We start from the raw sequence: 71,026 nt of genomic DNA, 5'->3' as shown, positions 1-71,026 counted from the left end.
GGGGTTAAAGGTGGGGAGCGTCCCCGCCTGTCCGTGGGTGGGGGGCAGCGCTCCCCACTGCGCCCTCTTGGCTGGCACCCGCGCCTGAGAGCCTAGACCAGGGGGAGGTGCAGTGAGTAGGGGGTGTGCAGTGGATTGGAGAGGGTGGGTGCGCAGTGTGTTGAGGGGAGTGTGCAGTGGATTGGAGGAGGGATGGGCAGGCAGTATCTTGGAGGTTGGCTCTGTGTGTGTAGAAATGTCTGTATCACGCTCCTGACCTGGGCAGACATATTTATAATGTTCCTTCAGAAGAAGATTCAGCAGTGCCCCTGTCTATGAAAAGTGCCTCTATTGGAGGTCTCCCTCTCCCCCACCCTTTTCCGGTATCACTTGTCTTCTCGGGCTGTGAGCTATTTGGTGTAGGTGCCCCTGTGCTGCCCCTAGTGCAGTGGGGCCCTGTCCTGACTGGTGACTCTGGGCACTACTGCAATACAAATCAATAACAATAGCTGCTATTGTATTTTGAGGATGTTCTCTTAGTCCCCACTGCTTTTTGTTAACTCCCCCGCCTGAGTCAGCAAAGGTGTCTGGGTGGCTCCGAAGGAGGTTTGGGCAGGAACTGGGTTGCGTGTTTGGTTGTTGACAGAGCAATGTTGATTTAAAGTCAGACATGAAGAGATTGGTCCCTAGGTTGGTGGCTCTCCTCCGAGGGAATATGCCCTTGCGGTGGGCACATTGGCTCTTCTGAACATTGCTTTCAAAGGAACAAGGCACGTTCTCAATGTTGACACAAACACAAGACACATAAAACCTGTCCCAAGGGAGAGCAAGTCACAATGATACTGTCCGAGGATTCCCAAACCGAGTCTCCTGTCTCCCTAGTGTCAGCTCCAGGCCTATTGTGCCCTGGGCCCAAGAGCCTGCCTGCCCTCCTTGTTCTTCAGTTGCTCACTCCAAGGACAGTCAGTACGTTGCTGGTGTTCTAGATCAGGGTTCCTCAACCTGTGGTCCATGGACCCCTGGGGGTCTGCAGACTGTGTCTAAGATTTCCAAAGGGGTCTGCACCTCCATCCAAAATATTTTAGGGGTCTGCAAATGAAAGAAGGTTGAAAACCACTGTTCTGGATGATCACCGGCTCTGGATGTCCCTTCTGCTGCCTGGTGGGGGGTGTATCACACAGGTACAACATGTGGGAGACCCCAATGTGAGCACAGGCTCCCCCCAGATCTTGGGAGATGGTGGAGAGAAATGCCTTCTGAGCACTACGAAATCTCTTGGAAGGCAGGGTATGCATGTGTGTGTGGGGTTGGGGGGATGAGGTATGTGAGGCTATTGGGGATTTTGTGCACATGTGGGGAGGGGGTTATTCCTCATGATTTTTTTAATAGTATTGCTCTCCTGTTACTGCCCCATAGCTTTTCTTCCTAGTGTATTAGCAAGGAGGAACAAATGCCTCCATTGGACAGTGATCCTGAGGGTTAGACAAATGTTTTGGTTGCTCATCCCTACACATTGTGGATTCACATAATTCTCAGTGGGGAAACGTGAAGAGAAGCAGTGAATTGTGCAGTTCTGGTCAGTTTCGCTCTGCAGCCAGCTGTGTGTGTAAAGCACTGCTGCACTGGAACGCCACTGCAACCACCCGTCTGTCTGCTGCCCAAGGTGGGAGGCTGGTGGCAGCCAGCCAGCCAGGAAACAGGGCACATGGCTAATCATCCTGGTTCTTTGTCAGACATAAGTGCTGCTATGAGCGAAACAAAGGGCCAGAGATAATGGCAGAATCCACAAAAGAGCTTTGGTGCTAACTGAAATCCTCCACCCCCCTGCTCAAGTTACTGCCTAACTCTGTAGGTGCTGTTTCTCTGGCAAAGTGGCCGAGGTGTCTGCCAGTCGGTATGCACAAACCACCTACATCCTCATACTGAACAGCTAGTCCCCCTCACCCAGGCCTGAGCCCCGGCCCAGCTTCAGCAGAATTCCCTAGCGTGGCGGGTGGTCAGGTGACTCACCTGGGATGTAAGAAACCCAAATTCAAGTCCCGGCTGTAAATCAGGCAGAGTAGGGATTTGAAAAAAGCTTTCCCACATCCCAAGCGAGTGCCCTGATCATGCCCCCTGGACTACTTCTGTAATGGGGTCTCCCACTCTCTGTTCTTTATTGAGAAAGAGAGGCTGACCTGATTTGGGTGCCTAATTCCAGGAGAAGATTCATGGCTGTGAATCCCAAGCAGAGCTAGGCGCCTTCCTAGGGCCCGGAGTTCAGTATCTAACTACCTCGAAAGGGCAGGGCTTAGACTGAATATTGCAACACCTACATCCCTTTGTGGTTTTAGCCCAGAGACACAAAGTATGTTATGGAGGGAATGGGCCTGGTGTGGAGGAAAACTCTGGCACTCCAGTTAGTCCCACTGCTTCCTGAAGTGGCATCGCCGCTGGTCTCACGCTCACTCCATGCGTGCTAGCATCTTGGGGCTTGGAAAGGTGGGCATTGAGGAGTTTGGGGAAAGAATGGCCCCCATGATGAAATGCTCTTGGCTTCTTGTGATCCCAGCAGTGCCTGAACCCAAATTTGGAACAGTTCCCTTTCCCTATAGTCTGAAGTCAGCCACTGGTCACAGGGAGCTGGCTAATCTTTATACAGTTCTGGGTCATTTCCAGGGTGTGGAAGTGGCAGCCTTGCATCACTAAACCCAAGAGCTGCAAACAACATCATGACTAGAATTTCAGAGTTTTCCACTGGTGCTGCCAATAGAGAGGGGAGAAAGAGGAGGGCTGTCCACAGGCCGTGTCTGAAATCAGCTGTACTGGAACTGTTCCATTACATTCAATGAGGGCACGTGACGGGGTCCAGAAAGATGTTTGCAGACGAAGCGCTGACATGCTAAAGCAGTCATTGTAAAAATTACAATTGCTCATCTCACTAATCCCACACACCTAAGAGAAGCATTTCTGATAGTCCCGTATTTCAGGGTTCTGGACTGGCATCCATCACTACAGTATCTGAGCACCTCCTTGGTTAATAATTGACTTGGTAAGGTCCCCAACTGACTTCATGGAGGCTTTGGCCTTTCCTCCCTCCCCTGGGTTTTTGGGGAGGCCTGGGGAGAGGGGCAATTGTGACTATCAAGAATGTGTCACTTGTTTTCTGATCCCAGTGTGTGGACTAGTCTGTGTGATCCGTTTCTCTTTTTGTGGGGGGTGATTGGTCGGAAGGCCTCTGCTGCTTTCTGTATCGAGTCAGTGATATGGCTTTGGTGGGCCCCAGTCACACCACCATGAGTCTCAGACTGTGGCCTACAGGTTATACAAGTCAGACCTCACAAAGCGGAGAAAAGTCACTTCTGAACTCCCTGCTGCTGCCCAATAGTTGCATATGACTGAAGTCAGTAGGACGTAGGGGAAACCTATTAATAAAATCTAACGTGTATTCTAACCAACGTTAACCTACTAGGCACAAAGGCTACTTCCAGACTACCAGACCCTGCATCCACCTACAGAACAATTTAAATACTGTAATACAGTACGTCTGGAAATAAAAACAGAGTGAGGGAATTTTTGTAACAAACATGCAGGTAAAAGGAGGGTTCTTGTCCAGTGGAGATAAACTAGACTCAGACATATGTTAACAAATGCCTGGCCAGCTAAGTCTTCACAGCTGCCACGACAGTCCATGCTTGGAACTTCACACCAACCATTGGGACAGAACCCAGATCCTCCTGTTTCAAACCACAGGCTCCTACCACTGAGTTAAGAAGACTCTCTGCTAGCTAGTAGCAGTACAGAGGCTTGCTCTTTGAGTCAGACTCTCTCTTACTATATGTTTCTATGGAGCCAAGTCCGGATTGGGGCTTCTGAATGATACTGTGATTATAACTGTAATTTAATAATAGAAAACTGGAGCGGTTTTGATTCTAGCCAGTAGAGGGCAGACACTAGCTGGCTCATTGCAATGTGTTGCTAATTTACCCCCCTGCAGAAGGGTAGCCCTGAGTGGATAAACACCAGCTGTGATGTGCACACGCAGACATTCAGAATTTCAGAGCATAGTAAAACAGAACAAAGAGCTGGCTGACGGGAAGCCACAGACATACTGCCAGGAGTGAGATGTGGTAAAATACCTTCTACAAAAAGTGTCAACTAACCAATGCACTTTTAGGAATGAAAACGACTGTATGTGAGGATTTGTGTGCAAACCACACTATCAGAGCAGTGAGGCATGTCTGCAAACCGTAAGCTTAGGGAAAGCCAAGCTGACTGGAAAGGCTGCTGGATATGGTTTGCAGCAGTAAATTACCAAACCGCACATCTGAGTGCCAGGTAATATAGGCTGCTGACCGATACAGAACTGATTTAAGCTGGGCTCCATTGCTGGGCCAGCGTGTGGGGACAGAACCTTGCAAAGAAAGGCCATTGTGTTGTTTCTGATAAGACGTTGGCCTTGCCTCTGAGTGAGCAAGGCACAGCTCCAGAGGAGGAGGAGCTCATGGTCATTTTATGCCACTTTTACAGCCGCCCAAATTCTTGGCCTAGCCCTCAGCCCTTGGACAGGGCCTGGTGCAAAGGGGCCTGGATCAGGGCCTCTAGTGTTCTCACAGTAGAAATGATAAATAACAATAATAATAGTAAAGTGGATGCACACAGTATAAAATCTATGCACTGTAAGGAAAAAATATAACCTCAGTAGGGCAACAGTTATAGTTCCCACAATAATTCAGCCCCCTTTTCCTCCCATCTTCATAACAAGGGTTCTGCTCCTCACAAATCCTGTGTGTGCCACTTTCTTTTCTATGGAAGTGTGGGAAATGTGCGTGAAGCCACCACCCAGGTCATGGTCTCATCAGATGTCACAAGCTGAGTAGCGTTAGGCATAGTCATTATTTGGATGGGAATCTGCCAAGGAAGACCCAGGTGATGTGGAAAGTGTCTTGAGTGAGTCAGTACATGGCATGCTTCACACAGTATGGGCCTTCACTTCAGAAGTTCCTTGTAGATTTGCAGGGAGTGCTTCTGGCCCTGGCCTGGCTCTTGTACACTGCTATAGTAACACACAGGGGCTGTACAATGAGCCACAAGCGACCCAGGAGAATTCTCCCAGGGCAGGAGCATTGTAGGACTGATATCAATGGCTCTACGCTGTCCCCTCCGTGGAACTTGGCATAGGGGACATTTTGGGAGTGGGGCTTGGAGCAGACTGAGGCCCTGCCACAGAGGGTATTAGAGGCTGGGCTTGGAAAGGATTGGGGGTGGGGTTATGCTAGAGTTGCCAACTTTCTAGTTCCAGAAAACGGAACACCCTTGCCCCACCCACTGCCCCGTCCCTTCCCAGAGGCTCCGCCTCTTCCTGAGCACTCCCCCTCCCCTCACTCTATCCCCCCCCTCTCTCTGTCGCTTGCTCTCCCGCACGCTCTCTCATGTGCTCATTTTCACTGCAAGGCCCAAACAGGGAGGAATGTATTAACAGATGTATTATGCTACGTTCAGGTTTTATTTGTTACAGGACGCTAGAGCTGGCAGCAAAATAGTCAAAAAGGGTAATTAAAAAAAAAAAGACATTTCACAAAGGTTTTCATGATTCTTTCCCTCCCCTCTTCCCAATTTTCATAACCAGCTCCATGTTTTTTGTTCACTAAAGTTACTGTAATTTTATGTGTGGAATTAGGACCACACATTATCACAGCTGCAATGGGTCCATTAAATGCCCACTCCTGAAGCCCAAATACAAATCCATAGAGCACAACCTCTGAAATGCACCTGTCCAGATACCTATATAAATAAATCTGTAGAAACTGACTCCCACCCCTACCTGCAGATACACACGGGTATTCATGTGTACACATCTAGCATGCACTAACACAGACTTCCTCATTATTTAATGTTGCAATTGTTGTTTAGTGCCGAGAGACCCCAGCTAAGATCAGGGCTGCAGGGTGGTGGGTGCTGGACATGCACATAAACAGAGAGAGTCTGCAACACAGAGTTTATAACGTAGCTAGACAAAGGTGGGGAGAAACATCTGATCCGTCGGCTCGTCTGCAATGACTAGTCAACAACGTTCACTGATTAAGAAATAACACATTGCTTTTAGAGTTCCCTTCTCTTTTAAAAACTGGTTATGAAATGAACACACAACATATTTTATGCCATCAGTTGTTTTGCGCGCAAGCCAGCAAAAGGAACAGAAGTCAAAGAGTTAGCCTGCAGATTTTATTCACACAGGTACACACACGTGGCAATACACACACCTCCCTACACAGACACACAGTCTCTTACACACACACAGTGCATGGAGGCACACAATTACCTACACAGAGACACTTTTTCATACACTTTTTCAGGGGCTGCCTAAATCACCCAGCCAGGAAGAGAGGAGAGTGGGCTGGAGGGGGAAAGATGGGGATGGGGGTGGAGGAGAGAGGATGGGGAGGGAAAGAGGCCAAGGACGAGAGCAGGGTGGGGGGTGAGAGGGGGCAGTGAAGGAGAGAGAAGGGGGTGTGGGGGTATGTGGGGTGGATGGGGATGCAGGGGGAGGCAGAAGGCTACAGATGCATGAGAATGTGGGGGGCACAGGGGTGTATAGGGACATAATGGGAGTGCAGCAGTGTATGGAGGTTAATGGGGTGCAGGGCTGTGGGGTATGAGGGACATGGGATGGCGGCTCTGGGAGGTGGAGAGGATGGATGGGAGAGCGCTGTAAAGGAGTACAGGGCTGGGATGGGTAGGTGTGGGGGGCAGGATGGGATGAGACAGGGGAGGGATGTAATGATGGCGGTATGAGGGTGTGGGGGGATTGGGATGTGGAGGGATGCAGTGATGGGGGATGGTGGTGCGGGGGTGTGGGACGGGATGCAGTGAGGGGGGATGGGGGTGCGGGGTTGGGATGTGGAGGGATGCAGTGATGGGGGATGGGGGTGCGGGGGTGTGGGACGGGATGCAGTGAGGGGGATGGGGGTGTGGGGGGTTGGGACGGGAAGGGATGCAGTGAGGGGAATGGGGGTGCGGGGTTGGGATGGGAAGGGATACAGTGAGGGGGATGGGGGTGCAGCCCCATTCCCAGCACTCAGAGTTGGGGATACACACATCTCACACTCTGGGGCGACAGACAGACCGCGGTTCATCGCAGGGCACATGCTGCAGCTCGAGCCCAGTCACGAGGAGCAGGGGGTTGGGCAGCAGTGGGAGAGACGCGCGCCACGCAACTCCTCAACAGTCACTGGCTGAGTGCTTGTGAGTGGCGCTCATTCTTCCCCTGCCCTGCCGCAGCCAATGGGAGCTGTGCCTGTGGGCAGGGGCGGGGCAGCACGCCCACCTCCCTGGCCGCCCCTAAGCCTAGGAGCCGGACATGCCGGCTGCTTCCTGACCCGGGAGCCGTGCAGCGCAGTGGCTAGCAGGGAGCCTGCCAGCCCCACTGCACGGCGCCACCGCCAACCAGACAGTCAGTGGCCCGGTCAGCGGGACTGACAAGATCCCTTTCTGACCGGGTGTTCTGGTCCAAAACCGGACACCTGGTCACCCTAGGTTATGCTCGTAGCTGCTCTAAATTATATTGAGGGATGTTTAGGCCCCTTTAGCAGCCCAGAATCTGGAAGGCACATAGGTGGCTGAAAGTCACCGTGTCCTCCCTCCCTCGACGGCACTTTCTGTGCACTGTCTCTCGTGAGTTGCATCACAGGATCTGCTCCATAGTTTTCATCTTTACATTTGCCGTATCCCCTGGGCTCTTGTCATCCCTTACTTTGTATAAACCACATTCTCTTTCAAATATGTGTAGTTATTACAGCTCTGAACTGTCCTTAACCCCCTCCAGCTCAGTAAACACACTGAGGGGATCCCTTGGGGGGCCCTGTTGGGTTTCCCCTTTGGACCTCTCTTCTACTCTCCCCTAAAAAGAGAAGAGAAATAGTTGGCCTCCCTCTCATTCGTGGTGATCTTTACCCAGTTCCCTCTTTACAAATCAATATAGGAAGCCCAGCCCTTGAGCTGCGGCCAATACCTGAACACGGAGGAAAGCCAGACATTGGAGCCATGGGACTGGCACACACTGAAGGGTCATTGGTGCCAAAGAAAACACAGGAAATCTGCAGGAAATGTGGGCCTGGAGAAATAAGCGTGCATGGCATGCACACATGTGGGTGAACTCACAATTAGTGCCTGAGGTTGAAGGTAAGTGTCTGACTGAGACCAGCAGTAACGAGCGCTGCCCCAGGCACTATGTGAGGGCGGTCTCATGGTAGAGTGGCAGCAGGGTGCCCCAAAGGCAAGTTTCCCTTTGCTTTGAGAAGTTATTAATTATTATTAATGCAAATGCAACCAAGGTCAGTCAGGCTGAGAGGCCAACCACCAACTAGATGATGGGATACGGTATGCAGGGACATGACCAGGCTGGGCTTAATGGAGGAACGAGCCGTGGGCAGGAATGAATGGTGGTGCTGTACTGTTTTCCATGTCAGTAAAGATGCTTTGGGATGAGAACAAAATGATTATTATTTTAACATTTATAATGAGGTAGCACTGAGAGGCTAGCCAGGCCAGGACCCCATTGTATTGGGGGCTGTTAAAAGCTGACACAACCATGTGACTATGGGGTGGGTCTGCAGGCATAATCCTTACTCTTTAAGTGAACTTCATGCTGGTGAAATGTGCTGGATTGGCAGTCCTGGAGGCTAATGTGCAGTTTTATTCACAGAACAGAGACTGCCCAGGTGGCAGTGGCTGACAGGTGGGAGCAGTTGTGGCATGTTGTGATGGGGACGGGCAGTGATGATAGTGGTAGCAGGTGGTGAGCATGATATGGCATCTGGAGAGGGTGGCAGTTGGTGGCAGCAGGCATAGGGGCAGGCAGCAGACTTTCCAGCTCTTGTGATATTATCACACGTCTTGTGATTTTCTGAGTTTTTTTAAAAGCGTGATCTCAGGAGCAACTGTGAATGTCTCAGGACTTTTTGCCTTTAGTATTACAAGGAAGAGGGAGAAAAATTGTTCTCCTTAACCACTGAAGACAGGACAAGACGCAATGGGCTTAAATTGCATCAAGGGCGGTTTAGGTTGGACATTAGGAAAAACTTCCTGTCAGGGTGGTCACACATTGGAATAAATTGCCTAGGGAGGTTTTGGAATCTCCCTGATTGGAGAGGTTTAAGAGCAGGTTAGACAAACACCTGTCAGGGATGGTTGAGATAATACTTAGTCCTGCCATGCGTGCAGGGGACTGGACTAGATGACCTCTCAAGGTCCCTTCCAGTCCTACGATTCTATAATTCTATGAAATGTAGAACTGGAAGGGACCTCAATAGGTCATCTAATCCAGTCCACTACCCACTGAGGCAGGACTAAGTTGTTATCTAGATTCTAGACCATCCCTGACTGGTGTTAGTCTAATCTGCTCTTAAAAACCTCCAATGATGGAAATTCCACAACCTCTCTAGGTAATTTGTTCCAGTGCTTAACTACCCTTAGCGTAAGGAAGTTTTTTCTAATGTAATCTAAACCTCCCTTGCTGCAATTTAAGTCCATTGCTTTTTGTCTTGTCTTCATTAGAACAGTTTATCACCCTCCTTTTTGTAACAACCTTTTCTGTACTTGAAGACTGTTATCATGTCCCACCTCAGTCTTCTCTTCCCCAGACTAAACACATCCAATTTTTTCAATCTTCCCTCAAGGTCCTGTTTTCTAGATGTTTAATCATTTTTTGTTGCTCTCCTCTGAACTTTCTCCAATTTATCTACATTTTCCCCAAAGTGTGGTGCCTAGAACTGGACACAATACTCCAGTTGAGGCTTATCAGTGCTGAGTAGAGTAGAAGAATTACGTCTCATGTTTTTCCTATAACACTCCTGCTAATACATCCCAGAATGATGTTTGCTTTTTTTGCAATGGTATTATACTGTTAACTCACATTTAGTTGGTGATCCACTATAACCCCCAGATACAGTTGGTGACAGAACAGGCAGTTGGTGACTGAGGAGGGACAGGCGGGGCAGTTGGTGACAGAACAGGCAGTTGGTGACAGAGGAGGGACAGGCGGGGCAGTTGGTGACAGAACAGGCAGTTGGTGACTGAGGAGGGACAGGCGGGGCAGTTGGTGACAGAACAGGCAGTTGGTGACAGAGGAGGGACAGGCGGGGCAGTTGGTGACAGAACAGGCAGTTGGTGACAGAGGAGGGACAGGCGGGGCAGTTGGTGACAGAACAGGCAGTTGGTGACAGAACAGGGACAGGCGGGGCAGTTGGTGACAGAACAGGCAGATGGTCACAACCCGGCCGCTGGTGCCACCCAACCCCATTCCCCGGCCTGGCTCTGTCCCGGGACCCGGGGCGCGGGCTGCCCGGTGGGCAGGCGCTGAGGGAGGCGCTAGGCAGGGTGCTGCGCACAGCGCGGGCCCCGGAAAGATTTCCCGCCAGGGCCGGGGCTGTACTCGGGCCGAGGTGGTCCCCAGGCCGCCCCTCGGGGGAGCGGGGGCGCAGTAGTAAAGATGGCGCCCGGCCTGCCCGTCCTCAAGATGGCGGCGGCGGCGGCCTCGCGGCGGGCACGTGACCCGCTGGGGCTCCGCCCCCCGGCGCTCCATGGAGTCCCGGTGAGCCCCCAGCGGGGAGGGAGCCGGGCTGCAGCCGCTACGGGAGGCCGCGGGCGGGCGGACGGACGGACCGACGGGCATGCAGCGGCCGGCGGGCTGAGCGGCCGATCGCAGCCCCCGCCGGGGATGTGCCCTGGGCCCCGGCGCCATGTCCAGGGTGAGCGGCCCCGGGCCGGCCGGCGGCCCCAAGGAGAAGCGCTCCTTCAGCAAGCGGCTGTTCCGGGGCCGGGCCGGCGCGGGCTCGGGCTCGGGCTCGGCCCGCTCGCTCAGCAGCTTCATGAGCCGGGTGCTCAAGACCCTCTCCACCCTGTCGCACTACAGCTCCGAGCCCGAGGCGGGCCGGGGCCCGGCGCCCCCGCCGCCCAGCGGCCTGGCCAGCTGCTTCCCCCCGGCCCGCCCGCCGCAGAGCCCCGAGCCCGAGCCGCCGCCCGAGGCGCCGGAGCCGGGCCCGGAGCCGGTGCCCGGCGTGGCCGGGCTGAAGAACCACGGGAACACGTGCTTCATGAACGCCGTGCTGCAGTGCCTCAGCAACACCGAGCTCTTCGCCGAGTACCTGGCGCTGGAGCAGTACCGCGGCGGGGGCGGGGGCGAGCCGGCCCGCCCCGGGGACGGGACCCCCCCCGACAACGGCGCCCCGCCGCCGCCCAAGGGCGAGGTCACCGAGCAGCTGGCGCACCTGGTGCGGGCGCTCTGGACGCTGGAGTACACCCCGCAGCACAGCCGCGAGTTCAAGGTGAGGCTCGCCGGGCTCGCCTCGGGGCCCGCCCGACGCCTGGCTGGCCAGGGCTGTCCTCCGCGAGATCAGCGCTCGCTGCGCCCCGGCGCTGGCCGCCAAGCGGGGGCTGGGCTGGGACAGACAGGCAGGGGTCTGCTCAGGGCAGGGGTCTGCTAGGCTCCGCGCTTGGTTTGAAGTGGGGCTGATGTATCGCACAAGGGTGCTGTGGTCCGCACACCGGCATCCCTTGTTCACACCGCTAGCTTGGCCCGGGCTAGGGGGAATCTGTCCGCCTTTGGAAGGACTCACAGGAGGACTTGTAACTGAAAAACACAAGAGGAAAGGCGGGTTACACAAGGTCATAGCTTAGTAATACTGTACATAGGCCGGGCAGGGAGACTTTTTGCCCTGAGGGCCACGTCGGGTTTCCGAAATCCTATGGAGGGCCCGTTAGGGGAGGCTGTGCCTCCCCAAATAGCCAGGCATGGTCCGGCCCCTGCCCCCATCTGACCCCCCCCCCCCCGGTCCTTGCCCCCTCCCACCCCCCGCCCCGTTCCCTGGCTGCCCCCATCCAACCACCCCTTCTCCCTGACCACCCCCAGATTCCCTGCTCCCGACTGCCCCCCCTCAGGGTCCCCTGCCCCTATTCAACCCCCCTGTTCCCTGCCCTCTGACCATCCCAACCCCTATCCACACCCCTGCCCCCTGACCACCCCCCCAAACTCCCCTGCCCTCTATCCACACTCCCCTCCCCACCCCCCCCGCTCCCTGCCCCCTTACCACGCTGCCTGGAGCACCTGTGGGTGGCGGTGCTACAGCTGTACTGCCCCGAGCACCAGGACAGGTAGCTGGGCAGAAGGGTCCCGCGGGCTGGATGTGGCCTGCAGGCTGCAGTTTGCCCACCTCTGACATAGGCTGACCTAATGTTTAACTATTTTATTTACAAGTGTGAGGGCTTTGGTATACACTAGGGCAGGGGCTTTCAAACTGCGGGTCGCAGCCCAGTACTGGGTTGTGGAATGTAAGGCACTGGGTCACGGTGGCTCCGGTCAGCACGGCCGACTGGGCCGTTAAAAGACCCATTGGTGGTGCTGCGTGGCTAAGGCGGGCTCGTGCCTGCCTGTTCTGACACCGCGCTGTGCCCTGGAAGTGGCCAGCAGCACGTCTGGCTCCTAGGCAGGATGGTGGTGGTGGTGCCTGCTGGCAAGAGCTAGGTGGAGCCGCTTGTGTACCTCTGCTTAGGAGCCGGACCTGCTGCTGGCTGCTTCCGGGCGCAGCACAGTCCACGGTGCCAGGACAGGCAGGAAGCCTGCCTTAGCACCCCTGCTGTGCTGCTGACCGGGACCTGCCCCAACCACAGGCTCCAACTTTCTTGGCGTTGGTGGGTGCTTGCATGGCCCCGCCCCTTGCCAAATCCCTGCCCCGGTCCCGCCTCTTCCCCGAGCATGCCTTGTTCCTCCTCCCCCTCCCTTCCACTGCTTGCTGTGCGAAACAGCTGTTTTGCAGCGTAAGCGCTGGGCGGGAGGGGGAAAAGCAGGACTCAGTGGTGTGCTCAGGGGAGGCGGAGGTAAGCTGGGTCGGGGAGCTGCCGGTGGGTGCGGAGCACCCACCAATTTTTCCCCATGGGTGCTCCAGCCCCAGAGCACCCACAAAGTCGGTGCCTATGGCCCCAACCCTGCACCACAATCCCCTGCCCTAGCCCTGAGCCTCCCCAAACCTGGAACCCCTTTCTGTACCCCAAGCCCCCCATCCCTGGTCCCCCCCCCCAGGCCCCCCCCCCCCCCCCCCAGCCCAGAGCCCCGTCCCCACTTCCACATCTTTCTATGTCCCCAGGCATTCCATTCCTGGCCCCATCCTCCCAGGCCTCACCCCTGCACCCCAACCCTCTGCCCCAGCCCTGACCCCCTCCCACACCCCAAACTCCTCATCCCTAGCTCCATTGGGTTGCAGGCATCAACAATTTTCTTCAATTGAGTCTCCAGAAAAAAAAGTTTGAATAACAGTGCACTAGGGAGATTTCTTTATTGTTTCAATTAAGTGTTTTCAGGAGAAAGGAACTCTTTTTAGTGGATATTTATCTTTTTATTCTTGGCCACAAATCTTTATCTTCTATTAAGAAGCTGGGACCAGATGTGGCCCACTAGCTCAAGTATAAGCAGATTCATAAGGCATGTTATGTTATACATTGGCAGTCACTAACCAATACCTATGTAGCTTTTTGAGTGACTCCTAGATTTCACTGAGTGTTGTTTCTCACGGTTCTGAGTAAGCACAGATGCTAGCTGGCTGTAAACAGACAAACAGCAGATCGGCGTTTTCAAAGTTTGAAACTTCTGTAATGCAAAGCAAAAAACTAAATGGTGAAATTGAGTGTGAAGGTAAACTTGGCAGCGTTTGCAAACAGCTTGTTTCTTGTCTGTAGAGCAGCAGTTGCTGGTTAACCTGGCTATGCTAGCAATACCCTGCTTACTGTCTTAAACTAGTTCACTTTTAAGTTAGGCCTGGTCCCCACTAAGCCCCCACTTCGGACTAAGGTACGCAAATTCAGCTACGTTAATAACGTAGCTGAATTCGAAGTACCTTAGTCCGAACTTACCGCGGGTCCAGATGCGGCAGGAAGGCTCCCCCGTCGATGCCGCGTACTCCTCTTGGCGAGCTGGAGTACCGGCGTCGACGGCGAGCACTTCCGGGATCGATCCCAGAACATCGATTGCCTGCCGCCGGACCCTCCGGTAAGTGAAGACGTACCCTTAGCCCCCCTCTCTTTACTCAGCTTCAGTCTCAAGTGCCAGTGGCTAACTTTGCCCTTGGGACTAGTTTGCCTGAGAACTCTTCTCTGAATAAGTTTATAACTTATTAACATCAATACCAAACCAGGCACGTAGCAAGTTAAGTGTGTACCAGACTTTGTTTTGGTGGTCTTTTCTTATCTTAAACTTTATTCCAAAATCCCTTGGAACAGAATTCTGGGGTTCTTGACATGTCTGAAATAATATGTATAGTTGTGTGGCCCATATATTGCTAACTGAAAGCTGCCTGGTGGAACCAACTTGTGGCTGTGAGCAGAAGGTATATTTCAGTCGTCTGATTTGCAAAGCTGAGCAATGAACAGTTTGTAATGTAGAACAGGAGTACTTGTGGCACCTTAGAGACTAACAGATGTTTTAGATCCCAGGGGAGTTGGAACTGTATTCACCAGGAGTTGGTGGGAGGAAGGAGGGGAATGGTTAATTTCTCCTTGTTTTAGATCCCAGGGGGGTTGGAACTGTATTCACCAGGAGTTGGTGGGAGGAAGGAGGGGGAATGATTAATTTCTCCTTGTTTTAGATCCCAGAGGGGTTGGAACTGTATTCACCAGGGAATTGGTGAAGGTTTTCAAGGCTTCACAGGGAGGGAATCCATTGAAATGGTGGCAGCAGGACCAAAGCTAAGCTGGTAGTTAAGCTTAGAAGTTTTCATGCAGGCCCCTACATTTGTACCCTAAAGTTCAAAGTGGGGATACAGCCTTGTTAGTCTCTAAGGTGCCACAAGTACTCCTGTTCTTTTTGCGGATACAGACCAACACGGCTGCTACTCTGAAACCTGTCAGTTTGTAATGTGTAAATAGTACTCTCTCAAGTAGTCCCCTGTAACAACTGCTTGCTTTTGCCTCAGGCCACACTTTTTCTTTGGCATTTCTATTTCTGGATGTGAAAAGGGGATTGATTGTTCGTTTTAACTTGTGGTCTAATCATAAGCATTATTGGGCTAGGTTACTTCTTGGTGTTCCTAGGAGAGATCTCACCCTAGACTTGGTCTACACAAGAAAAATTATTACCTGTATTACAACTGCCACCAATATTGCAGGCACTGGTGTATTCATGGCACCATGACAGGACAGAGCAGATCTGCATGACTGCCCTAGCAGCTTACCGCTAATGCAGTGGTTTTCAATCTATTTACCATTGAGGGCCGCATATGCAGCTCTTTCTGTGTTGTGTGGACCACATCCACACAATATATAGGACATCCTCAGGGCCACAGAGGTAGTATATCTCATAGAACTGGAAGGGACCCTAAAAGGTCAAGTCCAGCCCCCTGCCTTCACTAGCAGGACCAAGTACTGATTTTGCCCCAGATCCCTAAATGGCCCCCTCAAGGATTGCACTCCCAACCCTGGGTTTAGCAGGCCAATGCTCAAACCACTGAGCTATCCCTCCCCCGTCACACGGGCTGCAGCTGTGTGCTGATTGGGCCACAGGTTGAGAACCATTGCACTGGTGCTGTAATGTGACTTCCAATTTTTGTAGTCTAGCTGCAGGTGCTGTAGGACATGGTGTTAGTGATTCACTTCCCAGCATGATGCTGGGGAGTACTGTATTGATGCTGTCTTTCAGGAGAAATGTAAAGTGTGGTTCTGATTTGAAACATGCCTCTCCATAAGGGGGCTTGTGGGATTCAACTTTTGTATTTCAGCAGCTCCAGAGACCTAACTTAGCCTCTAAGTGTCTTCAAAAAAGCAAACTTGCATTTTACATGATAGTGCCTCAAGCAATAAATCAAATAAGTTCTTTCTGGCTCATATATGGTCACCAGTAATAAATATTCTGCAGATCAGATTCTATCCTTAGTAACTCCAGTATTTTCATTCTCAGTGTTTTATTGAAACTTGATAAACAATTCTGTTGGTTTTGTGAGAGCCCGAAAAGCATCCACCTTGCTGTCTGGACTCTGCAGTGCTAATATGTTAAAACTAAAACTTGTTTTTGTTACTCAAGTGAGCAAGTCTGACTCTGATTACATGCAGAAAGTAGGTCTGTTGAATAGAAAGATGCCATTCTTACAGAGTCAGTCATTTTAAAGAGTAGATTCTTACACTCAAACCAAGTTTCTGACCATGTGAAAATATCCAATTTCACTTTTTGCAAGAGTGGAGGATTTTAATCTCCACATCTGTGCCAACTCCTGTTTTACTTGGGTGCAATCTGCCTACTTCAACATTTCTTTTGCAGTTTTAGTTTCTGCCCTAAGACACTGTAAAGTATTGTGCTGTTAAATAGCTGTGCTGTTTGCCCCAGAAGTCAGGTCCCTTCTGTGGTGAGGGGAAAGTGATCTTGTGTCTGTAGTCTTTAAAGCACTGTAGATCTTTGGGATGAAAGGCACCGGACAAAGCTACAGTAAGAGAGGTTATTCCTGGGCTAACTTTACTCCTAGTATAGTGAGAGTACAGTACTACTAAACTACCTTCTTTGTAACAATGACTCTTTGGGGTATCAAAATTCTGCGCTACCATGGAGGATTAAGAGACGGTGGAGACTTCATTTTGTTCATCTAAACGGAGAACTCTTTTCCTGCACGGTGGGATGAAGAGACGATGTACCGGATTCTAGCAAGAGCAGCCGGAAATGTGGTTTGTGGGTCTGATGTGGCTCTTGAAGGCCCCATAGGGGTCCATTATCCAAATGGTGGTGCGACCAATGGAGACTGCAGGTCCTAGCATTCAGTGCTCTATCTTGATCTGAGCAACTAGGTCCCATCAAATTCCAGAATATGTAATCTTCACATGCTTTACTTTCTTACTGAAGATAGACAGTAATATCCTGACCCACCCTATGTATACAGTAGATGTGCCCTTTTGATTCCTGTTCAATTGCCCATTTGGGGGCTGCACTGACACAATTTGGGCTCCCTGATCTTCTGAATTTGGGACAATGGCCAGCAATCCGGTCTGTTTCCACACAGGAAATCCACTGATGTCTTTCCAGTGCAGTCCTGCTATTTCCATGTTTTTTGTTGTGGAGGTCTTTCAATTCACTTGTGAGCTGGGCCCCACTAGCTGCTGTCCCTGTCATGTGCATGGCACAGCTAACTGCATGTTGAGTGATTACATTGTGCATAGTTGCAGTGTAGGGTCCTCATGTGAGTGGGCACTTCTGTTTTCAATGCTGAGTATCATGCTGGGCAGTATAAAACAGACCCCTTGAACTGCAGGAATAATGAACCCATTTCTGGAAGTGCTTGGGGACGCTGACACATGAAATCATTATTTTTCTGATAGTGCCTGGAGCATGCAAAGTGCTTCCTGAATATAGAGAGGATGGTCCTGTCCCAAGGAGTCCACAATCTAAAAACAAGTCTTTGAATGGGTCATACAAACTATTACCAATTACTCCTTCGACTGCCATTATCAAATAATCAGTTGAACTTGCCTTTGGAAATTTATACATGACTTCAGATTGCAGAGGAGTTTACATTGCAGTGACAAAATGGTGATGGAAGGTGGGAAACGGAATATATTGTAAGCTCTTTGGGGCAGGGACCATCTACTACTCTTGAACTTGTACAGTGCCTCCATGAGGCCTCACTTGGTTGGTCTTTAAGCACTACCGTTAGGAACATGATTAATAACAATACTACCTAGATAGAAATAACTCCTGCCTTCAAAAGGTTTTAGTAGAACTCTTTTCTGCATTCCCATCTCTCTCAAAATCCCCACTCCCGCTAGGTGAACTCCACTTTCTAGATATTAGTTGTATGTCTCTCTGGCATACAGTCTTTTGAGTCACCCGAGGAGCCTTCTGGATGATCTCAAAAGCAACATATCCTGGGGAATGCTGTTGAGAGATTGTCTGAATGAACAGTCAGTAAGCTGGGGTGTAAATCTACCTTGCAATAGCCTGCCGCTCATTAGCTGTCTGTGTGAACCCTGCTGTCATGCACTAAAAATTCCCTAGCGTGCTTTGATATACTGCTGTTTATCCTATTCAGAGGGGCCACACGAACAGTAGATTCACACCCTAGCTTACTGTGCACTGTTTAGACTGGCACGGAGTAAGATCCATCTTCACATCTGCAAAGAGTGAGCAAGCCGGCTTCTACCAGATACAAAGTGACTTGACAATTACACTCTGTCAGGTGCTCAGCTGCCTCTTTACAAGAGACAAGCTGTTTCTAGTGAATTGACTTTTTGCATTCTCTGTCCCGAAGTGTAACCATCCTGAGCCTGCCGTTAAATCCTGTATTTATGGGATTATATGCTAACTGGCTGATTAGCACAATGCTTCTTAAAGGTGTAAGTAAATACTCTTGTGTGGCTAAGGCGGGGTCTGTAAAGTAGGGGATAAGGAGAACTTGAATTTTTCAATTTAAAAGTGAGAGCTAAATGAATGCTATCCTGTTATCAGAAGCAGCGCAGTGTTTCCTAGTTCTATCCTTTCCTTAGTTAGTCTTTAATACGTTTATTGAAGTTTGAAGGTATCTAGAGGAGAGCAATTTGCACCCCATTCTAAGAACAATTTCCTATGCAGACTTTTTGGAAGCCCTAACGCTAGTTACCAGAAAATAATTACCCAAAGGTAAAGTTCCTGTAACCGTGTTAGTGTAGCAGCCAGCATGCGATGGAAATTCCAGTCCTCTTTGCTTTGTGATGGAGTCAGACTGTTGCTGGACAAAGACAGTTTCCCATTCTCTCTGTGGAGTAAGTTGGGATGGGGAGAAAATGCTGATCTGCAGGGATTGTCGACTTCCTACTGTCACTTGCACCCCTGCTGACACTTGTCTCCTCCTTGATCCTTGAGTGTCTCTTCTCTTCTATTTGCCTGCTCTTATGACTTGCCTTCTGAGAGAGAGCACCTCAGTCTGAACCCTTCTTGACAGCCCTTTATCCTTCTCGATGTTTCTGTGGCAGTTAAGGTGTGTTCGTCCTTTCAGTTTGCCTGTGAGAAATTGCCTAACCCATGGTCCATGAATCATATAATCATATTTTTTAAAAACCCGGAAAATCAGGTTAAGACACAGAGTTTGTATAACATCTCTTGTAACTCTGCGGAGCTCAGTGGAGCAGGCTTGCCTTAGTGGAGCTAGAATCAATATCCACTCTTTGGTCAGATGTGCCTGAGACACCATGTTTTGTGTGTCCCAGGATCTCTCGAGTCTCCTAGGACCTGTTTTATTTTTTAAATAAAGCCCTGGATTTGTGTCCTGGCCTCTGATCATGGGGGTGTCCAAAGCTCATTCTACAGAGTACCTATAATAAAAGTGCTTATTCAGTTCCACTGGATTATCGTTGTTCCAGACCGATGCTTTGTGTGTAGTCCGTTGTGGGTAGTTCCACAGATGGTGTCTGCGGCCAGTTCCCTTAAAGCAACCCAGCCTCAGGCCTCCACCCAGGCACCCAAGTCAAATATGAGGATTACTGTAAATCTTACTGATCACATAAAAAAAATTCTACCAATCCCAAAGAATCAGACACATTATCTCCCAGGTTAATGAATGTTCCGGATCTTACCCAAATACACGCTTACAGCCAATTCTTATTAACTAAACTAAAATTTATTTACAAAAAAAAGGAGAGGAGGAGTATTGGTTAAAAGATCAGTATACATAAAGACATGAGTACAATTCTTGAGATTCAGATTCATAGCAGAGATGGTGAGCTTTGTAGTTTCAAGGAGTTCTTTCAGAATTAGTTAATAGGTTATAGTCCAATATTTATATTCAGGGTGATTCCAGGTTAGGACTAGCGATCTCAATCTTGGGCTTAAGCTTCCTCTTCATGAAGCATCAAGCAGATCTGAGATAAAAAGGATTGGGACCCAAGGCATCTTTATACAGTTCGGAGACTTTAGGCGAACAGGTGGTCACGGATACTTTGATGTAGATCTATTTCCTAAGCATCACTGGTGATTAGCTACCTGACTTAACACAAGGTAGTTTATCCGTTAGGCAATCTATCACAAACTTTAAAGAGACACATAGACAATGACATTATTGCACCCAAGATTCATCTAAATGTTAATATTCCCTTTTGGTCTCTGAATCAATAGCTATAATGACAGACAGGAGCTGTGTGTTTACATGGCTAGCATTTAACAAGATATGAGTACATACATACAATTAGTATCACCTGTAATTTCTAACAATACAGTTAGGCTAGAACTTCGAAATGCAAATCTACCATGGAATGGCCCTAATTACCATTTACATATTGTTCTAATATCTCTCTAGTGCAGGGGTCGGCAATGTTTGGTACGTGGCTCGCTAGGGTAAGCACCCTAGGGGGCCGGGCCAGTTTATTTACCTGCTGACGCGGCAGGTTCGGCCGATCGCGGCCCCCACTCGCTGCGGTTCACCGTCCCGGGCCAATGGGGGTGGCAAGAAGCGGCGCAGGCGAGGGATGTGCTGGCCGCTGCTTTCTGCCGGCCCCATTGTCCCGGGACGGCGAACCGTGGCCAGTGGGGGCCACGATCGGCCGAACCTGCCGTGTCAGCAGGTAAATAAACTGGCCCGGTCCGCCAGGGTGCTTACCCTAGCGAGCCGCGTGCCAAACATTGCCGACCCCTGCTCTAGTGGTTACAAGTTTCAGAGTGGTAGCCATGTTAAATCTGACATCAGGAATCATAACATTCAAAAATCAGTAGGGGAACACTTCAGTCTCTCTGGTCACTCAGTAACAGACCTAAAAGTGGCAATTCTTCAACAAAAAAACTTCAAAACCAGACTCTAACGTGAAGCTGCAGAACTGGAATTAATTTGCAACCTGGATACCATCAGATTAGGCCTGAATAAAGACTGGGAGTGGTTGGGTCATTACAAAACCTAAACTTAATTTCTCCCTACTGATACTCACACTTTCTTGTCAACTGTCTGTAATGGGCCACTCTCTTACCACTTCAAAAGTTATTTTTTCTCCCTTGGTATTCTGCTGTTAATTGATTTCTCATTAGATTGACCTCACACTCAGTAAAGCAACCCCCATCTTTTCATGTATTTATACCTGCTCCTATATTTTTCACTTCATGCATCTGATGAAGTGGGTTCTAGCCCACAAAAGCTTATGCCCAAATAATTTTTTTTAGTCTCTAAGGTGCCACAAGGATTCCTCGTTCTTTTTTTCTCTAATGGTTGGCTCTGGGTCAATTATCCTGTAAGCGGCGTAACCCTTTCTGTCATATTTTATATAAGATTCGTTGTAATTATATAACAGTGGTAGCAGCAGTTAATATATGGAGATATACCTATCTCATAGAACTGGAAAGGACCCTGAAAGGTCATCAAGTCCAGCCCCCTTCACTAGCAGGACCAAATACTGATTTTGCCCCAGATCCCTAAGTTGCCCCCTCAAGGATTGAACTCCCAACCCTGGGTTTAGCAGGCCAATGCTCAAACCACTGAGCTATCCCTCCCCCTGACCACAGTGATTTGTGTGGTCATATTTTAATAACATCACGGGGAACTGTATGAAAAAATTAAACTGGAAGAGAAAAAGCAGCAAATTATCTTGAAGCAAAGGTACTTTCCAGTCCTAAATTGTAATAAGCCTCGCTCAAAATAAGCCACTTCTCAGCAAACACCTGATTTGTTGAGAGGAGCGGCCAGGCCAGGAGGGAGTCAGAAGGACTGTAGCAATGTAAAAAGGGACTCTGCCTGCCTGTCGAGAGGGGGGGTTGCTTGGGGAACTAGATTAAGATACAGGCACCAGCTGGAGGTGTCTGAAGAAGCTAGGCCTGTCTAGGTTACCATTGGGGATGGTAAGCCACTTGGTGAGATAGCCATGCATGTATATTTCTAAAATCCTTTTTCTTTAAGTGCTTTATTCCTACAACATGGCAATGCTTTGGTTTTGAGGAAGCTGTTTGGTATGTAGTGACCACTGGTCCAGAATTCCTGAAGGGAAGAACCTAGTCAGACCTGCTTGATAACCATGATTGGTGGAGTGGGCTCTGGGCTGCAGCATCCTGGGTAAGAGTGGGAGAATCGTGGAATTCCGTCCCAGGAGAGGTAAAAGCATGAGGCCTGACCTCGGCGGGGGCGGGGACGCACTCCCAGAGACCAGAAAAGGGGCAGAGATGCAGTGAAGCCTGCAGCTGTGATAATCTCCTCCCAGATCGTGAACTCCTGCTAAGCAGATGGATTCTAGCCTGCCAGGGGACTCAACATCTTTGTCCACGTTTAGAACTGTAGAATAGCTTTAACTTGTTCTTACTGTAATTGTACTCTATACTAAATCTCTTTTTGACCCATACTAACCCTTCTGTCACAACTACTTCTGCTTCTGAGGGTTCACATGGTCTCTGGCTTTTTAGAAAAACAACTTGATGGCAGCTCTTCCTCTCTTCTGAAATCTAGCTACTTGCATCTGTTTGTTTGTACAGGAGCTTCTCAGCACTAGCTTTGGGAGCATAGCCCTATGTAATGGAGCTGGGCGGGGTTGGAGGGGAAAGTTTCCCAGCGATTCTGAGGAAGTGCTGTTGAATGTAGCGGTGGAGTGTGTTCCCTCTCTCTGCTTCCTCTGGTTCTCATGCCCCTACAGAATGTAACAACCAGTGTCTCCTGGCTGCTCAGCAGTTTTTTCTGCCTAATGAGAGCAGCTGCTCTAACTAGTGCCAATTTCGCAGCCTATGCTTCCTTTCTCCTCTTTGTAATGTTTGGAATTGGCAACAAGCAACTGCTGGGTAAGCAGTGCTGTGCCTCAGACTTGTTGTTCACAGGAGACTTGCCATTTCTTTCTCTGAATGGCTTTTGGACTCTGACATACATAGAACAGTCTCTGCCATAGAGATTTTTAAAGCTGCTTACAGGATCTTGGTGTCCAATTTCCATTAAAAGCAGTGAGAATTAGGCTTTGAAAATCCCACTTTCAACAGTCTCCAAACTCCATTAATTGGCCTTCCTTCGGCTCTTGTTCTCCTTTCTGATGGGGCTTCGGCTGGGAACAATATTCTATATTCTCTTTTGAACTTTACGTACTAACTGCCTGTCAATGCAGGACCTGAGTACATAGGCTATAAAGCATCCTTAATTGGCTAGAGCCTGGTGATACTTTACCTTCTACAAGCTGAGGACTGCCTTTTTTTGTAACTTTGATTTAAAGGAGCATTGTAAGTTTAAGACACTTGATATTGAGCTGGATTCTTATCAGAGCTGATGGATCACTGCCGGGAGTGCTATAAATGTGATCACTATATTATATTGACAGAACTGCACCCATTCTCTTATTTGTGTCATTAGTATTTGTATAGAAATAAATCCTAGGGTTTCAAGATGCACGTGCTTTGGGGACATTCTTCATGTAAGCACCAGTACTATGAGGAGCAATCTTGTAAATATTGTGAAAGTGCTGAAGTCCTAGAACGGGGTATAGTTCATTGCTCTGCAAAACTTAGTAGCAATTCACAGTCCTGGGAAAACCAAGTGCAGGGTAATGTTGGGTGCATTAGCAATACCATACACAGAAATCACAGTGGAAATGACTGCACAAATTAGGGGTGGTAGTAGTTAAAGGTCAGGATGAGTGTTGACTGTTTAGAATATCAAGCGCTTTAATTAATGTTACTGCTTCTGCACCTTGGACAGAGGTAGCATCTCACACTGGATGGAGTTAGCTCACAATGATTGATTGTTTTAGATATGGTAAATGCCACGTGTTTGAAAAGGTGGGGGAAAGAGCATCTCCATCCTCAGGGGCTTTGCTTCGGTGGGGGAATAGAAACATCCTGCTAGGAGAGTTGCCCTTACCCCACAACAGCACTTGTGTGCAATCTGGGGACAGCAAAGCAAAATGTTCTGTGGACAAATGCATTCAAAGTGCATGTGGTATGAACAGTGAAATCCTTATATACATAAAACCTCGGAGAGAGGATTGCGGCTTGTGTAACAGGGAGATTTCTTACCAGTTAGTACAAGTACGGTAAAGCATTATGTTCTGTGTCAGTTTAGGTCAAGTCTGTACAAACGGTGAAATCTAGGGATGAAGGAAGAATTGATCCAATATACGGATTTAAAAAGGTGACTCTTAATGAGTGCTTAAGTCAATGGCTATTGATCCTACTTTCCTGGTAGATGGTGAGAGGTTAGAAATTCCCAGTCTGGTGCCTGGCCTGGACTGCCTGGCCCATGCTGACCTTCTGGGCAGGACTTTTTTCCTGCACATGTAGTCACTTGGGCCATGAGCTTCTCCACTTCCCTCCCATGCATTTGACTAAAAGACAGTCCTTCTAGGAGACTGATTCATTATTACAGGGGCAATGGGATCCCCCTTCCGGTCAGAGTTTAATATCTTGTATCTGCACATTCAGCACAGCGGTCAGTTCTCTTTATTCTGTACAAAGGGTTCAATTGCATGTTTGTTGTTTTAAAATAAACCTCTACCTCGATATAACGCTGCCCTCGGGAGCCAAAAAATCTTACCGTGTTATAGGTGAAACTGCGTTATATCAAACTTGCTTTGATTCACCAGAGTGCGCAGCCCCGCCCCCCCCGGAGCATTGCTTTACCGCGTTCTATCCGAATTCATGTTATATCGGGTAGTGTTCTATCGAGGTAGAGGTGTAGTTGTATATGTAGTATGTGGTTCTAGCCTTCGCTCCAGGCCCACCCTTCTCCTGTTCTATGGATAGTTCTCCTTGTGAAAGAAGCAACTCAACGCACTGTTTAAAACTTGTTTAGGGAGCATTTCCCAGTTAATGTTTAGTGGAGTTTGCAGTGAGGCAGTACTGTTATCTGAAGTGCGCTCCACTCAGTGAGTGATCACTCCAGCCTGTCCGCTCTGCTTCAGCGCGAGTGGATGGGATGCAGACTTGAACCCAGTCACCTCATGTTTGCCTTTTTCAGGCAGTTTCACGTGTTGGTAGTGCCAGTATAGACTGCTGGTGTGTTTGGCACTGTGCTTGTCTAGACTGGCTTAGATCTAGGCAAGGTGACGACGTAGTTGAAACGCCTGTGCCCTCTCTGTGCTATCACCGACAGAGATGTCATGGTGGGAGACTTCCAAAAAAAGGTTAGTATAGATGTGGTGAATTGAGTGTTAATCCCACAGCTGCTCTGTTAGTTGGTATCGTCAGGTGCCTTTTCTTAATAAAATTGAAAAGAGTTTTTAAAAACCTTCTGTAAAACAATTGCAGCACTTCTGGCATGTTATCTAGAGTAAATGTGACCTGCTATTCACTAAAGTCTCGGGTAGTCTTGCTGAGTTAATATTTTTGTGTTTAATCATCTGTAAAATCTGAGCTTTGCTTTTACTACTTGTCTGTAGTTGCTACTAGAAGACGCCACACATCTTTCAAAATGCTAGTCAGTGTTTGCTGCCTCCTTGCTCTGCTGACTCTGAGGAGGTCCTCCTCAGGCTGCTGCTTTGATCTGTCAAGTTCAGTGGCTTGCTGGCCATTTGAGTTTAATGGGTGAGTTTGAGCTGTGAATGGTAAAAGAGAAGGAGGTAGAAACTGAAAGCAAATTTCCATGTTGAACAGCCAGGAGATGCATTGCTTGCAAAGCCAGGTCTCCAGTAAGGAAGAAGTGACAATGAGGCACAATGACATCTCTAGAAGGCAAAGGAAACAAATGCAACGAGGGGGAATCAACTGTCCAGTTGTAGCTGTGCGCTGCTTTGCCAGATAGAAAAAGCTTTTAGTGCTAATTAGGTATGCGATCTGAGGTGGCTGGGCCTGTAACTTACGTGTCCTCCTTTAGCTATATGATAAAAGTTAAGCCGCAAAAACATCGAACTGACCCTTTTGGTCACCCACTTTTACATGATAAAATAAGTGAGTGACTTGTTCCAATGAGACTGAAATTAATCCATATGTCCTAACCCCCTCGTTTGCAGACTAGCATTTATAGGTGAGTGCTTGCCACTGAAGTGAGCCTGTTCAGGGACCCATTTGAAAATTTGGCCTTTAAGAATAATTAGTGACATCTAACCATTTTAGATGTGACTGACATGACAGTTAACTTCTCATTATTTTACAGCACATGAAATGTGTTGGGAGCTTTACAGAAGAAATAAAAGCAAGTCCCTGCCCCAGTGGGTTTACAGTCATAATTTGAGATATGAGGCAAAAAGGTGGGAAGGAAAACTGCAAAGGGAAGTGACTTGCCTAAGATTGCATAGCAGGTCAGTGGCAGGGAACTAAGGTCTCCTGAGTCCCAATCCTGTTCCCTGTCGCTGCATTTTAACTACATTTTGAATCCTGTTCATGTGAAAACAGCATCCGCATCCCATCCTTGGTATTTTGCCCAGTAGTATTGAGACCCAGGTTTAGCTATATTGTTTGCTTCACCGAATGTTTATATTTTTAACAGCAGGGTTGTCTGCAAAGTCTTATCCCCAATTGCTGTGTGACCGAAGGCGTGGGTTATTTTACTAGAAGGCTTATGATTATTATGTCCCTGAAAATTGTTTTTTCTTCAACAAAATTAGAGAAAACTAGAAATAGGATCATTAAAGGTTAAAACTAGAGGAATGGGGCTAATTGCTAGTGTTTTGCCAGACTACTGGCATAGGGAGAGATGGGCAGTGTTCATTGATCTATGAATTTGTATCAAATGTGGGCTAGGAATCCACTGTGCTGCTTCTTAATATGCCAATTTCTATCGAATCTGTGACTTTCTTTAGGGAAAAGCAAAGTAGCACACTTCTCTCTGAAGAAGGCGAGTGCTCTGGTGTAGAACAGAACGAAGCAGCAGCTTCTGGGGGTGGCACGCTGCCAGAGAAGCTTCCGCTTTCCTCTTTGGAATGCCTTGCTTAGCGGTGTTTGGCAACAAGATTCGTGAAGCAATTTTGGATAAGGATAAAGAGCCTTAACGCTTCTCCTAGCAATTTCATATGCAGTAAGACGGTAAATCCTGATTTATCTTCATGATGGCTGTATTTCCTTCTTAAATTCTGAAAGACAGATTTTACAGCCTCGTAGTAAATTCAATCACAAAGGAAAAGGGTTCAGTTAATCAAAGTTATAAGCACTGTATTTTTAGTACCAGGGCAGCATGACAGTCAAACACGCTTGGGAGGCTAGTGGTGAGCTCAGTGCATTGTCAGCTCAGTGTCCATCTGAGACAGAGCAGGGAGCTTTTAAACAGCTATGGAGATGTTATTTGCATGTGGCTTATTCCTCTCCATCTACACAATAATAATGGATGGCCTGCTGTTTGTCTGGCCAGATGGCATTATTTTATGTGCTAAGGCTAGGAAGGTTAACTGTAGTACATACAAACATAACCAGCAGTGAGGGAGCCCTATAAAACCTGGAGCAAAACTTCACCAGGAGCCATAAAACTGGCTATTTCTGTGTGGACTAAGTATACAAAAGCTTTCTTGAAATGTCTACCTTCTGAGGTAGGAAGTGGCTTTTTATATTCACTAGGATACAACAGTCATTGGGAGGTACTGTTTTGAAATACAAATGTGCCATTTCAAAGGACTGTCCTTCTCTGACCCATCTTAAACTAGAGTAGAAGTCATGGTGAAGTGAATTTGGGGCCATGGCCTTCCGACTGGCTGATCTTTCTTGTTAGTCCCCATGTTGCAGAATGTTCACCCCGTGAAGCCAAAAAGCCCTGTGGAGAGACATCTTTCTTCCAATGGCTTTAGTAGCCATGTGACTATGCACTAACCTGCCCGTGCCACTTTGTAGGGCTAGGATTAGGACTTTTGGGAATGTCAGTGAGAGGATTATTTGGGCTATCCTCTCCCTTTCCCAAATCCCACCCTCATATCTGATCCTTCTTAAATTGACGGGTGAGCTGATGGTGACCACCATCTAACACTCTCCACATCAGCTGGAAATCCAGGGGATGCTAAGCCTCCATCTGTTTGGGGGGTGGGTTGTGACCGAATACACCCCTGTATTCACATCCTGCAAACCAGTGTCATTATCTTTGTACAGAATATGTCTTGGGAGGTATCAATTTGAAAACTAATAACTCACTGGTCAATAATATCATGGTGCAATGGGTGTAGTAACATTGTGTGTAAAGTTACGAATTCCCCCCTAGGATGTTGTTAGCACATGTTCAAACCAATGTAGCCCTGACTAAGCAGTAGTTAAACAGGTCTATCCTAAACAAAGAAATGTATTTACTTCAGTTAACATGTAAGCAGGAAAGAGGGTTCTTGGAACAGCGAGAAGGGTAAACCGATTACTCAAAGACAAAGGACAAGCTGATGCCTCTAGCGAGCTGTTATCAAAGTTGATTAGCAATCACTGTTATGGTGGCCATTTTTGACAAAGAGGGGGAGCGGGAACAGATCAATCTGCATTTTAGCAGCAACGTAGAACCTCTTTCACCAGGACACTCCATCGCTCTGTCCTGTCAGCTGGAAGGAACTTTGTCTAGGAGTAACCCTCATGACAATGCATTTCAAAGGTGACTGGACTATAAAAGTGAGGGGAAAAACACCCCAGGTTATCTTTCTCTCCCTTCCCCTCTCTCTCATCTAAGAAGACAAAGGAACCAGCCTTTTGACTTTTGGGTGTGATTCTGACCTGAAAATGTGGTCAGCAGTGTAGCTGGTGACGTGGTGAGGATTTTACTTTGAATCAAATCTAGTTTAAGTTTTAGCTACTAAAAGGCATTTTATTTTGTAACCATTTCTGACTTTAATACCTTGAGTGAGTACAACTGCATCTCTTTGTAGTTAAATAAACTTCTTTTTAATCAAAACTAATCTAGTGTTGTGTTTAAACTGTACTGTTTGGGTAACTCTAGATATTCGGTCTGTTGTCCCTGTAAGGGAACAGATCTTCAATAGTTTGGTACTTTAACTGAACTGCCCAGGAGAGGGCTGGACAGTGCAGAACACACAATTTGGGGAAAATTTGGGACTGAGAGTGTGTTGGGGTCACCCTGCACGTAGTAACCAAGGCTGCTGGAAGCCAGCGTGTGGCTGGTGTGTAGCTGACAGGCTCCTCGGGCCAGAATTGCTGGACCAGAGCTGCAGCCTTACACAGACACTCGGGGTGTGCCCTGCATGCTGTTGGAGAGTGACCCAGGTTGGGAGATACAACAGCAAAACTTTGTGAGGCACCCAAGATTTCAGGGCAGGTGGGGGTGGAACCCCTCGCTGGTATGCATTGCACCCTGGAATGTGACAGGAGTGTTGGGCACAGTTTTTTCCCCACTGTTTCCTCTCTCTGTGTTCTCTTCTTATCTCTCTATTGGGAAGCATCAACATCTCCTTCCCCCATTTTGTATGTGTGCTCCATTTTTGTTGTATTCTTCCCCTCCCCCCAAACATTTTCTGTTTGCCCCCTCACAGAGATGCCCTTTCCTTCTCTGTCCCCAAGGAGGCACTGCAGCGGTGGGGCGGGAAGATGAACATGGAATCCCTCTTCCTGTTGCAGCGTCTCCTGGGATTCAGTCTCCTCTTTGGATACATCTGGGTTGGGGAAAAAAGCTTGGGGTTTGCTCAGAGGTGGCTGAGGCTGAGATTAGTCAGAATTGGCTTGCTTCCGACTCTAGACGAACCCTTCCTTTGTTGCTGTATTACCTCTTCTATCTCTGCCTCTTCCCACCCACTCACCCCAGTTGATTCCCCTACTGTTAAGGGTGTGGGGAAGGGAGACTGTTTCGTCTGTTTCTGTGTCCTTTGCACTGGTTCCCGGCCTACAGCTAAATCCGCTCCTCCTCTGTACTGTCCGCTGTATCTGGAGGCCGTATTGGTCCCTTGATGGAGGAAGTCAGCTCAGTGGCTGGCAGGCCAGGAGGGAACATGTGTGGGCCCCACACTAGTCATTGCAAGACTAGGTAGCTTTTTGGTTGCAGTCACCACTGTTGCGGGGACACTGTGTCCTGTTTTGGGGACAAATGGAAGATCTAGACTGTCCAACCCCTTTTTAGTTCCATGGCATTTGCTCTTGGCGATACAAACTCTGCATGTTCCAGATTTCGATTTCACCTTTATAGAGAAGGATAGCTGGTTGGGGAGGGGTGTGTGTGTGGAGGGGGGTGGAGGTGGACACGCTGGTCCTATGCACATAACATTCTGTGCTCAGAGAGATCTGCCTGTAACATCATTTCCCGAATGCAGAATGAGGTTTGCATGTGATAAAAATCTGTCTTAACATCACTGGGTGTTCTGTATTGAAAGATAAAGAGTAGAGATCTTTCCTGTACACATCTGTGCCATTATGTTTTCAGACCTCTAATGAGCTAGCCCCATCAGTTTACATACACAATCCTTTCCACAGCTGTTTCCTACCAGAGATGTACTGGAAAATAGCAGACCCATATTTTTCCCATTAAAATCTTGTGCGTTCCAGGGAACAGAAACAGCAAAATGAAAGGCTAATAATTCTGTTCCATGTGGTTTTATTTACTGTGTGTGATTAGAGCAGCAAATTAGACTGGTTGTTTGGTCGATCTTGTGTGTGGTGTTCTGCACTGATGTAGCTGCACCACTGTTTAGACACATTGCACTGGTGTGAACAGCAACTTGTGTCTGGATAAGGTTCCCACACTAGGGGTTTATGTCCATGTAGTTCCCTCAGTGTAGACAAGATCTGAGTGTGGAATTTGGAAACTTCCCCTTTTTCCTCCTAGTGACCCTGTTTCCCATTTCTACCCTCTAATTTTGTGAGATTGTAGTTGGTGGTAAGTGCTGGAGTTACTGCACAGTGAAATAGGCTGTTCACAGAACTACGATAGCATGGGCAGCAGAGCAAGCTTCCCCACACTGTCCTGCCAGACTTCCTGTGTCCTGATGTAGAGGTGCAATCTTCAGGGCCTTGTCTACACTGAGAATTTGATGCTATTTTCTCACTGCTGGCGTAAGTATCTGTGCAGTTTTACTCCTGTGAATCAGCACAGGCATTTTAGCACTCTCCTCTGGAGCTGCCTGAGCAAAGGAAGGCAGGTGGCTGGTGTACCCTAGTAGAGCTGCACAGGTGCTAGGCTAACAGTGGGGAAAACAGCAGGAAAATCTCTGTGTGGGCACCACTTGAGGTGCAAGGGGGCTTCCTTATTCTGCGTCTGGCCCATGCAATCTTCCTTACCTGTCTACTGAAACAATGTAGTACTAATTGTGGTGGGTTTTCTTGTGGTGTGAGCACCTGCCCGTTTTGAACTACCCAGAGATCAGTGTAGTGTGTTCTCATCTAGTGACTGGGCAGCAGGCTAGGAGAATGAGCTGGGGTTGTACTGTTGATCTGGCAGTGAGAAGGACCCTATCCCATTACTAAGCCATGGAATGTAAATTTAAAGAACTACTTTTTTTTTTTTCTTACTAAATTGCACTTGTATTTAAGAGTCTACTCTTGATCTTTTGTTTAGGTTCGATCGTGCTCCTTAGTACAGCCAGATTGTACTGTGTGTTCTTTGCTATATGTCTGTTGCTTTCTTTCTACCTTGCTTGTCCCTTGTTGATTACTTTGCTGCCACAGCATCTGATTAGAAGAAAGGCCATGTAACATTTCGCAGAGCCGCAAATATAAAGGTTTCAGTAACAACAAACCCACTTCAGAGCAGTGATGGCAGAAGGGGCCTGAATAGAATTGGGAACATGCTCTCCAGAGCAAAGCAACTCACGAGGGAACTGCTGCTGATGTTCTGTGGTACTTCCTGATTCACCTCCAATGACCTAGCAATCCATTTCCACAGGCAACTCTCTTTAGTCTCTGCCTGCTCCCTTCTCAGTGATCTGGAGTCGGAGTATCATGGAGACATCTGTGAGGCAGGGAAGGAAGATGATACTACCCAAGATGTGCTGTTTGCTGTTAGTTGCCTGGCTTTTCTCTCCATTATGAACAGAGACTTCCATTTCTACAGGATTGGCTGGCTTCCATGTGGCGTGAAAGCTCATCCGTGAAGCTTTTGGTCAAATACCACTAGCCTTTTGATTGGAGTGATGTGCAGACAATAGTGGGGAAGGGGAAATGGGGCAACTTGGGCCTAGATTTCTGTAGACTATTTCTGTGTAGAAAGCTCACTTTTACCTTATATACCTCAAAGAGGGGATCTGCAGACTCTTTCCTCTGAGGCTTTTTCTAGACTAGGATTTTAAGGTGCGATGATAGCATGTATTGGCATATAACTGAAATGTTTTAAAATCTAATATAAACAAGGCACGCTGCCTTTGACATGCTAAACTGGTGGAGTTAAAGCTAACAGACTAACATCACACCTAATCAAGACAAAGCCATAGAACTGCTTTTTGCTTGTACCTCTCTTCCTCCTAGCCCTCTGGCGACTGAGAAGGATGGTTGTGGGGTTGGTCTGTGAGGTAGACTTTCTGCCTCTTGGGGATAATAGCCTAGGCAGTTTCTCAATGAGTGAAGTGCTGTCTGGCGGGAAGGGTGAACGCTCTGACAAGGCTGTAAAGTGCAAATTTATTATTGTGGAGGCATTGGTAGCAATTGCAGAGTAAGGTTGTATTGAGATTAGCACTTAAACCGGGACTCAAATCCCTCTTTCACATTTGAATGAGTTGAATTTGGTCTACAAAGTTGGCCCAATAATTTAAGGACCAATTGAATTTTCTGTGTAACCTTTTTAGCAAAATATGTACTAATGAATGCTGAGGAAAGGTGTAAAAATGCTCCTTTAAAAAAAAAAATTTGTCCTGGTTTTCACACATTTCTGTGGGTTTTTCTAGCTAATCCAACTTCAGCCACAGTTTCTTGGAGCATTAAACTTCATACATTTGTTCCAATATGTAGGATATAGCTCACTCTTGAAACCTTAAAATGCGTAGTTATTCCGCTAATTCTGGATAATCGAGTTTAGACTGCGCAAATCCATCAGGTCGTCTGTACTCTTAATGCTGTCCTTCTCCAGCTGTGTTGTGCATGTGCCCCATGTGAGGTTTAAAACTACAATGTTCTGTAAATACCTCAGGCCCAGTTCAGTGCTGCCTGCTTGTGAATGCTAGTACATCACCTGTTTCTGATACAGTAGGCAAAGGGCTATGTTAGTACTGTATGTTCTCTGTCAGGACACTGTCCTTTCCGGGAGGCTTTCCAGCACTGTAGACCCACAAGTTCCCCTGCCATTCCTGACAGAGTGAATAGTCCGCAAGCTATGACCCTCTGTATGGCAACCCTTTGGTTTGTGGGGGCTGTGTGTGGTGGTGGAGGAGGAGGAGGAATAGTGGGTCTCAGGTACATACAAGACTTTGCAGGTGGGAAGACAGTAGTCCCTGTGCAGGCATGAGCAGTAAATCCACTAATGTCAGTGGAAATTGCACATCTGTATTGAGAGCAGATTATATGCCTTAGCTTCCATTTCCTCTCATTTGCTGCTTCAGAGCAAGTGGGCAGATTACTGAGAACTAGAATAAATATTGATTGGCCCATTTCCCTCCCCAGCCGTGACCCCATTTCCTAGAGGGATAAAACAAGTAGCCCAACCTCCTTTCTCAAATCTGTTGTAATGTCTGATTGGGCGGGGAAGGGGGGGCTTGATAACATGAGCATGTGTGCAGAATGTCTGGTCTCTTCCAGCAATCCCCTGTGTTGGTCGTGCCGTTATTGCTGATTGTGTTGCTCTTACAGCCCCATTTTCTTGTTCCTGGTCCTGCAGGAATATTTCCTTACTGGACTGGCAACTGTTGCATTGGGACAGCTTGTCCTGTCACATGCCTGGTATGGAAAGATAACTGTTTTTCAATTTCTTCACCGTAGTTTTCAGATCACCTGCAACTGGCATCCCCTAGCAGTTGAGCCTTGCTCAATGAGGAGTCTGAAAATTATTTTCTGGATACAATTGCTGAGACTGAGACACAGGAAGTGTTCTGCCCTGTGACCGTTTGAGTTAGATGCGTGTCTCTCCTGGCTAATGAAAGTCAGAAGGAAGGTGCTGGGCCTCTTTCGCAGGTGACCTAGTCAACATGCCGAGGACTCAGAGGAAATGGTGGTTCCTGTTGCTCAGTAAATCCTCTCTCAACATGGCTGATCTCTCCACCTGTCACTCTATATCAAATCTCCCGTTATTGGGCAGGAGTAGTCCTCAAAAGCTGGGCAAAGCTGCTTCAGCAATATTGGCATTTTCAGGTTTTGAGCCTGGATATGCTGGTTGTACAGAAATCCTTATATCTTTATGATCAGTTGGTCTGACCTTCTGCATAACACAGGCCAAAGAGCCTCACTCATGAATAGCGCTGCAGCTGTGGTGAGGAGGATCCTAGCGGCTCTCTGGTAAGCTTTTCAGGGCAGGAGTCCCATCACCTCAGTATAGTGCAAGGCACAATGGAAGCCTGACCCTGTTTGACGATCAGGTGCTGAGAGCTGGAGGTGAAATAATCTGCTGCGGTGGATCAGTTGCCAAAGGGATGCTATAGACCCATGGCTCTCAACCTTTCCAGACTCCTGTCCCCCTTTCAGGGGTCTGATTTGTGTTGCGTACCCCCAAGTTTCACCTCACTTAAACTACTTACAAAATGAAACCTAAGAATACAAACGTGTCACAGCACACTATTACTGAAAAAATGCGGACTTTCTCATTTTTACCATATAATTACAAAATAAATCAATTGGAATATAAATATTGTACTTGCATTTCGGTGTATAGAGCAGTATAAACAAGTAATTGTATGAAATTTTAGTTTGGACTGACTTCACTAGTGGTTTTTATGTAGCCTGTTGCAAAACAAGGCCAATATCTAGATGAATTGATGTGCCCCCTGGAAGACCTCTGCGTATCCCTGGTTGAGAATTCCTGCTATAGACTAAATACGCAATCTTTGATTTATCAAATGTGCTAAGGGGGACTTAAGGGGGGGTGGAGGGAAGAAACAAGCAGGGAGAATGATTCTGTGGGAGACCTGAAAGCTGGGGTGCGCGTTGTGTGACAGGATGGCTAAACACAGGCAGCAGCGTTGTGAGCAGCAGTCTGGCCAGCACAATCCCTGAAACTGCTGGTGATGTTGAAGCTGAACTGCAGGTTTTCACAGCTAGTAAACTCCAACAAGCAGTTCCTGTTTGCGTCCAGGAAGAATCAAATCTGGGCAAATATCAGTGCATGCACATGCTTCTAATACGTTTCTGGGAACTCAAATGTAAATTAGGTGCATCCCTCTGGCGCCCAATAAGAAGTCAATGTAGCTCCTGTGTTTAAGCTTTCCCTGATGTGGAAATTCCTCCACAGACAGCACAGTCTCTCTCAATCCCTGCTCCAGCAGAGAGGGGTGTGTGTGTGTGTGTGTGTCAGTCAGCCATCCACACCACCCGCAGTCTCTTTGGGGAGTATTTGTTGGGTTAGTGGTGGTCATGCCCTTTGCTACCATCAGCTTGTTACTCTGCTTCCATGTTCTGTCCCTTCCCTGACCCTGTCTGTTTAGGTTGTATGCTCTTCAAGAGAGGAACTGTCTGCAACTGTATATTTGTACAGTCCCTGGCACAATGGGGCTTCATTCCTGGCTGGTCCTTAGGCACGACCATGATAAACATGATGAATAACGTGGAGTGTGAGCATTCCCAGATGCATGGCACAGTCTGCTTGGGGGCAGAGTGGCTGTCAGAATTTACTGAAGATGGTGGGGGAGCAGGGAGATGGCTTTGGAGAACTTCAGACAGGAGCCTTTTTTGTAGATGGGAATATTGGAGGTAGAATCCAGGCTAGATGGCATGGGTCTGAGGACCTATCTGCTGCATACTTGTAAAGACAATGTGTTCAGCTAGAGAAAGCCGATTTCAAGGTGGTGCTGTGAAATATCAATTATTAGTTTAGCTTGTCAATACTAGGGTCTCTTTAGATCTTGGACCCCTTTCAATCACACCTCTAAGCTCCGGAGCCATGATGTTCCTAGGTATAGACAATGGTAAAAGTCCAGAGGTCTGCCTCCCCACCCCAATGCTTGGTTTTGAGAGTAAAGTCTAACAACCAGCATTTGAAATCACTTATGCTCTACAAAGGTGGTGAAGGGACTCAATCAGGTAATGCTGTGTGCTGGTGCTGTTTCTTTGGGAGATGTAGTTCTTCATGGCTGCCAGCCTCTCTTTAATGGCTTCAGTCTAGGACAGTAGTATTATGATAAATAGTACTTTTCTGATAAATTAATGTGCAGTTCTCTGGCAAACTTCCCAGTTCCTTGCCTGTCCCATCCATTAGACAGAGGCTAGGCTGCTGTACCCAGGCTGACAGCGAAGCCCTGTTCGTAACGACATATCTGATATGAAGGCAAACAGAGCTCTTCGTTCTAGGTTTGTGCACTGGGTCACTGATGTTTTATATTTACCAAAGGGAAAAGTTGCACTTGCTTCATTGATAAAACACTTGGTAAATGTGCTTTTGGGCAAGCAGCCCCTCGGCCAGGATTGTAGCAGTGGCTGGAATTTCTGTTTGCTAGTCCAGATAAATTTTGGATTTATGTAGCTATCTTCAAGGGTTAAGTGTCCTCAGAGGATTGTGATTCGTCTGACTTCTGGCTCTCTCACACAAGCTTGAGTCCAAAGACGCGTCTTAACAGCAGACATTTAAATCTAGGGATTCCATTGGCTGAGTGTGAAGCTAATCAAGATATGTAGTGAACTCCTATCCAAAATGACTCCAAAGCACTTTGCAAACTGTCTCGAAGTTTACCTACCTGTATATCACTGAAATGCAGCCACTTCTGGATCGAACAGGCAATTGGTTAACAGTGCACAGCTACACCACGAGTTCAGAGACACAGTGAAGACATGTTGATTGTTTTGAAATAATGGGGAATTTATGGCCCAGGTGTACTACGAATTTAACTGTACTAGTGTGTGCTTAGCAGCATCTGTGTTGCAGAATGTTCGACCCTTTTAGGCTATGACATGATTCCTAGCATGGGTTTAGAACTGCTACAGCAGTGTTACAATGTAGGTGCCCTATCCATGCCAGAGGAGTATTGCTGGCTTGGCTAGACTAGGAATGTAGATAGTTCCTCAAGACAGACTATTAATAATGGAGCTGGATTTTTCCTCTTATTCTGGGGGGGAAATCCCAGGTGCGTTTTACACCTTCTCCAAAAGACCTCTGTGCCTGCCTCCCTGCAAGTGCCTCTGCTCCACTTTAGTGGATCCAAAATGCACCTGCCTGATTTTTAGCTAGTACTAGTTCTACAGACTGATCACTTTGGTGCTGATCTCTTTGAATCAGTCAATGCATCACTTACATTTCTGTCTAAAATAGAAACTGGTTCCTTGGTAGCCTCTGCCTTAGCCCCACTATCCAGTTTTCAGATCAGATAGCAACTTCCACATCTCCTGTGGCTCTCGGCTTACTTCAGACTTGGCACAGAACCCACTGCCCCTTCCACCTGTAAACGCTCCACCTCGACAACAGGGAAGCTGTATGTTTCTGAACATAGCGGATAGCTGAGCCTGTTTCTGATCACAGGGCTGTTCTTGAGGCAGATGTTCTGTCCCTGGGCTTGTACTGTGTTCTGAGGGCCTCTTTGCTGTTCCTCTGCAGAGCATTGTCTCGAAGAACTCCATGCAGTACCGAGGGAACTCGCAGCATGATGCACAGGAATTTCTGCTCTGGCTGTTAGACAGAGTTCATGAAGACCTGAACAATTTAGTGAAATACAATGGCAGACCTCCACTGAAGGTAAGGCAAATCCAGCACAGGTCAACAGGGAGAGGGGTGTATGTATGTATGTATGTATGTATATATAGATAGATTGATTGTTCCATGGAAGCTTTCCGTTTGAAACAAAATATTTCTGTATTAGCTTCCCAGTATGGCTATCTTGTGATTAAAAAAAATCATTTGCGATTAATTGCGCTGTTAAACAATAAGACTACTATTTATTTAAATATTTTTGATGTTTTCTACATTTTCAAATATATTGATTTCAATTACAACACAGAATACAAAGTGTACAGTGCTCACTTTACATTTGTTTTTGATTACAAATATTTGCACTGTAAAAAACAAGAGATAGTATTTTTCAATTCACCTAATACAAGAACTGTAGTGCAATCTCTTTATCATGAAAGTTGAATTTACAAATGTAGAATTAGGTATAAAAAACCCTGCATTCAAAAATAAAACAATGTAAAACTTTAGAGCCTACAAGTCCACTCGGTCCTACTTCTTGTTCAGCCAGTTGCTAAGACAAACAAGTTTGTTTACATTTTCAGGAGATAATGCTGCCCTCTTCTTATTTACAATGTCACCTGAAAGTGAGAAGAGGTGTTCATATGGCACTGTTGTAGCCGGTGTCGCAAGATATTTACATGCCAGATGCGGTAAAGATTCATATTGTATTTCATGCTTCAACCCGCATTCCAGAGGGCATGCCTCGGTGCTGATGATGGGTTCTACTCGATAACGATCCAAAGCAGTGCGGACCGATGCATGTTCATTTTCATCATCTGGTCAGATGCCACCAGCAGAAGGTTGATTTTCTTTTTTGGTAGTTCGAGTTCTGTAGTTTCTGCATCAGTGTTGCTCTTCTAAGACTTCTGAAAGCATGCTCCACATCTCATCCCTCTCAGATTTTGGAAGGCACTTCAGAGTTTTAAACCTTGGGTCGAGTGCTGTAGCTAGCTTTAGAAATCTCACATTGGTGCCTTCTTTGTGTTTTGTCAAATCTGCAGAGAAAGTGTTCTTAAAACGAACAACATGTGCTGGGTCATCATCCGAGACTGCTATAACATGAAGTATACAGCAGAATGCAAGTAAAACAGAGCAGAAGACACAATTCTCCCCCCGAGGAGTTCAGTCACAAATTTAATGAATGCATTATTTTTTTAATGAGCATCAGCTTAAAAGCATGTCCTCTGGAATGGTGCTGAAGCATGAAGGAGCATACGAATGTTTAGCATATCTGGCACGTAAATACCTTGCAATGCGGCTGCAAAAGGGCCATGCAAATGCCTGTTCTCACTTTCAGGTGACATTGTAAATAAGATGAGGGCAGCATTATCCTCAGTAAACGTAAACAAACTTTTGTCTTAGCGATTGGCTGAAGAAGAAGTAGGACTGAGTGGACTAGTAGGCTCTGAAGTTTTACAGTGTTCTGTTTTTGAGGGCAGTTATGAAACAAATCTACGTTTGTAAGTCGCACTTTCATAATAGAGATTGCACTATAGTACTTGTATGAGCTGAATTGAAAAATACTATTATTTTTACAGTGCGAATATTTGTAATAATTATATAAAGTGAGCACTGTACGTTTCATATTCTGTTGTAATTGAAATCAGTATAGTTAAAAAGATAGAAAAACATCCACAAATATTCAATAAATGTCAATTGGTATTCTGTTTAACAGTGCAATTGGGGCCAGAGGGCTGTTCCTGGCCCCTGTGACTGCAAAGAGCTTCTCAGTCAATGCGTGGCAAGTGTGCACCAGCACAACCCAGTGTGAATGGTGACACCTGATTCTGCCACCCGTTAAGTTTGGCAGCTTAACGATGTGCCAGCTATATCCAGTGAAGATGGCTGCCCAGGTGCTCTAGTCCCCTCTGTGGACCACCCACAGGAGCCGAAAGCACTTGCAATTTCAAATACTTGGCTTTGTCCTGGTGTGTTTAGCTCGGGAGAACCTAACTTGGCTCTTCCCCATTTAGCTGTATGTGATTGGTGTGGCACTCCTGCGTATCCTGGCATGCCTCCCTTTGGAATTGCTTTTCCTTTTCAGCCACCGTTGGAAGATGCTGCGCTGCTCGAGGTACCAGGCTTTCCAATCAGTAGCACTTTCGTACAGGAACTCTTTCAAGCCCAGTACAGGTACAGTAACTTTCAGCACTCTCTGATTATGGGGGTTTATGTGCATGTTTTTATAACCACAATAAGATTCTTTAATCCCTGGTGGCAGAGCCCGGTGCAATGCAGCAGGGCTGTGTGTGTGTGAGGGGTGGGGGGGGAGGGCAGAGAGGCGGCAGGCAATTAACCCTCTGCAGCCCTCCATGTTGTTGACAGTGCTGCTGTGTCTCCATGCCCTCCTTGGTCAGACTCCCTTAGTGGTTGTCTCTCTCACTTCGGTGAATGAAATCTGGCCTAAGAGATCTTGCTCCAAAGGGGAGTAACGGCCAGTTTTATTGCGCTAAAATTCTTTGTCACTTCAGTGGAAAATCTACATTTGTTTCCCTCTTGTCAGTAAATCAGGAGTGTTTTGTTTCAGCCTTCACCCCCAACCTGAGCCCCCACGGCATTTCCAGCCCAATTGGTCAGGGAGCAAAGGTGTGGAACACGATTTCGTATGTCTGAGAGCTGCCTGGGTTGTGCCGAGTCAGGAGCCTGGGGCATGAACTGGAGGCATGTGGTGGCTGCTTGAGTTTAGAATCCCACGCAAGGTTGTAGTCATTATCCATTAAGCTAATGAGGAACCCTCTAGCAGAAAAGAAATTCTGCGCTCAGGGCTGGCTCTAACTTTTTTGCCGTCCCAAGCAGCAAAAAAAAAGCGCTGCCCCGCCGTCACACACATACATGCCCCGCCCAAACACCTCCCCCACACCGAGTGCCGTGCTGCCCAACCCCCCCCCCCCCGCCGCCCCGCCCCCCCCCCCCCCCCCGCGCGGAGCGCCGCCCTGTCCCCCCCCCCCCCCCCCCCGCGTGGAGCGCCGCCGAAAACCCCTGCGGAGCGCCGCACTGCCGAACACCCTCGCCCCCCGCGGAGCGCCGCGCTGCTAAACACCTCCCCTCGGAGAGCCGCGCCACCGGGACACCCTCCCTGAGTGCCATGCCGCGCTGGCCCCCGCCACCCTGAGATTGGCTGCTCCTTACCAGGTGCCGCCCCAAGCACGTGCTTGGTTGGCTGGTGCCTGGAGCTGGCCCTGTCTGCGCTTAGTTCTTCACTGCCCCTTTGTTCATGGGAGCTGAAATTGGAAAAAACCAGGCCAACTTCCAAACTCACCCAGCAGCACTGCAGCCGGTCTGGTGTAGGAGATTGCGTGGTCAGTCTTCTCAGTATGTCACTGAGGCTCCCCAGTGGCAAAGAAATAAACTTTGGGATGTTACAGAATCCTGAGCAAGACTTAGAGTGACCCTATGGCTTGTTAATTTGGGATATGAAATACTCAGGGTGTGCGTGTGTGTATGTGAGGAGTCTCCTTTCTTTCTGAGTGAATGAGATTGAGGCCCATGCAGTGCTGTCTGCATAACATGTCCCCTCGCCCACATGTCTGGGGGAGAATAGTCCTTGTCAGTCTCTTTAGATTAGAATCAAATGTGGGCAAATTGTTAATTTCACAAATATCTCTTAGTGGAGGCAAAATGGAATAATAGAGAGGAGCCTGTTTTCCTGGCATGCCCTGTAATAAATGAGCTCAGAGACTAATTACTGTGTGAGCATCTGGGAATTAGGCGCCTTTCATTTACAGCAAGGGTTTGTCTGCAAAAACGCTGTGCAGAGCCTTGGTGGAGTGTGTGGGGGGGAAGGGGTTTGATCAGGAGGGAAGAGCAGGGTCACTGTTTGTGTTCTTATTGGCTTGTCCCTAGTTAAATGAGAGATGTAACTTTACCCCTATTGATATTTTTAATAGGTCCTCTCTGACGTGCCCTCATTGTCAGAAGCAGAGTAACACCTTTGACCCTTTCCTCTGCATCTCTCTGCCAATTCCTCTGCCTCATACACGGTAATGTGCTAATCTGTGCCTTGAAGTTAAAATTTTGGGTGTCTTTCCCAATGCTTGGTAGCATTGCAAATCTTAATCTAGAAGAGATTGAGACGCCAACAAGCTTTGTGGCAGATTGGGGTTGAATTGATGGGCCAGTAGAGCTGTATTCTGAAGGGAGCCCCCAAACAATGCCGAAAAGATGAGCTGTGCAGGAACTAGATATCTTATTTCTCAGAGAATTCCATAAATCTAAAAGTTTTTCCTATACAGAGCAAAATGAAAAGATTGAAAATTTCCTACAAAACTTAGTTTCAAAATTTCATTTTGGGCTATTTTTTTTTTTGGTTCCAATTTTGACACTTTTTTTTTTTTTTTTTTTTAAATTGTTCTCCAGGTTCACCAAGTGTAGGAGAAGAAGTAATGAGCTGAGTTTGCAGCAAGAGAGAGATTTAGGTTGGATATTAAGAAAAACTTTCTAACTATAAGGCTAGTTAAGCATTGGAATAGGTTACCCAGGGCAGCTGTAGAATCCCGGTCATTGGAGGTTTTTAAAACCAGGTTGGATAAACACCTGCCAGAGATGGCCTAGATTGACTTGGTCCTGCCTCAGTGCAGGGGATGGGCCAGACGACCTCTCAATGTCCTTTCCAGCCCGACGTTTCTTTGATTCTAGAATATAATTTTTTTTTAAATGTGAACAGAAAATTGGAAATATTCGGTTGCAGAAAGGCCATTTTGCTATTGACAAATTGGCTTTTGCCAATGGGAAAATGTTCTGTGGGAAAATTTCCAACCAGCTGTAGAAAAGAGGCTGCAAAAATGCTTCCACTCTTCCCCTTCTCTTTAACCCAGTGGGTTTCCCCAGCAGCACCTCTTTGAGAGTGACTTTAGGATGTCAGTTTTGATTGATCTGGGCCATGTTACAAGGATCCTTGAGGTAAAATTAGGATTGCCCTTCAATCAAGAGGTCATCTAGGGTGGCCTCATTGAGGAACTGTATTTTGTGATTCCACTTCCTTGGGAGGACTCCCCAGTTAGTGCATAGAGTAGAGTCTAGCACCATAGGGAACATACCTCTAACTTGGAGCCGGATAGGTGTCTGTCCCTCCTGTATTTTAAAGGTCTGGTAAACATTTGGGACTCCAAAGCATCTGCTGGGTGGGCCTGATTGCCTGAATAGCTCCAGGGTAACGTGGCCCAGAATGGTCACGTATGACTTCATTACTGATGATGCAACCAACCTCTTTAGGAGCTCTATGTGGGAACTAGGCTTGGGTCGCGACCCAAGGACTGAGTGAGATCCTTGCACCATTTTTCCATCCCTAAATGGCCTGGAGGTTGTCATAACAACCAGATCAGAAATGGTCTGTATTCTTATGATGTGTGCAATGTAAAAGTCCCCATTCAGGGTTCTGCTGCCTGCTTTGTTGATCTGACCAAGCTTAGCTCAGGCTGAGTTCTTCTAGGTACTGTATAGAAATGTTCAGCCATCCCACTTCTTCCCTGTACTCTCTGCAGACCTCTGTATATCACTGTGGTGTATCAAGGGAAGTGTTCGCATTGCATGCGCATCGGTGTGGCAGTGCCTCTGTCTGGAACAGTGGCGAAGTTGCGTGAAGCAGTATCAATGGAAACCAAGATACCCACTGAGCAGGTAATGGGCTGGTCTTTGGTCACCGTGGTGCCACTGATGTCCTGCAGGAGTTCTGATGTGTTTTTTCTAGTGGATATGGCAGATAACAATGGACGCTCGGGTTCAGATCAGTGGACCTAAATTTGTGGAGGAAATGAGTGACTGCAGAAACTAGCCTGAACTCATTGTCTCTTGCGTGTAACTCTCACAGGAATTGGTTTGGCTGCCTGTACGTTATACCAGATCCCTGCTCAGGCCTCCAGGCTGCATTGCTGCTTCTGCTCCTTTTTGCTCTATTACTTGAGGAAGGGAAAGCCTGGTGCTTCTGCCTAACAGCCCTACAGTGACGGTGTGTGCACCGGTGTACTTTGCTCACTATTGAGAAATCAGCAGGGGCTCATGGGAAATGTCCTGGAGTTTTGAGATTCTTAGGGGAAAACTACTAAAATGACACTCGAAGGGTCCCATGAAAACCCCTGCATGTATTCCCTTGATCCCAGCTGCTCCCTCATGGCCAGACCCTCCCCCATTTCTCCTTATTGGCTGGTACTGTAAGACTGGAGAATTCCCATCCTCCATCAGGAACACTTCAGCAAAATCCATTTGTTAACTTCTCTCCCCATCCTGGGAGCTTGGCAGCTTAGCAGTGGCCAGCACTGATGGTCTAATGGCTGCTGTTCCATTTCTGCCTTGTAGATTGTGCTGACAGAGATGTACTACGATGGGTTCCATCGCTCCTTCTGTGACACTGATGACCTGGACACGCTTCAGGACAGTGACTGCATTTTTGCCTTTGAGACCCCTGAGATATTTAGGCCTGAGGGGATCCTTAGTCAGAGAGGTAAGTGGGTAGGTCTTCTAAACACCCCTTCTCCCCCAACTCCACCCCTACTGGAGTATTGGCTATGGGGAATTTGTTTGAAAAGGGGGCATTTGGTTATATATGTCCTAGGCCTAGAGAGGAACGTGGAGTGTCTCCTGGTCTGCTGACTCTGAATTGAGCTCTGCTTCCATGGGCTGGCGTTCCAGACCTAGATGGCTTACCTTGGAACCTGGCATCACCAGACCTTGTGGCGGAGGGGTGGTGCAGAGCAACCTGTTGAAATACAGGTGCAGTTGCCCTGTACTGTTTCTTAGTGGTTCAGCAAGGGCACTCACTCAGGCTTCCAGCTCCCCAGCTGGTGCCTCTCTTGAGTGGCGACGTGTCCCTCTCCTTCTCCTTCTGACCTGGTATCTCCAGGCTGCACAGTTTCCTGCCTTCACAGTATACTTCCCAGCATGGATAAGTTGCTCAAGAACACCTGCATGCTTTCTCTTTAGAGATGGATAACAAGTGTAATTCTACCGGTTTGTTACCACACAGACTTCCCAAGCAAGCCTACTTTATTCTACTGGTAAACAGCATTGAGGAGAAGACCTATTAAAAACAATAAAAGAACCTACACACATGCTTTTAAGTGTACTAAGACCCCCAAGCCTTATATGGATTGTGGCAGGATAAGTCCATCAATACCCCTCCCTAGGAGAGTTCTTGGTTACCAGTTCATCACAGCTTCAGCTCAGAACGAGCACACTCATAACATGTTCAGTTCACACATTATACAGTTCAGGGATCTTTGATCTGGAGTTTCCAGAAGCAAGTAATTGGTACAAAACGGGCCTCTCTCTTCAGGAAGTTGGCATTCCCCTCACCTCCGGGTACTTCCTAGGAAATCCACTTCACGCATATTGCAAAAAGATCTTTGATGGTCCTAGTACCTTTCAGAGACCGCATTAATCCTGTCTTCCTGCTAAAGAAGTTCCATACAATCTCATGATAGTAAATAAACACTTGCATTTCTAATGCAGTGTACCCCAGAGGTATTAACCATAATTCAGTAAGGTGTAAATTAATTAAAGCTCATTCAGGATATTGTCAGTCTGTCACATCTCTCCCCCTACAGAAGTGGGTGTAATGCGGGTGCTGACCGACATTCTAGGGGAACACATTGACTGAATGCCTGGGCGGAGGTATTCCCTGGATGGCAGCTGTGCCATTACTTCTCTGTTTTACATTTCACCTGTTCAGATAACAAACCTTCTACTAGCAAACCAGCATACATCCTTCAAAAATATGTCTGGCATTGTCTGTCCAACATCCTACATAATTTTCTACTTTAAAAATATGGGACTGAGCTTTCAGAAACATCTTCTTGCCCTGTTACCCCAAATTCTTGGATGGAAACTTGAGACCTGATTCTCCCACTTCTCATGCAGTTTCTAGAGAGCATGTGTCTTGTTCTGTGGTGCCCTAAGGGATCAGTTGCTTCAGTTGTGGATTGAGGTGCCCTACTTCCCACCACCCAGGAGTTTTACAAGCAGCCATTCTTTGGACCACGGAGAGAAATAGTTCTGCACTGGCTCTCAACAATGCATTGCTTTTAACAGGAAAAGTCAAGCCAAGGGGGTGTCTTCAAACCTCCCCCATAGCCAGATTCCTTTCTCTGCCTCACCTCCCCTGAATTTGGGCTCTAGGGACTCCCGTGGCCCCACCTTAGCTCCTCTGGGTTCAGGCGATGAAATATTGATCCCCCACACCATTGGTTCCTTTTGTCCACCCCCTTCTCCCCCACTGAGTCAAGGTGAGCAGAATTCCCTCTCCCACCTGGCTCAGGATCCTTCACCATCTCCCCAGCAGCTGTCTTACTCTGTACTTGTGCATTTCCCAACCTGGGGTAGATGTGTCAGTGCACTGCAGCTGCCTGTCTCCCTACTTCTGGCTTGAGACACTGCCACCATCAGGCTCTGTTCTGCCCCGGGGTCCCTTTGAGGGGCTGGCAGAGAACTTCATTTCCTGATCTGCGTTTTAGGGCCCAGTTAATTTCCCTTTAAGTCAGTAGGTCTCGTCCGTTCTCCTGAGCAACAAGCACTCTCATCCCCTCGCCTCAGTCTGCATGCTTTGGGGATGTAACCGGACTCCTCTTGGACACGGGCAGTAGAAATGTGATGCCCCTTCCCCCTGTCAGCTACTCTTTGCATTTTTGCTCTCATGCCCTCTGCCTGTCCTTGCCTGTCTGAGGCTAACTGAGGACTTGTCTACACTACAAAATGAAGTTGACTTACAGCCACCACAATAATTAAAGCTCCTTCTTGCGCCTTCAGTTGGTGGATTGGATGTGCTCTGGTGAGGATGCGCACCACCGACAGAAGTGGCACATTGTGGGACACTGACCGCTGGAGCCTGGGTGCCCTGCCCTCCTCTGCTGTGCTGCTGACAGCCTGGGCCCTTCCTTCTGCTCCGGTGTTGACAGGGTGAGCTCAGGCTGTTAGCCCCATTAATTTGCAGGTTTCATTGACCATGGTCACCCCACAACCAGCTCCCCATTTCCTTACGTAACTCCTCATTTGAGTTGAAACTTTGGCATAGATCATGTCCCTTTTGTTCTAAACTCCCTGAAACCTTCTCCTGTATGTTTCGGGGGTCAGTTTAAACTTTTGTAACAAAGCTTGTGAACTGTTATCATCTTTATAGTTCTCACTTCCCATAAGGGTAAAAATGGCCAAGGCCATTGTCCCAGACAGCGGTGGAGCAAGGTACCTTATCATGTCCCTTTTCCCCCGCTTTATTCAGCTAGCACCCCAGCTCAAAAGCATGTTGGAACACACCCCTATCATTCCCCTCCCTAAAGCGAGGTACACCGCCTATCCGGACAGGGACTGGTTCCGACGACTGTTCTGCTGTTGCAGTCTCTCTATCTGGAGCTAGCAGTGCTGCTGCTTGTCCTCTTCACCCTCGTACAGACACTGCTGCTCCTGGTCTGCGAGCGGTTGGGTTTCCAGACGCACTCTGTCCCGCTCCAACTGCAGCTGCTCCTGCTCCAGCTAGTGAGCTGTCACCACTCCTGTTCCAGTGGTGGGCTTGGCCTGGATGGAACATAGTCGTGCCTCTGTCTCTTCCCTGCAGGGCTCTCCATCTGCTGGATCCTCCTCCAGCAGCCTGGAGGTTTTCTGAGCCATCATTCCTCAGCTGGTCATTAGAATACAACAAATTGATTAGTTAGACAAAGCAGCTCTGAAAGCATTTCTCTGTATAACTCAACCAGTCCATTTTTCTTCAGCTGTTCATAATTCGTTTTCCCCTGTCTCTTTTTGCTATTTCTTTTCACTACTGAGACAGTTGTCTCTGTGCTTTTCCTTCTTCAGTACTTGCTTTTACTGCTGTTGGCACTTGTGCAATTCAGATTGTTACAGATTCCAAATACACTGTTATCGTATATGTTACAGTTCAGGGCACCTGCCCCTGTATTTCCCGTTAGTGGCCCAGCAAGGGCACTCACTCTCTGGCAACAGCTGGGGGGCTGGAAGCACAAAAGTGGGTGCACCTTTTGGGATGCTAAAGGGACAGTGGCAGTTGTCCTGAACTCTGACACAACCCAAGAAGCTAAAATTTTGCTATGAAAATCAGATTTTGGTGATGTTTCAGGAATAAACAAAATGTGCCCCTCTCTTTCTAAGGCCCTTGGGCCCCTGTTCTCTCCCTGTCTAGGTAACTCTCATTCAGGTCAATAGGAGTACCACCCTGACAGTTAAGAACTTTTTTCCTAATGTCCAACCTAGACCTCCCTTGCTGCAGTTTAAGCCCATTGCTGCTTGTTCTATCCTTAGAGGCTAAGGTGAACAAGTTTTCTCCCTCCTCCTTATGACACCCTTTTAGATACCTGAAAACTGCTATCATGTCCCCTCTGTCTTCTCTTTTCCAAACTAAACAAACCCAATTCTTTCAGCCTTCCTTCATAGGTCATGTTCTCAAGATCTTTAATCATTCTTGTTGCTCTTCTTTGGACCTTTCCAATTTCTCCACATCTTTTTTAAAATGTGGTGCCCAGAACTGGACACAATACTCCAGCTGAGGCCTAACCAGAGCAGAGTAGAGCGGAAGAATGACTTCTCGTGTCTTGCTCACAACACACCTGTTAATACATCCCAGAATCATGTTTGCTTTTTTTGCAACAGCATCACACTGTTGACTCATATTTAGCTTGTGGTCCACTATAACCCCTAGATCCCTTTCTGCCGTATTCCTTCCTAGACAGTCTCTTCCCATTCTGTATGTGTGAAACTGATTTTTTTTCTTCCTAAGTGAAGCACTTTGCATTTGTCTTTGTTAAACTTCATCCTGTTTAACTCAGACCATTTCTCCAATTTGTCCAGATCATTTTGAATTATGACCCTGTCCTCCAAAGTAGTTGCAATCCCTCCCAGTTTGGTATCATCTGCAAACTTAATAAGCGTACTTTTTATGCCAATATCTAAGTCGTTAATGAAGATATTGAACAGAGCCGGTCCCAAAACAGACCCCTGCGGAACCCCACTCGTTATGCCTTTCCAGCAGGATTGGGAACCATTAATAACAACTCTCTGAGTACGGTTATCCAGCTAGTTATGCACCCACCTTATAGTAGCCCCATCTAAATTGTATTTGCCTAGTTTATCGATAAGAATATCATGCGAGACTGTATCAAATGCCTTACTAAAGTCTAGGTATACCACATCCATAGCTTCTCCCTTATCCACAAGGCTCGTTATCCTATCAAAGAAAGCTATCAGATTGGTTTGACATGATTTGTTCTTTACAAATCTGTGCTGGCTGTTCCCTATCACCTTATCATCTTCCAAGTGTTTGCAGATGATTTCCTTAATTACTTGCTCCATTCTCTTCCCTGGCACAGAAGTTAAACTGACTGGTCTGTAGTTTCCTGGGTTGTTTTTATTTCCCTTTTTATAGATGGGCACTATATTTGCCCTTTTCCAGTCTTCTGGAATCTCTCCCATGATTTTCCAAAGATAATAGCTAGAGGCTCAGATATCTCCTCTATTAGCTCCTTGAGTATTCTAGGATGCATTCCATCAGGCCCTGGTGACTTGCAGGCATCTAACTTTTCTAAGTGATTTTTAACTTGTTCTTTTTTTATTTTATCTGCTAAATCTACCCCCTTCCCATTAACATTAACTAGAGGAGGAAACATCTGAGAGTGGGATGTAGGAGAACAAAAGCAAAATTTTATATTTGAAAATGAGCAAGGGTTTTTTCATTTACTCCGTCAAACAGTTCTCCTTCTACATACAAACAAAATGAGCTGATCTAAAACTACAGGTGCATATGCAACAATTGAACTGAGTTTCCAGTGTAAGATACTAGGGGTGTGTGTGTGTGTGTGTGTGCGCTCTATATTGTATCTCTGTTGTATAGAAATAATCACGTATATAAAAACAACTTTTTTGTTGAATTAGATTCATTGTCAAATAACGTTTTTAATATAAATGACCCAATCTAGAAGCCCTGATTTTACACTGACGTGCTGTTCTAAATTAGAAGAAGGCTTCTTGAGAGCATGTTGACGTTCCCCTGTCAGTGGAGGGCACAAGGACCCAATGGTAGAGGAAAACCATTTAAAATGCCTTCTCTCCCCTAATGTTTCAGGAATTCATGTGAACAATAACCTGAATAACTTGAAATATGGCACTGACCACCACAGACCATCATCTTATACACAAGGGGCGGTGAAGTCTGGGAAACAGGAAACCTCTACTCGCTCAGCAGCCAGTGACAAGATTGTATTGCTGGTCTGCAACAGAGCATCTACCGGACAGCAGGGGAAAAGGTAAACGCCAGCTTCCAGGCTACACCTCTGGTCGTGGCCTCCATGGAAAGCCAGGATTCACTGTTGTAACTCTCCATGTACTGGGACGACAGCATAGACACCTCTCTGGAGCCACAGTGTAAAGTCCGAACTCTTGTTGGGAGCCAGAGTGAGGTGTGAAGACTTGTTGGCCCCCTAAAAACATATGTTCAGTGATGTAGCCACTGGATTCATTTGAAACCATTAATAGTTGAGTCTGCAGTTAAATGGGTGCAACTTCTGTGAACACTAATGGGAGCTGTGTGTGTCATAGGGAATTAGATCCGTCAGGTGGCCTAAAATCACCTCTGAGCCCAGCCTGTCCTTTGAGGGTGGTGCTGTTCACACTCGTACCTGATGTGCCTCCCTGCCAAATGTCAAGGCTCTACCGGCTCTTGCTGGGTGATCGAGTGGGCATGGGAAATATTTTATAATGAGAAGTTTCTTCTCCTTCCTCGTCTTTGTATTGATAAATGGCTGAGCCATTGATGTTCACGCTTTCCAAAAACTCACTTTCAGGTAGGGGTTGGACCCAACATTTCAGCCTGAAAATGGGACCTTGTTGGTGGGAAGTTAGGACCAACTGAAAAGGCCCTTTTGAATGTGACTGCTGAGACAACCTTAACAGTAACTTGTCCCTGTGTGCTCCAGGGTGTACCCCTGAATGTTCACCCTCCCTCCCCCAGAATGCATCTGGGCTTGATTCTGATCTCAATAGGTCTCCGAGGCCTGGGCTCCACTGAAGTCAGTGGAGGTGGGGTGAGGGTAGAATTGGGCCTTATGTGTTTCCTGAGGTGGTAACTGGACTTAACGAGGAGAGGGTGAGCTTTGCCATCGACTCTGCTGGGAGCAGAATTAGGCCATTGCTGGAAATCTCATACAGTGTGTCAGCTTTAGGGCTGATGCTATTCAGTGTTGTAGACATGCAGTGAGAGAGGGCAAATAACATCAACTGAATCAGGATCGTCCCTTCAAAAAGACTAATCTTCTAACAGTTTCTTAAAACATTGCTCCCTTCGATAGGTTTGGCCAGCCCTTTGTGTTGCACCTGGAGAAAACAATTGTGTGGGATCTCCTCCAGAAGGAAATCCTGGAGAAGATGCAAAATATTCTGCGGCCCTCAGCCTGCATTCAGGTAAGACAGACTGACACTTCTGATCCTGGAATTTCCACCTCTTTGTCTTTGTAGCTTAAAGTTGATGAAGAATCCAGTTGATTGGAGGTGGCGAAGGTGCTGTGTGTGGTGATGGAATATTCCTTGAGTGAAATATATGCCCGGGGGTAGTGTGCAGTCTGACAGTCAGCCTGTGTGTGCCGTTTGCCGAATTGCCCGCTTTTATTTACCACCTTGAAAACATATAGGTGCTCGGCCTGGGCAGGGGCTGAATGAAGTCCGCTTCCTATGGCTGTTGCGTAAAGGATTTCTGTCAATAGCTCTGCTCACCATTCTGAGAGCAGCATGCTGTAAGAACTCTTGCGTTACGCTTCCTTCTATAACTGAAACCAGCCAGCAGGAGATCTCTGCCTTTTACACCCCTTAGAACAGAGCCCTTCGGTCTAAACCAGGGGGCAGCAACCTTTCAGAAGTGGGGTGCAGAGTCTTCATTTATTCACTCTAATTTAAGGTTTCGCGTGCCAGTAATACATTTTAACATTTTTAGAAGGTCTCTATAAGTCTATAATAAATAACTAAAGTATTGTTGTATGTAAAGTAAATAAGGTTTTTAAAATGTTTAAGAAGCTTAATTTAAAATTAAATTAAAATGCAGAGCCACCTCCCCACCCCCCGAACCGGTGGCCAGGACCCTGGAGTGCCACTGAAAATCAGCTCATGTGCCATGTTTGGCACGCATGCCATAGGTTGCCTACCCCTGGTCTAAATGATAGCCACCCAGTGTTCAGGTCTCATACTTGGAATTTCCCCCTGATATTAAAAGCCTGGGCTTGGCAAAATTTGGGATGAGCAGGCGTCTGAAATTTGGTGTGTGACCCATTCTGGGGAGCACCAAAGGGATTGCCCTAGGGCTGGGCACCTCCAATAGGGAGTGAAGTGCTTGTATGTTCTTGGCGTGCCATATTGATAGTTACTTCATTCTCAGTTCAGACATCTAGTGATCAGGACATAACTTCTGCATTTAAAAGAGAAAATCCCTTTGCCAAGCGCTCTGAGCTGAGGCAAGTGTGAGAAATGCAATGCCAAGGGAAGTAGGTGCACTAGAGTGCTTGGCTTCAGCCTGATGCAGGCACTGCTTGTCTTTGGTCTTTGCATAAGGTGGATGGAGGAGCTAAGATCAGGTTAGATGGGAAGCCCGAGAATTTTCCTGTCCCCTTAGTACTTTGGTGGTCTGTTTAGAACCCATGCTGATCTTTCCATCTCTTTATTCCTGGGGAACTTTTGCTCCAGTTAGTCCTTTGCTTATAATTGTGTCAATGAGAGGATTGCTCGTTTTCCTCACACTCCCACTCAATAAGCCTCAGTTTAAATTGCAAAAATCTGAGGCTTGAAGCTGTAATGAGTAATTTGTAAGATCAAACATGTGCCAGCCTTTGTTTTGTAGTTCTGCCATTAACATTCTTAATTGAGAAATCTGCCTTAAAAAAGATATTGAAACATTAGTTGATGTGGGAGCCATGAACACAAGCATGCTAGGTGGCTCTTAGAGCAGACATGTCTGTTGGAAAAGTCTGTGTAAGAACAAGCAAGTGAGGGAAGAGAGGAGACATTGCCTATCACTACGGAGGAATTTCTGGTGATTCTCCCAAACCTCTGCTCTTTCACGTGTCTCCGCGTTGGCTTCCAGGTGCAGGAACATCTACTCTTAGCACAGTAGCCACGAGAACTTAATCTACTTATGAAACACATACTCAGAGGGGCAGATCCTGCCTTGGAACTTGCAGGGAATGAACCAGTCCTGTAGAATAAATCTAACTTCAGTCACTCAACCAGTTTACTTTTTTCCCTGTTTACCATAGGTGTGTCCATTCAGCTTGCGGGTGGTTAGTGTTGTGGGCATAACATACCTATTACCTCAGGAGGAACGGCCCCTCTGCCACCCCACTGTGGAACGGTAAGTGCGGCCCTTGTCCCCCCCTGTGGGGCACAGTTTTCCCCCAGTTCACTACTCATCTGTTCTAGTGTTGCAGTTAAAGTATTGCTGCTTAGTTCGTAGGAGACGGGTGCCTTGCGTGTGGGAGCATAGACAGACTTTCTAAACCTGGGGCCATGGGCGTATTTTATATTGGTTGTCAGAAAATTCCATTAGAAAACTCCTACTTGGTGCCACTTGGAGAAGGAGAGCGAGTGATTGGAAATAGATGGGGAGAAAAGATGAGAGAAGCTTTGAGAGGCAGGTGTGCGATGCCAGAGATGGTAAAAGACTAAGGGAGTAAAATGACTGCAGGCCCCATGGGCGGCAGATCTAATGGCCAGGGGAGGCTCTGCCTCCCCTGCCGTGGCTGCTGGACCCCAGTTGTGGGGTTTGGTGGCGAAGTTTTTGCTTTATTATGCCCCATGCAGGTTCCGGGGTGGCTGAGGAGGCACATACTGCTGCCTCAGGCGCCCCAGAACCTGCATGGGGCATATCAAAAGCATGGGGCGTATCAGGGCTTCAGCTGGCCCGGGGCTCTTCCAGCTGAGGCGGGGTGGGGGGGAGAGGGGTCTTGGGGCTCTGGCCATGGGGAGGGCGCAGGCAGAAGGGGCAGAGTTGGGGGCTAGCGTCCCCAAAGGGCTGAGCAAGGGCTGTGTTCAGCTGTGCCCAGGATGGGACCATCTCTAGGAGCGAGAGGAGTTCAACTTACCGGCTGTTAACTGGCATTAGACATGCTAGTGTTGAAGGGAAACAAGGAAGGGACTGCGGGTTCGAAAAAATCTCATCTCTAAAATTGGATTTCTGCCCCCAGAGTGGAACATATTATAGTAATTCTGCCTTTCCCTACTACTCCCATCCCACAATGCTTCAGGAACCTTACTCAAGAACCTCTTCACCTATCATTGCAACGCACACTCATCTAGGTGCTTGGATAATGTGTTGAGCAGAGTCATATATGTAGCTAGAATCGATTGGAATGCAAAACCATAGCAGCAGTGTGTGACATTACTGCGTTATCCTGAACACAGGGAATGAAGCAAGAAACTGTACCCAAAGGAATATGATGGTCAGCAATAAAATACTGAAATGATGGGCATAATTAAGGTTAAGATTCTCTCACGGTTATTTGTAGTAAAAGTCGGACAGGTTGCAGACAATAAACAAAAATTCACAGAAGCTCATGACCTGTCCCTGACTCTTACTAGAAACACCCTGTGCGTAGGGGGAGAGCGGAACAGATGAACAAATAGATCACTGCTGGGGGCTTGCAGCTGTTTCAGCCCCCTGTGGCATGGGCTGTCTGCTGCCGCCCCGTGCTGGGGGCAGTTTGGCTGGCCGGAGGGGCTGCTCCTGCGGCAGGGGCTGACTGCCGCTGTTCCAGCACCAGGGGTGCTGACCCAACCGCAGCTGCTGCTTCAGCCCTGCCCCAGAAGAAGTCAGAGAGCCTAGAAAATCATGGAATCTGTGACCTCCGTGACAGAATCCTATCCTTAGGCATAATGAAATACCACAGGTAGATCCCAAATTGGAATTTGGCCAGTTCACTGGGGCAAAGTTTCGTGGGCACCACTCTTCTCTGTTATGTGCCATAGTACATTGAGTGGCTAGGGCCTCCAATTTTGGATGTGAGAAACCCTTTAAAATTCTTGTCAGTCTTGTGCATGGGACAGGCTTGATTACAGACAAAATCAGCCATTTTTCAAGGGAGAAAATGCTGGAATCCAGTTGGCTAACAGAAAATCTGGTTCATGCTCTGTTTCTCTGGTCACACGTGTTGCTGGCTTCATAACTTGCTGTTTGAGTTGTTTTCCTTGCTCCATTTTGCACAGCGAAGTGTGTCTAACACATGAATTGACAAGTAGTTTGTTTCTGGTATCATTTCTTTATTCTATTTCCTGCTGATAGCACGAAGGAAAATCCCCCAGAATATCTGGTCATTCTTGTGAATGGAGACTTTATGGACAAGCTGTTCTTGCTGGTGTTTTTTTTTTTTTTTTTTTTTTTTTTTTTGAGTAGCCTGTCTGTATTGATGTAGCCAGTTAGCGGCAGTAGTAGCTAAGCTGAAAGACTTGCTTCTCTGGTCCAGCTGAGTTCCTGCTTCATAGAGCCCTGCTAGGTTAGCTCAGGGGCTGAGGGGGCACAGTGGGTATAGGTATAGATCTAGATACACACACATGTGGTACAGGGTGACTGGAGTTTTAGACCCAATGCTGTTCTAACCCTATGATGTCGTCTTCTCTCTCCAGGGCACTGAAATCATGTGGACAGGGTGGAACTGCTCATGTGAAGTTGGTGGTAGAATGGGACAAAGAGACTAAAGATTAGTAAGTATGATTGCATTAACTGCAGGGAAATATTGGTAAACAGCCTGGCATGATAGGAAATGCAGCAAACTGTTAAATCCAATAGAATCTGCAGCTTCTGAGATGTTCAGGTGAGACTAGCTGTAAAGACAGGAGGATCTAGTGACTGGAGTTTGTGTGTGGTGGGATCCCTACTTCTGTCTAGCCTGGATTCCGTACTATCCGAGCTGGCTTCTCAATCACAGACCGTTTGCTCCATGTGCACAGCTCCCATTCATGTCAGAGGGGTCTTAAGGGAAATACATCAGGTGGCTTTTCTGCTACCTGATCCAGACTGAAGGCTGAGTGAAAACTGCTTCCCTTTCTTGCTTTACGTTAGTTGTTGTAGAGCAGCCTCTTACCAAGGCTGGCTCCCTATGGGATGGGACAGATCAAGCAAGCAATACCTCCAGCCCTGCAGTGACTCATCCGTAACGTTGGGGTGTGTATTGTACAACTGGTAAATGCCTTGTTTCCCTGATGCAGTTTGTTTGTGAACATGGAGGATGAGTACGTCCCAGACTCCGAAAGTGTCCGCCAGCAAAGGGAGCTTCATCACCAGCCTCAGTCCTGCACTTTATCTCAGTGTTTCCAACTTTACACCAAAGAGGAACAGGTAGGAGCAGACCTCTTTCAACATGGAGCGGGAAGCTGGGGAGGAGAAGGGGATTCCATCATCTTCTCTGCTGCTTTAGTCACTTCCGGTGCTGCCGAGATGCACTAGTTTGCTGGAGTAGCTGTTCTGCAGACATGACTCATTGGGGTGTCAGAGCCCCAGGTTCAAATCCTTCTCCCCCTCTGGCAGTGTCCGCCTTTGGAAGGGGTAATGCGTTCTGCAGATGTGCTTCATGAGAGTCTGGAGACAGTGTGGGCTTCTCTTTATTCTCATGGGAATATGCTATTGTGTGTTTCCAAGTTACTTAACCTCTTGTAGAAGAAATTCTTCAAGCTGGGGACGTTAGAGGGAGAGATTGCTGGCTTGGTATCAGGTGCCTTCAGACAGCCTTTTCCTGGCTTCTGGGAGGGATGTTCTGTGCATGCTAAGCATGGGGCTGTAAAGGAGGATAACATGCAACTGTCACTTTCATGCATGCACATGTGATCTGAATGCCTGGCCATGAAACGGGCTGGCACAATCCAGAACATGAAATTGGGTTCCACATGTCTTGGGCAGGGGGCTGTAATTACCGATAGGAAGCAGTGTAGTCCCAAAGCTAAGTTCAAGCTGTTCTGCAGTGGCTCGAGCATGAGTACCAGCCTCAGGGCAGGCTGTTCGGAACCAGGGACCAACCCCAAACTGGCTGAGAGTTCTATACGTTCACCAACCAACTAGCAAGTGTAAACTCCTTGGGCACTATCACAGCCTAACCACGGAGTCACAGACCGTTCCCTTGGGCACCCCCTATTCTGTCTTGCCACCCTGGTAAGCTTACTTTTGTGATAGAACGTCCCTTACACCAAGTATCACAGCAATGCTCAGGACACTTTTGGTCTCAAAGGACCAGTCACTTACCCCAGGTCACTTGCACTTTGGATCTCGCCCCAAAGACAACGCTTGTAGCCCATCCTATAATAAACTATCTGAAGATTTATTGTGTAGGGAAAGGATACAAGAGAGTTATTTACAAGGTTAAAGCAGGAACATAGATACCCACAAATGAGTTGCAGTCAAAGTTTTAAAAGATAATAAAAGCTTCTCTGATAAGCAAGCTCTATCTGACCTTTAGGGCTAAACCTGGGGGATCTTTTGCTTATGTCAAATAATCCTTGTCCTCCAGAGTCCAAGCAGCATAGAGATATAGCCTCTCCTTGTTAGGGGCTTTTATAGCCTGGGCCCCCTTCTGCTTTGAGCGGCAAACTGAGCTGATGGGAGGAATTCACTTGCAAGACTTGTCCTCATGGGATGTGGGGGCAGAGTAAGCAGGCTTTTGCCCTTTGATGTTCCACTTTAGCCCATCTGTCGATGATGGGCCTTCCTTGTGAGGCAGGATAGAACCCCTTCTGTGGGAGACCAGCATTTCACACAAAATAATGTTTCTCCTGCCTGGTGATTTTGCACAGTTGCAAAGGCTTAGAATGCAGATGTTCAAATATTACCTTACAGTATGGGATACAGACGTCATATGTGAGATTAATGTATGCAGCAACTCACAAGCATTCAATAAAACTTAAACACTAAACACATCCTTGTAATTCCAATACCTGTTTTAACAATACTAACACTCTGGTGAGCCAGACTGATTTCAGCAGTGTATTTGTCTGTGTTCCATTGAGCCACGAGGACCATTGGCAAGCATGTTCTCGCCCTCAGCAAAAAATCGCTTTCTCATACTGCCAGACCTGTCCGTTTTTTACCTGTGTGTGTGTGTGTGTGAGAGAGAGAGAGAGAGAGAGAGAGAACGTGGAAGTGAGTGTTTGGAAGTGGAAGTAGGTGCTTTGCACAGCTGCACTGGCTGAAGTGCCTCCTGCATCCATCCACTTCATTTTTATTACGCACCATCAATGTGGCGAGTGGTGGGGAGCTCCTCTGCGCTGCTGGAAGCCCCTGTTGGCCAGGGTGCCAGCCGGACAGTGAAGGTGTTTGGAGCAGGTGTCTGGATGCACTGCGTCTGAGCGCATAAGTGAGCAATGGCTGTAGGGAAATGTTTGAATTGAGATGTTTGCCAGCTAACAGCTGCTAATGCTCCTTGTTCTTAGCTTGCTCCAGATGATGCATGGCGCTGCCCCCATTGCAAGCAGCTGCAGCAGGGGAGTATTACATTGAGCCTATGGACTTTACCCGATGTTCTCATCATACATCTAAAGAGGTTTAGACAGGTAAGAAACCTGAAGTGGGAGACTCCAAAAGGAACCCTGAAAAATGGGCTTTCAAACTACTGACCCTCTGAGGGTAGGCGGTTGATTGGCACTTTGCCTTTTGGCTACATTGCAATGCAACACTGTCCCCAAGTGGCCAATTGTGCTCACTAGAAGTATGAATATCCTAGATGGGCTTGTATTGACACCTGGAGTTGTGGTTCTTGTGCAAACCAAAATAAAGTCGGAGTGTTCCTCAACACAACCGACACTGCGGTTCAAAGCTGCATTTACTGCACACTGGAACACATCGGCATTGCCTGCCTTCCTGTGTGTTCTTCTGTCTGCCATAACTGCTTTCGGCTTTGGAACTTCGCTCTCGTTTCTCTAGTAGCCTCTGGAGAGAGGAGTTGTAGAGAGAAGTCCCTTACGGTGCGACTGTGCTTCTGCATCCTGCATTCCTCTTCTCCTCAAGCTCCGGATCCTCCCTGCCATTGTAACACGTTTCCTTTCAAACAGGAAGGAGACCGAAGAATGAAACTGCAAAACATGGTCAAGTTCCCTCTGACCGGCTTGGATATGACCCCTCACGTCGTCAAACGCAGTCAGAGTAGCTGGAGTCTGCCATCTCACTGGTCCCCATGGAGACGACCCTACGGTCTTGGAAGGGATCCCGAGGATTATGTCTACGACCTGTATGCGGTGTGCAATCACCATGGCACTATGCAAGGAGGGCACTATACAGGCAAGTGCTCTGCGGCGTTCGACTGATACACTTTCCAGGAGATGGGTAACTGTCAGAGTGGATTTCTGTACCCTCACCAATGTGCCACCTTCCCAAACCTGCAGGAGTCTAGCTTGGCCCCTCTGAGCCTGCTAAAAAGGGGCCATTTAGAGTCAATTTTATAGGTGTGTTTTTGTGACCTGCTTACAGGGAACTGGAACAATGCCCTCTAGGCCCAAACTCCCTTCACATGTCCTACCAAACAGCCTGTGCACAGCTCCTTCTAGTGCAAATAATTCCAGAAACGCAGTCGAATAGCAGACTCCAACTCTAGGTGCTTGGAGAATATGGTGATGAGGGCTGCCAGATAGGTACTTAGAGCCCTGTTTGCTGCTGCCTACTCCCTAATGGCACTGACTTTGACAGGAGTTTGCCAGATTCTGGAGTGCCAATAGGGTTTTAGAAACAAGCTGCACATTAGATGAAATTACAATCAAATCTGACACACATTCGTGTCTCCCAGTCGTCCTAACTGCTTTTCTTGGAGCTAGACATGCTAAAAAGCCATAATCCTTAGAATGGACGGTCAAGTTAACTCTCCTTACAGCTTCCAAAATGCTGGTCAGTGCTCGCCTGCCACCAGAGCTTGTGTTGTATATGAGCTTCAGCTATGTGTGTGCATATCCCAGCAGATTCCTACTTGCTTGGCCTTATGTAGCTCTAAGGAACAGCTGGAGAGAGACAGGAATTTAACACCGCTCAATGTCTTTGCTTGTGCGCTCCCAGCCCAGTGATCAGACACATACCAGTCCTTCAGTGTGTATCCTCTGGATGTTCTAGTCCTGGATCATTCTGAATAGGTTCCGTTAAAAGACAAGATACAGCAACAGAAGCAAAATGCCACAAACAAAAAATAAAACAAATAGAGCTGCCCCAAAGCAGGGGTCCCTTCTCTATGGGCAGCACGGGGCAACTGTAGGCACTGGAGTGCCTACGATGTACATCTCTGGTGTCTTCAGCAAGCTTCCCACTGGCCATTCAGCGTCTGGGTAGCCAGTATAATAATCTGTGATCCTTCCTTCTCCACTTCTGCTACCACGGGCTCAGTTAGACAAAGAGGTTGCTTGCTGTTTGCTGTACAACGGATTTGGCTGCTGGGTTGGCAGGAATGAAGTGAATGGTGCCTGGTGCTGTGCGGTCTCTAATGCACTCTTCTGTCTCACAGCATATTGTAAGAACTCTGTAGATGGCTTGTGGTACTGCTTCGATGATACTGACGTGCAGCAGTTGGCAGAAAATGAAGTCTGCAAGCAGACTGCTTATATCCTCTTCTACCAGAGGCGCACGACGATCCCATCCTGGTCGGCTAACAGCTCTGTGGCAGGTAAAGCCAGGCTGGCTTGGTCATGGAACTTGCATGGTCTTTCCTTATAGAAATGACGGAAGAGCTTTAGCTTAGTGATCAAATCAGGCTTGTGCCTCGCTCCTCGTCAGCCCCGGTGCGCAGGGCTGCTGTGGGAGTGGTTAGGGAGCTGGCGTAGCTAACTAGCCGTGTCACTAGCCCTTGTGGCTGCCTGTTCTTAATGATGGTTTCAGCTTGTGCTGACAAGGCAGGAGTAGAGACAGCTCCCAAAGAGCTTACAGCCCGAGCTCTGCCCATCCTAGAGCATGTGCCTGAGTTTGCTCCCACTGAGGCCTCTTCTCCATGCTGAAGATGCTGGGAAATTCCTCCACTGCTGCTCTGGCACTTGCTCTGTTCTCTTGGGGCTAGTCCTGGGGGACCCACTCCTGCAGCACAGGCACTTTTACCACAGAGGGCTGTTCTGAACAACCCAGAGATAAAAATACTGCTGATCACACTAGCACGGCTGCTGTCGGAGCAGCCCTGGAGGGAGGACTTCAGTCTCATCAGTGCTGAGGGAACTTTAACCAGCCTGGCTAGTGTCCTTGCCCAGTTCAGTTACTGTGCTCAGCTGTGTCCCTTCACCCTATCAGAGGCAGGTGGCTTCCTTCCTGTAACCAGTTCTGCTCTGTTTTTTTTTATCTAGAGCGTTCTGATCACGTGTACAGTACTTTGGTCAGTCCTCCTTTGATTAGGAGGCCAGCGCAAGTGCACAGCTCCATGTGTCACTGGGGCAGCTCCACCTGCACGTTCTCCAGGCATGCTCTCCCGGCTGAGGTGCTGTAGGATGGCTGCCCAGACTCTTCCCAGAATGCACTCCTACAGACAAACTTCTTAGTGTATGTGCACCGTGCCTCAGGTGGCATGTACCCAGATTTCATCACCAGATTTGGTCTGCTGGGTGGATCGTTAGCTTCCCTGGCCCAGGCCGGGTACCGATGGGGAGTGCGACGTGACTGTGGATCCATGCCCCATGGACACAAACTGAAGTGTTCCTGGTAGCTGGTTGAAGTGGCTGTGCCTCTCACGTCACATCTTTTACCCATGATTTTGTAACCAGTTAATGTGGATTTATTCCTTCACTAGTCAGAACATTGCGGTCACATAGGCACAGCTCTGCTTTCCGGGAGTTAGAGTTGAATCCCAGTGGCAGGAATGTAATTTGCTTGTGATCAGTCAGTGCCTTGGTAGGGGGTGTGTGATCTGTAATTGGCCACGTGCTGCTGGTCTGATCTCAGTGCCCTGCCCCCTCTGCAGGCTCTACAAGCTCTTCTCTGTGTGAACACTGGGTGAGCCGGCTTCCTGGCAGCAAACAGCCCAGCATCGCCTCAGCAGCTTCCTCCCGACGCACCTCTCTGGCCTCGCTGTCCGAGTCGGTTGAGCTGACTGGGGAAAGGAGTGAAGATGATGGTGTGTATGAGCGTTCTGATGCATTGTGTGGGAAGGGGTCATCAAATCAAAACCGGTCTGTGGATTTCCTCTCATACAGACCCTCTCCTCGGATAGCAGCAGAATGCACCCAGCACCGGAAGTGGGCTCCCTACGCTGAGCAGGGAGTGCTGGGGAGGCAGGCAGTGTACCCAGCCTCTAGGAGCAACAGACAGTGCCAGGAGACTGAGTGGCACTGATGGGGCTGCCCTTTTTGGGAGAGGGGGAACCAGCATAGAGGGCCTTGGAGAGGAAGAAAATGTAAGGTGGAAACCGCAGCATCTGCCCAGCCCCTCTAGAAAACGGCTTTGTTTATTTTTTTGAGAATTAAGTTCGTTCTTGTTTGCAGGGAGCAATATCAGGCTGACACTCCACGTTCGTTTAGTGTAGAGCAGCGGTTCTCAAACTTCATGGCACCGCAGCCCCCTTCTGACAACAAAAATTACTGCACGGCCCCAGGAGGGGTGCTGAAGGTTGAGCCCACTCGAGCTTTGCTGTCCTGGTGGTGCCAAAGCCGAAGACCAAGGGCTTCGGCCCCAGGCAGGGGGCCTGTACCCTGAGCCCCACCGCCCAGGGGAAAGCCTTTGGCCCTGGGCCCCAGCAAATCTAAGCCAGCCCTGGCAACCCCATTAAAATGGGGTAGTGACGCACAGTTTGAGAACCGCTGGTGTAGTGTTGCCATGCTCAAAGAACGCATGAGGCCCGATCTTCTCATTTCCCCAGCAAAGAGAACACTAGCACAAATAACCCACTAGCTGCTGGCTGCACTCTGCTTCTCCAGGGTTTCTCCATCTGCTGTTGGCTTAGCTTTCTGAGTTAAAAAACAAAACAAAACTAAGTGTTGCTCTCTTCCCCTGCAGGGGGGTTCTCGACTCGACCCTTTGTAAGAAGCGTCCAGCGTCAGAGTTTGTCTTCTAGATCCTCTGTCACCAGCCCTCTGGCAGTAAATGAAAATGGCGTTCGGCCATCCTGGTCGCTGTCTGCGAAGCTGCAGATGCGCTCCAACTCTCCTTCACGCTTCTCTGGAGACTCCCCTGTGCGCACTTCTGCCTCGACACTGGAGAAGATCGGGGAGGCTGCTGCTGATAAAGTGTCCACCTCCTGCTTTGGCAGCTTAAGGAATCTCTCCAGTAGTTACCCGGAACCAAGTGACAGCAGCAGCAGGCGAGAACATAGGACTGTGGGCAGAGCCCCTCTGGCTGTCATGGAAGGGGTGTTCAGAGAGGAATCTGCTGCAAGGAAATCAAATTCTGCTTTCATGGACCCATATGGGAAAAGCTTGGTGCAAGCAGACAGGAGCCATCTGGCTCTGGACCCTTTTGATAACAACAATCAAATTGCTTTTGTGGATCAGAGTGACTCTGTAGAGAGTTCTCCAGTCAAAGAGGTGAAAGTCCCCAGTGGGACAGGGCTGCTCTCCGAGAAGGCAGATGGCACTCCCAAGAAGGCTCCCAGCTCCAAAGGCATTTCTGAGCCAGATAAAAATTTGAGGAAAGGAAGGACAGTCTTGTCTAGCCAAGAATCCCCAATTTCTCACCCCTCTCCTGCCTCTGCCCCTCCTTTAAAGACCTCTCAGAAGGTTTCCCGTTCCAGAAGCAAGACAGATTCTTCCAGGGCCAGTGGGCGACATGCATCTCCTGCTTCTGGCCAGGCTAGAAAGGAATCTGGTGCCAAACTCCAGGAAAGCCGGGCTTTGTCATTGACTCAACAGAAACACAAGTCAGTTTCTTCCCCATCCTCCACAGCTGCCAAGAAAACCACTTCGGGGTCAGTGACACGGGGGTCCTCTGCTGGGAAGAGCCTCAGCAGGGAGGGCTCCAAGGTAAGCCTTGGCTCGGATAAGACCAGTGTCACTTCCAGCTCAAGAACCAGCTCTCCTCGGATAAGCCAGCCTAGAAGCGAGAGCAGAGCAATGGACAGCAAGCATGTGCGGAGCAACTCTATGGCCAGCCTGAGGTCCCCAAGCATCAGCATGCGTTCCGGTTTAAAGAGGGACAGCAAGTCGGAAGATAAAGGGCTGTCTTTCTTCAAATCAGCCCTGAGGCAGAAGGAGACCCGACGGTCGGCTGATCTGGGAAAGACGACAATGCTTTCAAAAAAGACTGCAGGTGGCTCCTCCAAGCCAGGCAGTAAAAATGTGGCCGAAGACAAGTCAGAGAAGAGCAGCCTCCCACCATCCTCTCATGCAAACCCCAACATTGCTGCGAAAGAGAAGCTTGCCCTCAAAGATGCCATGCCCAGCAAACATTCTCTGCTGTCCAGCCGCAAATCCAAGTCTTCCCAGATAGACCCCAGAGTGCAGTCTCCTTCCAGTGACAAACAGTCTGCTGACAAGTCATTGAAAAAGTTACCTTCCAGCATGCACATGTCTGCACGGCCTTCTCCGAAACCTCAGTGAGATGCTGCAATCCAGGTGTTTTTTTCTTCTGCTGAGAGCTAATTTATTCTGAGTTCTTGTTGTTTTTTTTGTTCATGTGCCTAATGTGTGTTTGAGGAGAACTTAACTGCAAATTGGTAACGCGCCTTTTGATTCTGCCATCAAACCAAATAGCCACAGCTGGCCAGCACTGATTCCAAGTGAAGTCCAGCTGGAGTCATAGAACATGAACGCAGCTGTCCCATAGCACTTGTACAGAAGTCTCTTTATAGAAAAATGCAACAACTTTCTTCAGACAGCAGGTTTGAAACCTGTGACCCAGTTATACTGTAATTAGCGTGCTTTATAGAACTGTGAACTAATATTCCATTGGTTTTAGTCTAAGCAGGCTCCATCTGTGGTGATGGGTGACCTGGTTCTTGGCTGCAGAAGATGCTAAGGGACCTGTGAAAAAGAGAGACTGCCGCTTCTTTGCGCTCTCCCCAATCCCCCATTTTTCAAGCTTTTTAAAGGGCAATATCTCAACACTAATGTTGTTTCTCAGGTATATACTCAGCCAGTATAGGAGGGTTAGCATTAGTGACTGGACAGATCCAAAAGGTACTCCCATGTATGTGTGTGCAGAACAGTTTTCATATTTTCATTCCAACAAGCTTAATTTTTTTTATAAAAGATAACTTGCATTTTGTTGTTGCCATATCTGGAGACTCCACTGTCTGCTCCAACTTCCTTCTTCCTTTGAAGAGTTACACTACGCAACAGAGAAAATGACTAGTCGGTTGCCAGCCACTAGCAGTGAAATGTCCAAGGTGAAAGATTATTACAATGCCTAGAAAGACAGCTGGAATTCTTAGTCTTGAATAATAGTGAAGCTGGTAGGACCCTTATCATTAAACCCCTGAGATTGTTAAACCCCTGAGAAGAATTTTCTAACACACATGCTCAGATGCTTAATTGGCATCTCTATCTGCAGGAGAAGTGAATAGATGTGCCACATGTTCTCTGCTCCCTTTTTGCGTTTTCCGAGTGTGTTTGAATGCACCTCTGTATGGCCAGGCCAAAATGCTGTGGGGTTGTATTTTGACCAATAGTGTAGTCCCACATTCTTCTCTTCATTCTACATTTCTAATGCTTGCTGATGGGTCCAGCTGCAACAATGTCTTACAAGACAGGTCTGGTTTTTGATCAGATGAGGAATTCTGTCAGGGTTAAAACACTACATTGGCAACATCTTTGCACACACTGTCTCTCTGAAAGGTGGCTTCTCTTCCCTCAAGTCCTTTGATACACACGTGGCATTGTCTGTTTTTATTTCATAAGCTGGTGAATTGCATTCTCATTTTAAGAAAACAACAAACTGTGTCCTTCATGTATGGAATCGTGTTTTGTGGTAAATGGCGTATGATAGCTCAGTTGTATTGTGTGCACAAATAATCTCCAGTTTACATTATTATGTACATTCATTCTTTGTCTGTCACATGAACACTTCTGGCTCTGTGAGCTTAGTGTGTGGACAGACCTATTTATTAACCTTTCCTGCTCAGTATTACAGTAACAAATGACCCTGGAACAAATAGTTATTATTAAATATCCGGTTCAATCTCCTCTCTTGAACCTGTTTGGAAAGTTGCTCACAGGTCACTGATTGTGGCTGCTCCTTGATCACTTACACTTAGCTCATCTGCAACAAGGGGTTGAGAGATTTACTTTCAGGGTAGCTTTATCTTGGTAATACACAAGACTTGCATATACAGCCTCATACGTGATTGTGCATACCACAAAGCTCTGTGTAACCTGCGAATATGAACCCATGTGCAGCGTAACCCACACCATTCAGTCCAGACCATATCCTCTGCAGGACAAGCATTCTTGATCCCCAGAAGCAGTGCTAGTAGCCTGTAACGCTTCTCTATACTCTGCCTGACTTTCCATGTCGTGGATTATGTTTTAAAACCCAAACATGGCCATTTTCTCCATTCATTCCTGTTCCTATATCACACTTAATGGAGCAAAAAGGGGGCAAGAAGCATAGAAAATTGATCTTAATTTGTGAAGCTGGATTGTTTTGTTTCTTGTACTCTGTTTCCTGAACAGGCAGGAGTTACTGGGCATATTCCTCTATTCGTAAATTTCCTCCTAAAACTTCTGATATTGAAGCATTAGTTTAAGGCTTTGTCGCCTTGAGAGTGCAAACCATGGTATCTCCTTAGTTGCAACAGCTCTTCTAGCAGGAACACCGTTCCAATAGCCAGTGCTAACATGGTTGGACCTCTCACTATAGACTGGGCCTAGTTTGCCACCTCATTAGAAAGTGTATCATTGTGCAAAGTGACCTTATGGAATAGCTTCCCCCTCTTGTGCACTCATTCATTGAGCAATTCCTGTATTACATACAGCTGAAAGTTGGTTTAGGGTTTCCAAGTGGTAGCTTTACTATTGTGTTCACTGCCTTATTGAAGCAAATTTGCAGCAATGACTGAAATTGTGTTGTAGACCAATGCTAATCCAGTGTGCTGGTGCCGTGTGGTGAGTTTGCTATATAGACATAGGCTGCAGCACCAAAATGGGAGCAAGAAGTTTGTTGCCAAATATTCTAACAGTTAAGATCAAAAACAGCCAAATTGCCCCATTCTGGTAGGTAACGCCAATCTTTCTCTGGGGTCTGCTGATAATCCCTCCTTGGGAATTCCCACTAGCTCCAAAATCCTCCTTCTCCTTCCGCAAACTGTCCAATGCGAGTTGGTACCTGCGCCTTTGAAAGCAGGATACACAGGACCCTGGCGTCTGGTCAATCCCACCCATCTGAAGTTTTTAGAATATCACCCTCTTCCCATTAATTTTCATCTCGGGGGAAGAGTGTAAGAACGAAATCTCTCCTTCAAGTGAGTGACGTGCTGTTCTCCTGTGGCAGACTGCCTGCACTTCTGCGTCGGCAGGCTGAGCCCTACAGCAAATCACTTCAGTTTATATAGGGCAGTGGATTTCTGTTGGTGGTCTCATAAAGGGCACAACAAAGTGAATAAAATATGATGGCCGTGACTCTTAACAGTAACTAGAACTGGAGCTGTGTCTTTATGGGCAGATGAAACATGAACACAAAACTATCTGGAAAGTGTCGCAGTCGTTCACTGCTTTCCTCTGCATCCTCTGCCCTTGGGTTCTATTCATATCAATAGAATGTGAAATTCTGGGGATATGTGATGCTTGACCTGGTGGTGGCTCCAGAAAAGAACCACCCTGAATATGAATCTAAGCCAAGCATCTATCCTGTTAGCCCTGACTGAACCAGTTATGGGGAGTAGATTTTTCTAGGGCCATCTGCATGATTTTGGAGGCTTCTCAGTGAGTTGATTTGGGGAGGAGGGACATCATCTCAATCTCTTTCCCTCACTTCCCCATCAATCCGTTTTCTCTCCTGTCTACAAGATGAGAGGAAGGGAAAGCAGTTGGTGTGTGCTGTTGTCCAACACAACAGTTCGACCCCAAATTAGGGGTATCCCCAGTATGGGGTCCCTTTGGCTGTGAGTTTTGCAAGTCCTAAAAGCCAGGTCTGGCAGGGATTTATGTCTTAGTCCTTAAAGGTCTTGGACTGCCCTGAAGCAGTGACCTGTACCTGGTTTACAGTAACTTAATTTAGCTTTGGCTCCCAGAGCAGCTCATATCTGATGTAGAAGAGATGCAACCTGGGGGGATGGCAGGACCCAGGATGCCATTCTGATTTCATGGGTTTGTATGCTGGGTTCCGTAGTCCTCATGCCTGCAGCTCTGAATTAAAGACAAGTGGCTATAACCCTGCTCCATTTTATTAGTCAAGGGAGCCTTTGGGCTTCTGTTGAATTGCCAGTGTAGCCTTTAGTGGGGCCAAGTCTGGTCTCCAGCTTGTTTAGCTCACAGGTGAGATCCTGCAAGACCAGAGACTGATGAACTGGAAGAGAAAGTTACAGTACTAGATGTGAGAGCCCTTTTGAGTAGGGAATTCCAGTGTTAGCCCTGTCTTTGAAGTTCCAGCAGAGCCACACAATCCTCGGAGGAGAAGGGAGAGAGTTAGTCATCTGAAGAGCTTAATAGATGGTTATAGCCATCTGGGTGGGCCTGGTGTGAATTAATTCATTTCTTAAACTGTGGAGATTAAAATGTCTCTAGTTACTCGCTTCTAATCCTGATGTCTTGCCCTCTGATTGCAGAAGAGCTGAGCTTTCATTCCATAGTTAGACTCTTGCTAGAGCCATTTGAAGAAATTATTTTCACCCTTCTGGGCAAGGTTTTTTGGGAAGTATTTAGTAGTATGTGAACTATAAGTACATTTTCAATGAAATGTATTTATAGAGGCACCTTGTACTTTGGATTACTTGCATTTGATAGACAAACTGGTGCCTCCAATTCTTAAGGGTGATAGGTGTCTCACTTTGGATGGATGTACAAACTTTTAACCCTTTCAAACTTAGGCGATCTGTATGGCTAAGTCAAAAACCACATGCTTTAGGTAGAAAACTAACAGCTTAATTACAGTACATTTAGCCCATTACAAGTTCTCTGGTCTCTACACACACAGCTGTCTCCTTGTCGCAACAGAAATTTAAGCATGACCAACCATTTTTTCTAAGAAACGAAGACAGTTTTTGCATGGCAATTCTTGCTGTATCCTGACTGCATGCACTTATTAACTATGCAAGCATTAATATAAACTATAGATTGCACTGTCAGTATCACAAGCTACTAGGTAGACTCTGGAGCTCTGTTTTTGAATCTGTAGTTTTATTTCCCAATGCGGCTGCAAGTCAGCACAGAAAGTATCAAGCACCAGAGAAGAGCATGTATCTGATTTTTGCTTTATTTGCACATCTTTGATTCTCTTTCCTTTGCAGAATTTTGGATTACTGACAAGACTGCAGTGTAGAGTAAAGTCAGAAAAGAATCTGAAGTGTTGAAATGAGAACAAACTGGTTTTCTATATATTTTTTTTTAAAAACTGGAATAGCCTGACTCTGTTATGTTCTGTATGTAGCCTGCCATGTTCTATATGGTTTTAATGACACGTTCTGTACGTCATGTTGTGAGACAAGGAGGTTGCCTGTAGCAGTGTTGACAGTCTAAAAGAGCTTTTGTAGAATTTCAGTGCTGTCTAAGGGAATGGTTACCAGCCATTGGCACATTGCCTACGTTGGCACAGCAGGCTTTGGTGACTGGGACCGTAGGTTCCTCCTGAATGATGAGCTTTTGTCCTAGGCCCTGCTGTTCACTGGCTGTCTACACTCCGCTGTGTACCTCATGCTATGACCACCACGGAGCTTTGCTTTCTCCAAGCCTCAGTCTTGTGCGAGTGCAGGCTCCATGATGGGTAGAGCGTGCACAGCCTAATGGGAGCATCATGGGGTTGGCTGAGGTCTTAGCTTGGTACAGTTGCCTGAGGAGATTGAGAACAGCTGGTCTAAGGGACACTGCCCTCTTAATTCAAAGATGGGTTTCAAGACTTCTTGAGGGATCAGGCCTTTTATTACGAAAAATTAAAGAGCCACAATGAAACGTGTTTATAATTTTTCTGGAAAACGGAATGTGACCCCGATAGGAGATATTCCCTCTTATACAAACATCTTTCCCATCGCCAACAATCCAGTCAGTCACTGGTCACATGTAGGACATACTTATCACCCCCACTTCTTTGTGGCATCTGTTCAGGACCCTTTTTTCTCAGTTGGACAGCAGTTATAAAGAACGTTTGTTTTGAAATGACATTCCAAATCATTTTACAGTAATCCTCTTTATCTTTGCTGTCATTTGCCTACTAATCCGAAATAATTTGGCAGTATCTCATGTTATCTGTGGAGGCAACTGAAATTTAGTTTTAATCTGTGGTGAGATGAAAGTGCTACATGATTTTCTTAATAAAAGCACCACAAAGCATTTGTTACCATTGGGAGCTTTATTTTGCAGAATAAAGGTAAAATGAAGATTCCTACAGTATCTTTCAGGTTTTTGAAAGCTTAGTGGCTTTTTAAAAACCCCCGCTAACACCCAGTATATCTGCAAATAGTGTTTAAATGGCACAGATTAAAACTAGGTGCAAACATACATTCTGTTCCACTCTTAAGGCCCTGCAGCACAAACACTTTTCAAGAAAGCTTGTGTTAGGATGCAGCATTTGTGCAATGCAATATGGGAATGTTTCTAGGTGCTATACAGCCTTGGGTAGTATTAAACACCAGGAGATATAGGCTACACATGGCTAGAACACTTTCTTGTGGCCTTCCGAGTATACAGGTTTGCTCACCAACTGTGCCTCACCATTGGTTAAAATTGAATTTTAAGTCCCGTTACAAATGCAGTTTCTCTTCTGGTCACCAAATTTCAGATTTTAACTGGAATATCTACAGTTCTAAAAGCTGCATGTCATATCACTGTACACGGATACTGGGCAGTGGGGATCACCCCACCTTTGATACTCTTCTGTATTTTAATGTTTTTGAACTGTTCAGTAATCGGGAAGGCAGGCTGTCTTTACTTGGGGTTGAACATTGTACCATAAAAACTTTTAAATTATTTGAGGACAAGTGCATGAGACTGTGATGCCTTTTATTATTTATTTGTATGTTTTATTATTCGAGGTGTATGCACTTTTAATATGCAGAATTTATATTTTTATGTTAAAAGATCATTTTCTTTCAGAAAGAAGAGCTTTGAATACAAGGAATTGGAATTAAGTGGAAAAAGTGGGAAAATGTAATAAAATACAATAAATTTATTACCATGCATCTTGGCTGCATGAGCTTTCTTCAGGGGTGAGGGGTTGGTGCCTGCTACCCAGGGCACGTGGTTCGGATTCACCCCATAAACCTGCCCTTTCTTCATCTCAGCACCACTCCGTTTTTCCCTTTCTCCACTTCGCTCCACCTTCGCTGCCACAGACTAGCTTCTCCCTTTGGGGTGTCTCTGCCATTTCTGGATTGGCCTCCCTGCGCGCACCCCCGTGCTCATACCCTTTCCCGAACCTGGTCTGACACCATGTCTCTCCTTCAGGCCAGGCCCAGGGACGCGCATAAAGATGGCATTGTCATGCTGTGGCCATTCCCCTCCAATCAGCCCCCTTGCTTCAG

The 71,026-nt window shown here is 47.4% G+C and overlaps 1 protein-coding gene across 1 annotated transcript; it reads left to right on the top strand.

Annotated features, from left to right (window-relative positions):
- The first annotated feature begins 10,618 nt into the window (after positions 1–10,618).
- On the top strand, positions 10,619–70,682 carry USP31 (ubiquitin specific peptidase 31). Its single transcript, XM_034783627.1, has 16 exons — positions 10,619–11,282; positions 37,392–37,529; positions 39,568–39,656; positions 41,411–41,503; positions 43,004–43,139; positions 43,815–43,959; positions 49,579–49,759; positions 50,801–50,912; positions 52,751–52,845; positions 55,113–55,190; positions 55,695–55,824; positions 57,906–58,025; positions 58,524–58,749; positions 59,954–60,112; positions 61,388–61,540; positions 62,419–70,682. The coding sequence occupies exons 1-16, from the start codon at positions 10,698–10,700 to the stop codon at positions 63,954–63,956; spliced, it is 3,978 nt and encodes a 1,325-aa protein (XP_034639518.1). The 5' UTR covers positions 10,619–10,697; the 3' UTR covers positions 63,957–70,682.
- Positions 70,683–71,026: the final 344 nt, after the last annotated feature.

The sequence above is a fragment of the Trachemys scripta genome, chromosome 10 (genome assembly GCF_013100865.1).
Source record: "Trachemys scripta elegans isolate TJP31775 chromosome 10, CAS_Tse_1.0, whole genome shotgun sequence".
Lineage (NCBI taxonomy): Eukaryota > Metazoa > Chordata > Testudines > Emydidae > Trachemys > Trachemys scripta.
This window is presented reverse-complemented; position numbering and strand designations above follow the sequence as displayed.

Coding starts and splice junctions, on each gene's coding strand:
- USP31 (XM_034783627.1), top strand. CDS start 10,698: ATGTCCAGGGTGAGCGGCCCCGGGCCGGCCGGCGGCCCCAAGGAGAAG. Junction 50,913..52,750: donor GGCCCTCAGCCTGCATTCAG/GTAAGACAGACT, acceptor TGTTTACCATAG/GTGTGTCCATTCAGCTTGCG. Junction 58,750..59,953: donor GCAAGGAGGGCACTATACAG/GCAAGTGCTCTG, acceptor TCTGTCTCACAG/CATATTGTAAGAACTCTGTA.